The sequence below is a fragment of the Schistocerca americana genome, chromosome 2 (genome assembly GCF_021461395.2).
Source record: "Schistocerca americana isolate TAMUIC-IGC-003095 chromosome 2, iqSchAmer2.1, whole genome shotgun sequence".
Lineage (NCBI taxonomy): Eukaryota > Metazoa > Arthropoda > Insecta > Orthoptera > Acrididae > Schistocerca > Schistocerca americana.
This window is the reverse complement of record NC_060120.1, coordinates 191,558,799-191,630,887: the sequence shown is the minus strand read 5'-3', so window position 1 is coordinate 191,630,887 and position 72,089 is coordinate 191,558,799. Positions and strand designations below refer to the sequence as shown.

The following is a 72,089-nucleotide window of genomic DNA, read 5'->3' as shown; positions in this document are numbered from 1 at the left end:
CAGCTGCCACTTTATAATCGATTTCCGGAACACTACTTAAATTGTTCTCACTGACAGTGAATGTATTTTCTGCTGCCATGTATACAGCTGATCTACTACTTGTGGGCGCACTCCTTTCTCTTAACACTGGCACACTCTCCCGCCGTTGATTATTCCATACGGAATTTTCATAACGACGACACCTGGGTTTTCTCCTGTTATTGGGCCGCCAAAATTTCTCCACGCCCGGTCGGCCCCTCACCGGCGCGGCTAATGGTTTCCCTGTCTCGTCCCAGCAGATACGCTCCCCGGATACTGCTGAGGCGGCTGGTCACACCCTCTGGCGTTATTACTATTCTGTGAAGCCCGTATCACGTTAGTGTGGTACTGGTTTCCGTCATTCCTGTTATTATTTGCATTGTACCGATTGCTATTACGGTCCGAACCATTATTGTTATTGCTGCGGTATGCATTATTCCCATGGTTATCGTTGTTATGGTTGGGGTGGTACCCGTTGTTGTTACCACGGCCTCTACCACTGTCGCGATTATTGCGCCAATTGTCCTCGTCCTCAACTCTTTCCAGGAAATCATTGATTGTCCTGTAATTGCTTCCTACGTAGCGTTTTGTATCATCTGGAAGCTTCTTGTAGAGTTCCCAGACTATTTCGGATTCCGTGCGGCGATCACGCAAATATTCCAACTTGCGGATCCAGCCCTCACAAAACTCCCTCATCGAACCGCGCGAATTCGCATCGAAAGGCCTCGATACGACAAATTCGCGCCAGACACTTTGCTGTTTTTGCTCCGACCAGTATTCAGACAGAAACAAATTTTTAAACTCGTCAAAAGTCAGGTTCGTAATGTTGAGGTTTAAGCCCCAACGCTTGGCATCACCAGCCAGCACATCAATAACCGCATTAATTTTTCTCTCATTAGTCCATGATCTGGGTAAAACTCTTTCACAATTTTTAATGAAATCCGTCGCGTGTATACCGCCTTTTTTCAAGGGGTCGAACCGCTCCTCTTTCGTCAACAATTCCGAACTATGTGCACAGATTGGCACATAGCTCTGTTTTTCATCAAGTTTCTTTTCTAATTCCGACACTCTCGTAATTACTTGGCAAGTGGTTGTCGCAAGCGTTTCCACTTCCCTCTTTTTCTCTTCGCAGGTATTAGCCTGCTCCCTCACTTTAGTGTCTACTTCGGACACTAAAGCCTTTAAAGCTTCCACCTTCTTTTGATCCTCTTTTTTCACTAATTGAATTTGTTCCGTCACCTTATTCTCGATGATCGGAGCAACTGATTCTCCTACACTTTTCTCGATTCTGCTAATTTCGGAATCAAAACGAGTATTTATGCTCGCAATTTCCGCCTGAACGCCTATCATTTCCTGTTTAAGATTACCGATTTCGGTATTAATTACAACAATATCTTCTTTGATTTTATCAACTTTTGTATTAACAACTCCAACATTGTTGTTAACAACATTAATAGCTTTGTTCTGATTGTCTAGCTTTCGTTCAATCTTTTCAGACTGAGCTTCTTGCTTGGCAGACAGAGCTATAATTTCTGCCGATTGACTCTTGATTTCATTAATCAAAACATTCAATAAATCAGTTAAATTCCCGGAGACTACCGGTTTTACTTCCGTAGCTGGTTCCTCTATACATGTTCCCCCGTATTCATCATCAAGGGGTACAGATTTGATTTTCGCTTCCGATTCCGAAACATTTTCTAAAGTTTGGAATTCCATTTCTGCTCTTTGTTGCGTTTCGGCGGTCGCGTCTTTCATGCTAGCCGCCTGCCCCTGAACAATGGGAACCGCCGTGCGCGTTTCCCACTGTTCGACCGATTGTTCCGTATCCAAGTCTACCAAATTTTGGTAATTGTTGCCTTCACTCATTTTAATAATTTTCAATATAAATGACAAATCTCAAATATAATTAGGATTACTCCCACTACTTATTCTCGCTGACGTAACGGCCTGTACGTAACCAGTACTTTGTTACGATATTTGCACAATGCAAACTTCGTGTCCAGAACAACCTCAAAATTGAAGATTGTCCTGTCACCAGGACGCCACGTGTAACCTCAAATTTGAAGATTGTCCTGTCACCAGGTCGCCACGTGTAACCTCCCCCTCACTTACCGACCTTAATGACAGTGAAAAATGAAACCGCGTGTACCTAATGGGAGTTTTGGAAAAGCAATCGTCACCGAAGTTAACCTGTCGGTAAAGAGGGAGGAAAGGGTTACATCTAAATGAAAGGAAATGTGCTAATGAAACTGGTGGAAATTAATTTTGAAAAGGGGTAAAGTTAATAAAGAAGGTAAATGTGCAGCCGTTACGTTAACAATTAAGTAGCGGTAATTAGGTATTTGAGATTTGGGGGAAATCACGGTCGCCAGTCCTAAGGACAATTACTATAGTAACTGAAAAAGAAAGGTTATTACACATATAATTAACACTAGAAGCGTGGCAACTGAAGGTTGACACGTGTAGTGTGAAAACTGAAAGTTTGTCAGAAGTAATAAATTTCGCTACACTCTGACTTAATTTAGCAAAAGAATTAATAAAACCGGAAAATCGAAAGTTAATTTAGTGACTGAAGTTAATAGTGAGCTTTCTTTCTGAAGCACATCGAAATTCAGTAACATACAGTTAGTCTTGGACTACCTCAACAATCATTTCAAAAGCTACTTGAATCTACGCAATTTAGAAATAAGAGATTTAACTTTGATCTTGAATTAAATGATTCTGAACAATTAACAATAGTAAAATGTAGTACGTACCAAGCTGAGCTGCAGTCACAGGTAAGCTAAAATACGGTAACAAAGCTCGCACTCTTAATTCGTGCTTGTGTAATCTGAATATTGTAGCCAGCTCTGAGACTTTAACTGAACTTTGAAATTAAAGCAGTGAAATGGAATTATGCTGGCGTTTGAATTTCAACGACACTCGGGTTCATTTCAGAAAAGGAAGGGACCCTGCTTGGCAATGCAATTGGGACAATGAGCAACAAAGGTTCATGCTAAGTTGCTGTAATTATAGTTACGAAAATGGAACAAGATTAAAAGCTGAGGTCTGCCATACAGCTCTAAAACTTTACGTGCGTCCAGTCTTCCTTGTCGGTTGATTGAAGGTTTGAAGCCGTCGGTCGAGGAGGTGGCGACAGTCACTCATTGTCGGCCGTCGCTGTTGCAGAAGCTGGATGTTGGCGCGCCTTCTTCTCGACACGGTCACCAGACGAAACGGGCTCTTGATGTGCGCTAGTTAATGTTTCCCGTCCGCGACACCATGTCAGAAACTATCATCGCAAGTCGAGCGCAATTACATGCTGCCAAACCCCGAAAGCGCGGCAACTCGCGGGAGCGTCACACAACACCTGCTCCACTCGCTACTCCCGCCAGACTCTCCCTGCCCCGCCCGCGCTCCACGCGGCAGAGTTAACACTACCAAAGATCCTACACACTTTGATTCTTCACACGACCTATCGACGTAATCGTTCGATAGCAGTTTTCCCTAGGCAAGACCCAGCGTAAAAATACAAATAATATTTACGAAACAAACCAATTATACATCGACATAAGTGCATAAATATATATATATATATATCCAAACAGTAAAGCAATTACAATATATAAAGAGACAGAAATGTCATATCTTGAGGTAACAAAACAAGGAAAAAAATAATAGTACAATAGATGGAAATAGGAGGATATGCATTTCCGGCGTTACACACCTCCCCCTATGCTTTCCCCATTTTCTTAGTAGCTAAAGATCAGGGGCAGGATTTCCGACCTGTGATTGATCACAGGCTTCTCAATAAAAAGATGATCTTGGAGTCTGTGCCACTGCCTGATCTCCACAACTGTTTTACCTGGTTTTCGGGAGCATCTTGGTTTACGAACTTAGATCTTAATCAGGCTTATTATCAGATACCCTTAATGGAGGAATCTAAGCATCTCACCGCCTTCGTCACGGATTGGAAGTTATAAGCATTCAACCGGGTTCCATTTGGCTTGTCAACTGGTGCAGCAGTTTTATTCAGTTTATTGGATAAAATTTTAGTGTATTCAATTACACTCCTGGAAATGGAAAAAAGAACACATTGACACCGGTGTGTCAGACCCACCATACTTGCTCCGGACACTGCGAGAGGGCTGTACAAGCAATGATCACACGCACGGCACAGCGGACACACCAGGAACCGCGGTGTTGGCCGTCGAATGGCGCTAGCTGCGCAGCATTTGTGCACCGCCGCCGTCAGTGTCAGCCAGTTTGCCGTGGCATACGGAGCTCCATCGCAGTCTTTAACACTGGTAGCATGCCGCGACAGCGTGGACGTGAACCGTATGTGCAGTTGACGGACTTTGAGCGAGGGCGTATAGTGGGCATGCGGGAGGCCGGGTGGACGTACCGCCGAATTGCTCAACACGTGGGGCGTGAGGTCTCCACAGTACATCGATGTTCTCGCCAGTGGTCGGCGGAAGGTGCACGTGCCCGTCGACCTGGGACCGGACCGCAGCGACGCACGGATGCACGCCAAGACCGTAGGATCCTACGCAGTGCCGTAGGGGACCGCGCCGCCACTTCCCAGCAAATTAGGGACACTGTTGCTCCTGGGGTATCGGCGAGGACTATTCGCAACCGTCTCCATGAAGCTGGGCTACGGTCCCGCACACCGTTAGGCCGTCTTCCGCTCACGCCCCAACATCGTGCAGCCCGCCTCCAGTGGTGTCGCGACAGGCGTGAATGGAGGGACGAATGGAGACGTGTCGTCTTCAGCGATGAGAGTCGCTTCTGCCTTGGTGCCAATGATGGTCGTATGCGTGTTTGGCGCCGTGCAGGTGAGCGCCACAATCAGGACTGCATACGACCGAGGCACACAGGGCCAACACCCGGCATCATGGTGTGGGGAGCGATCTCCTACACTGGCCGTACACCACTGGTGATCGTCGAGGGGACACTGAATAGTGCACGGTACATCCAAACCGTCATCGAACCCATCGTTCTACCATTCCTAGACCGGCAAGGGAACTTGCTGTTCCAACAGGACAATGCACGTCCGCATGTATCCGGTGCCACCCAATGTGCTCTAGAAGGTGTAAGTCAACTACCCTGGCCAGCAAGATCTCCGGATCTGTCCCCCATTGAGCATGTTTGGGACTGGATGAAGCGTCGTCTCACGCGGTCTGCACTTCCAGCACGAACGCTGGTCCAACTGAGGCGCCAGGTGGAAATGGCATGGCAAGCCGTTCCACAGGACTACATCCAGCATCTCTACGATCGTCTCCATGGGAGAATAGCAGCCTGCATTGCTGCGAAAGGTGGATATACACTGTACTAGTGCCGACATTGTGCATGCTCTGTTGCCTGTGTCTATGTGCCTGTGGTTCTGTCAGTGTGATCATGTGATGTATCTGACCCCAGGAATGTGTCAATAAAGTTTCCCCTTCCTGGGACAATGAATTCACGGTGTTCTTATTTCAATTTCCAGGAGTGTATTTGGACGATGCGGTCATATTTCGTGCCTCCTTTGAAGAGCATTTAGAGCACATCCGAAAGGTACTATCCAGGCTCAGGGATGCGGGGCTGACTGTGGAACCCTCAAAAATGACCTTAGCTGAGTGCCAAGTGTCATTTTTGGTTCATTTGGTGTCCGGGCACCTAATTATCATTGATGAGGAACGCACTAAGCCGTTGAGAAATTTTCCGCAGCCACGAAATAAGGGGGAGGTAGCCCGATTTGTAGGGATGGCTAATTATTTCCGCAGATTTGTCCCAAACTTGCACAACTTGCAGCTCCGGTAAATTTATTAAACACAAATAATGAGAAATTCGTTTGGGCTGAAAGTCAGGAGGCAGCCTTTGAAGGAATTAAAACTGCGATTGTGAACCCATCGGTTTTAGCCGTACCTGACTTTAAGAAAGATCTGTCTGATGCTAGCAGTACTGGTGAGGCCTCAGTTCTTTTACAGGAAGATCAAGATATCAGGCGTCTGTTAGCATTTGCTTCCGGACGTCTGGAGGCGCCTGAGCTCAATTACTCGAAGCCTTAGCTGTGTGCGAAGCCTTAGCTGTGTTATTTGCTCTGGAGAAATTTCGGTTCTATCTCGAACATCGTAAATTTGACCTAGAGACGGATAATCAGGCTCTTAGTTGGGTCCTAGCTCGTCCAAGGAAGACAGGGCGAATCATGAGATGGGCAGTCCGCATTTCGACTTTCCATTTTAAGGTTCGGCACGTTAAGGGATCTGATAATCAGGTTGTTGACGCCCTCAGCAGGACTTTCCAACACCATGAGATTGATGATACATTCACCTAGTATGTATGATCCTTACAGAGGTTCCCCAACTGTTTAATAATTTGAAAACTGAACAAGAACAAGACCCACTGGGGGGGGGGGGGGGGGGGGGGAGGCTCAGGAAGCAAATACTAAATGGACAGGAACCCAGTGGCTATTTTCTGAAGAACGGCATTCTGTGTAACCGCAGGGGTAGGTCTGGGGAAGCTAGGATTTGTCTCCCACGAATCTTAGTTATTCCGGTGTTCCGGTACTTCCATGGCTCTCCAGTAGGAGGGCATTTAGGTCTTTGCAAGACCTTAGAGAAGGTCAAGGAGCAGCTGACCTGGCCGACACTGTATAAAGGCATTAGAGGTTTAGTCGAGAGGATTGCTGCAGTCGGAGCAGGAAGAGCATCCTTTGGACAAATTATTTGTTGATTATGTGGGCCCGCTTCCTGGGACGAAAAACGGCAATTCATATATTCTCGTAGTGGTGGACGCATTCTCCAGGTTCGTTTGGTTGACTAGCCGGTGTGTGACCGCTCTTATCACCGTTTCTCATCTTACTAATATATTTAGGTGGTTCGGGTTGAAACGTCCCCTTTGACAAATTATACATGACTGTGTTTAAACTGACATACAATATTTTTAGCGCAACGCAATCTGACTTTCAAAAATCCCTGCAGAAGAATGGCCCTGAGTAACATTAAATTATACCTTTCAGAAATCACTTACCTCACAAAAATCTTCATTACTCGAACTACTGCAGTACAGCGAGCGCCACTACTGCCAGCTAAATAAAAGATTCAAACTACGGAAGGCACTAACTACTGATAGGGATAGTTAGCAAATGAAAGATATTAATAGAGAACAAGCAATGTGTTTACCTTGATAGTCATAGTATATATAGCAGTTCATGACAAATTACAAAACTCCGCCATCTCTCTCCCCACACCCACCACTGCTGGCGGCTTACCTCCAACTGCGCAACGCTACGCGCTGTTAACAGCCACCTGCCCAACACTACAATGGCAGACAACAATGCAAACTAGCCACAGACTGCACACAGCACAGCCAGTGATTTTCATACAGAGGTGGCGTTACCAATAAAAAAACCTAAACAGCCTACTTACATAGCCCCCATGGTCCCCACAAAAAATTTTACAAATTGTTTTGGGCAGTGGCCAATAATGATTTGATAAAATTTTTCATAATTACAATAACAAAGATATCAAATGCACACACTTATTGATACAATGTTGGTCAAAAGCTAAAATTTTCTCACATTCTATAAAGACAGTCCTGATTCATCACAGTAAAATTACAGTGTTTTTCTTTTTTTTTCAAAGTCTGAACAGTAAAAGAGAGTGCACACAGAAGTAGTGGATTTCCATGCAGTCTTGAAGAAGTAGTGTCCTTCCAATGGAAAGACAGTGCTGACTCTTGACATGCAGACAGGTATTGGTCCACAACAGAGCAAACCCACAGCAGAGTCAGTCGACGTTTTGAAGAATATTGGTAGTTAGGTCATCACAGAGTAGACCCTCTGTAGTCCTGGTAGAGAGTATGGTATTGGTGGGTCATCAAAGATGCAGACCCACTGTAGTCCTTTTAGAAATAATGGTACTGGTGAGTCAGCAAAGGTGTAGACTCACTGTAGTCCTTGTAGAAATAATGGTATTGGTGGGTCATCAAAGATGCAGACCCACTGTAGTCTTTGTAGAGATGGCCAGCAGCCATCTGTTGTGACTGTGCAGGTGCACAATCACCACTGAAGAGTCTTGCGGATAATATGGCAAGTACATAAACCAGCACTTGTGCACTCACAAAGTTTTTCTTTAATTGTCCTTAGAACCAGCAATGCTGTTATCCAGTCCCTTGCTGAATTATTAACACACATGCAAACACTATCAATCCCAACTTCTTACATATTGTGCATTACTATGACCAACAGAAATGTGTGCAGTGAAATGAATGCTTACAAGTTACTTAATTTGATGAACTGGTGTCAATTACAATTTTATAAATTTACAACATGAAAATACAATTACAAAGGTACAAAATACATCATTAAAGAACATAATAGTACAGATAACATTTGTAGTAATATGGGCTCTACAAAAGAATCGAAATAACATATACATCAGTGTTACAGGAATTATGACATAAGTACATACATAAAAGATCAGAATAACTTTCGAAACATCAATTTCACACATGAGCATTAAAACAAAACAGAACAAGTAATGTCTAAACATCTTTATAAAGTAAATGACATAGTATTAGAAAAATTCTACAACATAAATCTTATTAGCTAAACACTTAAAGACAGGAAAAAGACAAATACACAATGGTACATACACACATAGCAAAATAATACAAAAGGAAAGGACAGGGTTTGTTTTACTGCAGTATTTTGCATGGAGATCTCCCTTGGTTCATCATTATTCCCAAAGGTCCTAACTATACCTGATTTCTGTACTTTTTGTTGTATAACTTCTCAATGCATTTTTTTCCTATTGTCCATAGTCAGTTTCTTATGTAGTCTACCCCCTCTTAAGCTAACTTAAATCTACTGAGCTCAGATGCTAAACTAAGGGACGAGGCAATGCAGCAGCACAAAACAATTAACACACACAGCAATGATCAAAAATACAAATGGCGAAGCAAGCAGCATAAATTACAACTAATATAAGGCAATGAGCAGCAAACAAGAAAAATAAATCAGTAGTAAACTGGCTTGCAGAGTAACACAAATTAAAATTCAGTAGCACTATGCCTGGCAAACAGCAGAAGCAAATGATATAACTAGTACCTAAACATGACAAAGCTCAAACAGAAAAAATTTTACACTAAAGACAACAATGCAGATAAGGGAAATGTCTATTCACATCTTAATGTCTATGTAATTAAAGTTGTGCACCACCAGAAGTTATTCTACCAAAAAAGTTACCAAGTACTTGAAAAGAAAATTATGAATGCAGTTCCTGTGAAGGTAAATGTCGTTTTGTGCTCCCTTATTTTTTAAAAAAAATTATTATTTACTCAATCTGTAGACAGAAAATAATTATATTAGTACATCTATAAAATTCTATTTTAACCAATGTTGCAGTGCAGCTAGAAACTAGATATTAAAAAAAAATAGGCAAAGCAAGGCGTCAAACGTCATTCACTAGCCATATGGCATTTCATAATGCAGTAAACAATCCTTCAACTAACAAGACAATAGACATAAAATGTTTCTCATCATTTCATTTCAGTAAATATCATAAATTAAGAACTCTACAGTGTAATCATGTTTTCAAGTTTGAGGGTGTCGTATTTACGATGCTTTCTACAAAGGAATGTCGATAGCGAGGATAATGGCCTCCCCCTTTTTTTCTCTACCACCTAATGGCTTTTTCTCAAGGCGGCTGGCACACCTGGCCGCTCACAACGAATTACGTCACGGTCACTTACCTTTCTTACCCAAATATTTACGACAGCAGTTTTCGCTACAGTGACAGTCTCATATAAAAATTTCACAGGTCGATAATTTGCGTTACAAATGTGTAGAAACAAAATCCTGTAAATATAACAGCGTCCAAAAAATTTTCGCCAGCATTGTGATACATTCACGCATATACACACATTTCATAACTCTTAAAGTACGATTCTTGGTTTCCAACAACCTTTTCCACAAATCAGAGTCCCTAAACACTACTCATTATTCCTTACCTTATTCGTCGACACTTCTTCAATATTTCATCATTACAGATATGTAGCATAATCAAATAACTCATATATCATCAGCTTACTGATCATAAACATACCGCAACAGCATAATACACATAGTCATCGTAATAATAACATCATAACACCTCAGTCAACTCTCAAAAACGTCGTAGCTTTCTGCAATAATTTCAAAACCTAAAGAAAATTCTCTGCTCATTTCAATAGTGTCATCAACCTCAAACGTACTTTAAAAATCATGATCTCATTCCAAATACATCATTCAAAGCTCTCATAGTATCACAATGGTTCCGAAAAATATGAGCATTTCACAAAGTACAGACAAAATACAATTTCGTAAGTGTGAAGTTATACAACGATGTAATTACGTAAACATCTGTCACTGACGTAGAAAAAAAATGTTTGTTTCTCTGTCAAATAATCAGATAGCTGTGTAATTCTGTGTTAGAGAAATATGGTACCGATGTGTAAAGTTGTATAAGCAAATACCATATTAGCTAGGGCTCCTTGCGCTTGCCAAACACATGTTACACAAAGTAGGCGTGTACCCCCCTGAGGATAAATGTAATTATATCCTCAAGTGTTACAGATTACAGCAATGGAATGAAAAGTATCACGGAAAACTTTCTTTGTAATTCAAAAAATCTTGAAAAATAAATGGTTTAAGTACAAAATCTCTCAAATGCGTGTCCTGTAGCGCTAAATATGCGTCTTGCTGTAAGATAATTCTGTGGAAGTGTCGTAGTTATCGTCCTCTGTAAACAAAGTTCTGATGAAGTCAATATACTTACCTCATCATAAACGAAAGTAAATGCTTTGCGTATGGATACCGTAGTTATTACGTACCTTACCGTGATCAAGAAAGTACTATAATGTAACGTATTGTTGTGCTACGAAAAAGGCTGTCTCATTGTAGCTATACCACAAAAGTTTCTACTAAAACATGTTTTACTTTCCAGAATAATACAGAAAAACTGTGCAGAAATAAAACAGAAACACTGCAAAAGCAACATTGTATATTGTCACTCATTAGTAGCGTCGTGATAAAATCGTGTAGCTGTCACATAAACTAACCACTGTGTCATCTGGTATCTCACAGAAAGTACTTTAAATCCAGAATATATTTTCAAGTAAACCAAAATGTTGCATTAAAATCTCATTAGCAGTACCGGTACATGTTCGAAGTATGTAAGCCTAATAGTCGTTACGTAATCATGCAGCTAACAAGCAAGAATGTACAAATAACAACACTGTGTCGTCTGTTCACTATAACAATGCATTTGTAATTTCTGTGTAAATAAGCTCTCTTGGTTCTTGACTGGATATTTAACTTCAAACATTGTTGCATGTTAACAGATTCTAAGTCTGACAAAGCATACTAGCAATGTAAAGTGAAAAATTTTATGGCAAAGACAAAGTTAAAAAGCAGATTATCTTTCGATAAACGGTTTTACATGTGAAATGTGGTGTAAACCTTTTCTCTTCCTGGTACGCAGAGGTTCAACTTGAACGGAATTATCATGCGGTATACGTCGGTGAGGAATGCTAAAATTTCTCAAGGTTAGCGTCTGTGTTATTTTTCTCTGAGCCAGCCGGCGCAGGTGGCTGCCTGCGGTGCGAGTCATTTGTTCCTTTGTTGGTGCGCGTCGTTATTGGGATTAGGAGACCTAGCTTCTACAAATTCACGTTGTCGAAAGTGCCCTGCTCTGTTTGAATCCCGCCAGTTCTGATAAAATTCAGGTCTGTCGTTATGTCGGTAGTTTACATAGTTTCTTGTTTGTCGGTCATGTGGTGGAGAATTTCTCCTGGAATCGTAACTGCGCGCTGAACTGTTGTGTCTGAAGTTATTCTGTCTCCCTTGATAATAATTGTTTTGGTTCCCATATTGTCCGTTTCTAAGGTAATCTCTGTCATATTCATTACTACGGAAACGCGATCTTTCTCTGTAACTATTATTACTCTGCCAGTGGTTGTCATATGGGTGGTGTCTGTTTTGGTCACGATTTGCGTTGTGAGAATAGCCTTGTCGCGTCCAGTTATCGTTTCTGTCGTCACGGAATTGTGACGGATGTGACCTGTAGTGATTGTTTTCCTGTTTTCGCATCCCGCGACTGTCTGTGTCAATTTCTAATTCTTGTAAGAGTCCCTGAAAAGCTTCAATGTCGTCTTTGCAACGTCCTGCCAAAATAATATGTCGTAAATGTTCAGGTAATTTGATTAAGCAAATGCGGATGAGTTCTGAAGGGCTGTATGGGTTTGAAAGATATTGATTCTTATGCAACATGTCTTCAAAATATTTGACAAGACTGGAAAATTCAGATTGTTCAAAGTGTTTCATCATCATGATGCTATGTTTTACTCGGTCTTGTGTAGCTTGAGACCAATATGCTGAGAGGAAGGCATGGTAAAATTCTCCTTCACTGTGGCAATCGTGAATGACCGATCGCATTCTTACAGCTGGTTCATTCTCTAAGTAGCCACACATAAATTCTAATCTGTGTTCTAACGACCAGTTGGGAGGAAAACAATGAGAGAATTGATGGAGCCATGCTTGTGGATGAATGTCGTTGCCAGAATTCTTAAATGTTTTGAATTTACGTGCAGTAATGAACAGCTTATAGTCAAAATCATCATGTGGGCGAGTCGCACATCGCTCATTGTTACTTCGCTTCGGCGGTTCCATCTCAAAATTCGGTGCACATTGCCAATTTCTTTCATAACTTCCGAAATGCCCTGTGTTATTATTTTGCGGCTTTTCCGTATTTCTAAGTTCCTCTTCCCGTGTTGGAGCGCGAGTGTCCTCTGAAATACGTAATTCTTTTATTACCTGTGTCAGCTGATCTTGTACTTCCCGGATTTCTCTTTGGTGTTGCGTATTAATTTGATTCAGATTTTGTTTCAGTTTCCTAATTTGTTCGCAGTCTTCTGTCTCATTAAAGACTACCGGTTTTGTGTCATTCAGATTATCATCTACCTTCGTAGATAAGTTAGTGAACTGATCCGAAAGTTCGGCTACTTTCTCTGATAGTGTACTTATTTCCTCAGTGTGTTTTTCTGAACCAAGTTTCAGAGTGTCCATTCGTGTTGAAATCGAATCTACTGTGTCCTTCAAGTTTTCCTGAGTTTTTGCAAGTTGCGTAACCGAATCGGTAGATGCAACTGAGTCAATTTTAGCTTACAAGGTGTCGTGATTTTCCTGAACAATAGTTTGCAGTTCTTTTATGGCTGCTTCGTGATTCTGTAATGCATTTTCATGACGCGAAAAAATAGGTTGGAAATGCTCACAAATTTGTGTCTTCACGTCATTACAGACTTTTTGACATTTCGATTCGATGTTATGTAACTCAGTAGTTAAATCTTCACGTGTTTGTTCAAGCGTGGTGTCTAACTTTTGAAGATTTTGTTCCATTGTGTCTAACTTTTTAAGATTTTGTTCCATTGTGTCTAGCTTTTGAAGCCTTTGTTGTGTTTGTCTCTGATTTTGTTCCATTGTGTCTAACTTTTGAAGATTTTGTTCCATTGTGTCTGACTGTTGCTGTGTTGGTCTCTGATTTTGTTTCATTTGCTGCATTAATTGCAATAATAATGTATTTGTGTCTGGAATCTGTTCCTCTATGCTTTTCGGCAGTGAATTTGCACCGGCAACATTCACATTTTGACGAGCGGAAAATGTGTCTCGACTCGTTTGAGAAAACGGTGAAAACCCAAAACCTGAGTCTACAGTATTTGCAATATTGTGTTCTGTCATTCCCGATTCCTGAGGTGAGCTGTTGCCGACCGATCGATCGATAATGCTTCCCTGTTCACTACCTGTTTCACTGTCTACACCATTATTTGACGCCCGCTCCATTTCCCTATGCACTATTACCAAATTACTACTTTGAACGTCTGTTAATTCATTACACAGTGGTGCTGGCAAGCTACGCTCGTCGTCACTATTATTTCTCAGTTTACTTTGGAGCCTAGTGTTACGTTTTTCACACGCCATTATTGTCACAATATTTCACACGATAACACAGAAAAGCACAATTTGAAGAGCAAAATAAAATAACATAGCAATGGAAATAATGTCTACTTAATTGCAAGCGCAGCTGCGAAATACTTGGTGCAAATCTACATGCATGCCACGACTGTTTTACTGTACAACAATGAAAAACTACAACTACAATGGAAACTCTCTCTATAATTACGCACTAGCAATAAACAAAAGCTACACTAATTACACAAACTACAAGAAAAAAAATCAGAAGATTCCAGTGAGGTATCCCCGGCTAAGGGTCGACATATGAAACGCCCCCTTTGAACAATTTATACATGACTGTGTTTAAACTGACATACAATATTTTTAGCGCAACGCAATCTGACTTTCAAAAATCCCTGCAAAAGAATGGCCCTGAGTAACATTAAACTATGCCTTTCAGAAATCACTTACCTCACAAAAATCTTCATTACTCGAACTACTGCAGTACAGCGAGCGCCACTACTGCCAGCTAAATAAAAGATTCAAACTACGGAAGGCACTAACTACTGATAGGGATAGTTAGCAAATGAAAGATATTAGTAGAGAACAAACAATGTATTTACCTTGATAGTAATAATGTATATAGCAGTTTATGACAAATTACAAAACTCCGCCATCTCTCTCCCCACATCCACCACTGCTGGCGGCTCACCTCCAACTGCGCAACGCTACGCGCTGTTAACAGCCACCTGCCCAACACTACAATGGCAGACAACAATGCAAACTAGCCACAGACTGTACACAGCACAGCCAGTGATTTTCATACAGAGGTGGCGTTACCAATAAAAAAACCTAAACAGCCTACTTACAGGGTCACCACGGGTGTTGGTTATGGATAACGCTCCTGACTTTCTGGCAAGGTCGTTTAGACAGTTCTGTTTTGGCAATGGGTAAAACATGTTACCACCACATCTTAGTACCCTCAGGCTTTCTTTGCCGAAAGAATAAACCGCGTTGATTATTTACCACCATAAATCGCCCAAGAAGTGGGATACCACCTTCCCTGGTTAAACTTAGCGTTTAACTCCGCGCAGCATGAAGCATCCCAGGCCACCCCAGCTAGGCTAATGCTCGCATACCCCATGAATTCCCCGCTCTCCAATGTATGAGAGATAAATGATCTTTTACCTCCATCTATCACTCCCGAGGTTCTTAGGGAGAAACAGGGCCGAGCTCTGGCAAATATTAGGAAGGCTCACGATCATCAGGTCTTTCGCTGTAATAGAAAGAAGCGCCCCTTTCAAGGGAAGATGAGGTATCTTGTCTACATCAGGAACGTTCCTGGGCGGACTAACCGGGATAAACGCTTAGGGGAGCTTGCCCCACGTTTCCTAGATCCCTATTCCATTGTCAAAATTTCAAGCCCAGTCAATCTTTTGGTCAGGGACCCGGGAAAGGGGAAGCTCACAAGTGTTCGTCTCAGTCAGATTCAACAATCTAGCGGAATGAGGGGTTCTCAGTCACGAGGGAGACTTGTTCAGGTTTGAGAGGGGGAGGTTGTGCCGTGGCGCCACTGAGTTAGTAGACTCTTCTGTCTGGCGCCACTCGCTCAGGTCTAGGATCGACTATCCCTCTTGCGGGCCCACTGCCAATATCTATGAAGAAGAGTTGGTATCTGTGGATTGTGACCTTAGAAGGTCTTTGCTTGCAGATATATACACGGGGTTCGCTGGCCCGAAAAAAAAGTCACAAAGTTTGACGATTGACGGTAGCGTCGCGACAACAGGTGGTCACGAGGTCCGAGCGGCCGAAGCCACGAGCTGCGCAAGGAGCAGAACGAAGGTACCGGAGTACCTCACCGGAGCCAGCGTCGACTACAAGCAGCAGGTCGACATCCCGTCGGCTGGTTGGCAACATCCGTGTCGGACGACCGCTCGTGGCCTGGCTGCCCTCTTCTACTTGCCTTTCATCGGCAACACTCAGTAATCTGCGTCGCACTTTGGATCCACGGAACTGGTTGCTGGTAAAGGGGTGTAACATTCTGTAGTCCTCGTGGTGATTTGTGTCATTGTCTACCTGTCGTCCTAATTATTTTCTGGATTGTACCCGACCCTCAGAGTTTTTCTCGGTCGGCTCTTTGGTCTTAAATGTAGGCAGTAGTATTGTACTATTATATTTCCTTCCTGGTTTTACCCGATCATTAATGTTCTAATTAATAAGCTTCCGTTCGCAGATAGAGCCGGAACAATTGTACTAAGACACAGGTTGCCGTTAAACAAAGAGGGACCTTGTGGTTAGATGTAGTTGTTAACCGGTTCAGTCGTTTGATTGTAATTACATTTTCCAGTCATTAGTTATAATCTGAATAACCTGCTGTACTAAGCTGTGCGTTTCTGTGTTTGAAAGACCGCGTCATTATTGGTGTATTTCAGCTGGATCTTGAGGGTCCGCCAGGTAAGTTCTCTGGTAATAAGTTATCAAAAGCAATGTTCTAAGACGTTCTATCAGAGCGGTCTTGATAACTGACAATAAGTTTCAATATTGCTTGCTAATCTGTTTAACCTTTAAGCACAGGTGTGCATCTTAACCCCGATCCTTCCGACATACAGCTTTCAAATTAACAGTTAAGTCATTGTTTTGAGTAATTGATTCACTCTTGTCATCAATGGTGCTTCTGTAGTTTTCATGTCTTGCAGAAGGGCATTTAATAAGATAGACTGTGTCCAGCGCGGTGGTAAACACAGCGGTTTCACCCGATAACGGGCGGGCCGCAGGTCTGGCCGCCTTGTAATCATTGTCATATTGTTTGCTGTTTTTCCATACAGCACTTTAGATTTCTTTTGCAAAGATTAAAAGCTTATTCAAGTTAAGGTTTAAGTTCAAAAGAATTATGCAAATTTGTTCATTTTGTTAAAGAAAAATTTATGGTTAAATACATCGATTATCTGTAAAACACAGTTTATATAATGTTAAATAAACAGGTTGTGTGAAAAGAAAGTTATGCTGGTGGGTTCTCCCTTCCACGTTTTCCTTAATTCCAGAAAGTACCACGTATCAGACGTGGTTGGTTGTCATTCAATGGCCATCGTCGGCGTAGTGTGTGCCCTCCTTTACACAGCGTTCTGTGATTGAATTCCTTACTGCACAAAAAGGTAAAACGCCCTATTACATTTATGAGAATCTGAAGAAGTTGTTGGAGATGCTACTGCGTTCGTCGGCGCCGTTGGACTTTGGGTTCGCCATTGCAGGAAAGCTGAAAGGCGAACACAGACGACTGATGCAACGCGAAGCGGTCGGCCAGATACTGCAGTGGCGTCACATAACATCCAGCGGGCGTGATTCTGGTTGATATTTTCGAGACTGGGTGTGCAACCAACACTATGCAATAACAGAAATACGTTAGAAGTTGAAAGGCCATCTTCAGCGAGTTCGCCCCTCCATAGTTACAGCGGTGTTTTGCAGGATGCAAGATCATACACCAATCAATTTAACATTGGAGAAATTTGAAAAACTGACTAGACAGTCTTACGCTATCCACCATACAGCTTTTGAAAATGCAGAGACCTCGAAAAGCTCTGTGCTCCAGTGCCTGAGGAAGCTGGACTATATTGTTACAGGACGGGTAGACATGCTCTTATTTTGGGTTGAAAAAAAACATGAACAAAAGGTAATGATTATACTGAAAAGCGGCGTATGTATGTGAATGTTGTTGCTCTTATCTTATGCATATGCCATTTACTTTTCTTGCCAAATAAAAAATAGAAAACCTTACTTTTTGACTGATCCTTATATCTTTGGAATGACTTCTAGCTTTCTCAGTGATGAGTCTTCAATCTGATCTGTTGTCGTAAAACGACAGACCTTTAAGGTTTTCTTTATTTTTGGAAACATAAAAAGGCCACATGGAGCAACATCTGATAAATATGTAGGCTGGGGTATTATTGCTTTGACCAAAAATTCACGAACAAGCAACGCAATGTGAACAGGTGCAAAGGCTATGAATTGTTTCGCGACATATCCAAAAGTTTCTTACTCATTCTTTCACGCAATTAGTGTAGTACTCCTTAAAGATCGTTCAACCTTGTGGGAAACACCCATGGAACACTATGCCATGAAAATCGAAGAGCCAGTGAGCATAGCCTTCACATTCGACCACATTAGTCCAGCGTATGTCGGTGTTGCTGCTCCAGAAGGTTTCTACGGAGAAGATTGTGTCTTAGTTTCAATGTCCTACCCGTAATGCCATGTTTCTTCACTTGTTATGATTCGATTTCACGGCATGAATCAGCTGATACGCCACCATTTTTAGCGACTTCTCTGACAGAGATTCGGCGACCGTTTATTTCCAGTTTTTGCACGATTTCATCGGTTTATGATGTGCAGGACGCTCATCATCTTCAACGTCTTAAGAGCCTTCTTGGAAACGATTATAGCTTTCATAAATCCTTCTTTCACTCACGGAACACTTGCCAAAAGAAATATTTAACGTTTCTAAAACTTGGTTTGACTTTCGTCCGTTCCTGTAGCAAAACGTGGTACAAATTTTCTGGATAACTTTTATACAAAATAAATAATCGCCAATCCTACAAATGCGTATTTACTCCATTTGACAGCAGATAACAGACTAAACCAGTGGTAGTCAACATGGTCCCTACTGCTCACTAGTGGGCGTTCCAGCTTTCACGGCGGGTGTTAGGCGCTGAGGGTTTTAAGGACATTTTCATTAGGTTTTCATAAAATTTTGACATAAAGTATTTGGTAAATAATTATTACTATTATATGCTTTAACTTGCTGCAGCGCTGCTTTACACATTTTATAAAAGTAAAGTTACTTTCCTACTTTATAAATTACCATTACTATGGAATCGGTGGGAGGTTAGAAAATTTTACTAATAACAGAGACACAAATGGGCGGTAGGTAAGAAACGTTGACTACCCCTGGACTTAATATTCGACGTGACTGACACTGTACAGATGATTTCCACACATATAAACGAATCAACGACGTAAAATAACGCTAGTGTTACTACAATGATGTTACAAAATTTATTACTTTTGGCCACACCTCGCATTCATCATTTGCGGGAAATAAAATACTACATTGCACATTGCATCAGGGCTCGATCACGGATATAAGGGTTTTCCCAATATTTTGGGTAAGTGATTGGTCTCCCACCTGCTCAGGGAGCCAATTTCCTGCTTTCCTCAATTATGATCTTATGACACAAATTATGTTCTGATGACATCTGTCTCCATTCATACCTCGATATAATCTTCACAATCCACGAAAACCCATTCTCTCTCTTTCCTACCAATTTTTACGATTTGGAAAATTTATCTTCTTACTATTACTATTGTTGTTATTATTCTCAAGAGAAGTCAAGACATGTTCGTATGATTTGTAGACCTATAAAAAGCGCTCCACAATGTAAAATGGTGTTAGACGTTCGAAATTCTGACGAAAATAAATATTAGCTATAGGGAGAGACAGTTACCGTATAATATGCATAAAGGAAAAGTGTGAATGGAAGACCAAGAATTATGTCCTCAGATTAGAAAGGCTATAGGGCAGTGATGTATTTCGCCCCTACTGGTCAGTCTGTACGTCTAATATGCAATGATAATACCGACAACAATAGTTCAGGTATACATGCTGGCGTAGAAAGCAAAAGATGTGCGCAAGGATATCACTGATAAGATTCGGTGACGAAGTTTATTCTCAGTGAACGTGACAAAGACTTGCAGTACCCGTTGAATGAAATAAATATTCTAGTCAGCACATACTATGGATTGAGAGTAAACCGAAGAAAGACGGAGATTAATGATAAACATTGCTTTAAACCTAGGGACCCCGAAATACACGAAGTAAAGAAACTCTGCTATCTTGGAAGCAAGGTAACACATGACGGAAAAAAAACAAGGACATAAAAAGGAGACCAGCAAAGGCAAAAGGGGGACAGCAGAAGTATGCTAGTATCAAGTATGGGCCTTAATTTGAGGAAGAAAGTTAGGAAAATAGGCGTTTTAGTACTCAGGACTCTATGGAACTGAACCATGCAGTGGGAGAAAACAAAAAAGAAGAGACTCGAAGCGTTTGATATATTGTGTATTATAAGGGTTTTGAAAATGAAGCCGACTGATAAGGTAAGAAATGAAAAGGCCTCTCACGGAATCTGTGAGAAGACGAACATGTAGAAAAGACCAGGGATAACTTTCACTGTAGTTGAGGGATAGTAAAAACTTTAGAGGATAACAGAGATTAGAATATATCCAATAACTAACTGAGGACATTGTGCGCTAATGCTATTCTGTGATTGGCACAAGAGAAGTCGCAGTGGGTCGTCTCAAAGCAGTCAGGAGAATCATGACCGAAACAAGTTGTTTTAATTTGAATATTGTGTCCAGGTTTTCTTCCCGACACCCCAGTCATTGGTTATACTCAGGGAGAGCCATGTATGGCGTGCCAGCTGAGCTCTCATATGTCCCAAGGCTGGTCCAGGGAGTTGCTGGTGACAGCTGCACCAAGGATGCGAGAAGGAGCTGCTACTGTCGTCAGCAGAGTGAGCCTCGATATTGCGGAGACAGTATCAAGATGAAACATCCTGGTGAAACATCCTGGCAGATTAAAACTGCGTGCTGGCCTGAGACTCGAATTCGAGACCTTTGCCTTTCGCGGGCATGCGGTCTACCGATTGGACTACGAAAGCACGGCTCACGACGTGTCCTCACAGCTTTAATTCCTCCAGTACCTCGTCTCCTACCTTCCAAACTTCACAGAAGTTCTGCTGCGAAGTATCAAGATGGCCAACTAGAAGGCAGCACAGCTAGCCACTGCTGAAGAGATGGTTCAAATGGCTCTGAGCACTATGCGACTTAACTTCTGAGGTCATCAGTCGCCTAGAACTTACAACTAATTAAACCTAACTAACCTAAGGACATCACACACATCCATGCCCGAGGCAGGATTCGAACCTGCGACAGGAGCGGTCGCTCGACTCCAGACTGTAGCGCCTAGAACCGCTCGGCCACTTCGGCCGGCTGCTGAAGAGAGCTGGCTGGAAGTGGCGAGCAGGAAGTCGTGCAGGAAAGAAGCGAGGCAGTCTGGTGGACTTATAGGGCTGTGGGTGGCTTGCTTTCAACACGGGGCAACGTTCCTGTCTGGAGCAGTGGACAGTGCTTTTCTTTATAGATCCAGGAAATGCAGTGCACTTGGAGTCTTAGAGTTATTAGCGGCGATGTGTTCCTGCGACGCCAGTTAAATTTGATTGTGCTGGGTGTTATCAGTGCAGTCTTGGAGTGCAGACGAGTGGCCAAATTAGCTCTCCAAGAGATCACAATTTCCAACTACGACGGGTCTGCTCTGTGGCCTAGTGTGTTACAATTCTAAAACTTTGTTGTATTGTTGTGGAAATTTGAAGATCTTCTTATTGCTGGCGTTTAGTGTTTTGTTGTTCTCATTTATTGATTGTGTTTCCTTGTTCTCCCTGTTATTCTCTCTTGTTTTTCTTAGTCTTGTGACTAATTTGACGCGGCTCACCACTTGTTCCCCTCCTGTGCTAACCTCTTCATCTCAGATCAGCACTTGCACTGTATGTCCTCAATTATTTGCTGGACGCATACCAATCTCTGTCTTCCCCTACAGATTTTACCAAGGACGTTATTCCCTGATGTATTAACACATGTCCTATGATCCTGCCCCTTCTTGTTTTCCACCTATCCGTTCCTTCGCGTGTCCGAGCGGTTCTAGGCTCTTTAGTCCGGAACCGTGCTGCTGTTACGGTCCCATGTTCGAATTGTGCCTCGGCATGGAAGTGTGTGATGTCCTTAGGTTAGTTAGGTTTAAGTAGTTCTAAGTCTAGGGGACTGATGATCTCAGATGTTCGGTTCCATAGTGCTTAGAGCCATTTGAACCATCTGAACACTTTCTTCGCCGATATCGTAGGGACCTCCTCATTCCTTGTCTCATCAGTTTACATACTTTTCAAGATTCTGCTGCAGCACCACATCCGAAATACTTTGATTCCGGTATCCCGTTGTCCACAGTTCACTACCACACAATGCTATACTCTAAACATACACTCTCAGAAATTTATTCCTCAGATTAAGCCCTTTATTTGATACCAGCAGACTTCTCTTGGTCACCAGTGTCCTCTTTGCCTGTGTCAGTCCGGTTTTTATGTCTACCTTGCTTCGTCCGTCACAGGTTATTTCGCTTCCAGGGCAGCAGAAATCCTTAAATTCGTCTACTTCGTGATCAATGGTTTTCAAGTTACTTTCCTCGCTATTTGCGTTTCTGCTATTTGGGATTTCTTTGGTCTTTTTCCGATTTACTCTCAGTCCATTCTCCTTTCGCTATTGTTTAATTATTCTTGATATACACTTCTGGTCATTAAAATTGCTACACCATGAAGATGACGTGCTACAGACGCGAAATTTAACCGACAGGAAGAAGATGCTGTGATATGCAAATGATTAGCTTTTCAGAGCATTCACACAAGGTTGGCGCCGGTGGCGACACCTACAACGTGCTGACATGATGAAAGTTTCCAACAGATTTCTCATACACAAACAGCAGTTGACCGGCGTTGCCTGGTGAAACGTTGTTGTGATGCCTCGTGTAAGGAGGAGAAATGCGTACCATCACGTTTCCGACTTTGATAAAGGTCGGAGTGTAGCTTATCGTGATTGCGGTTTATCGTATCGCGACATTGCTCCTCGCGTTGGTCGAGATCCAGTGACTGTTAGCAGAATATGGAATCGGTGGGTTCAGGAGGGTAATACGGAACGCCGTGCTGGATCCCAACGGCGGCGTTTCACTAGCAGTCGAGATGACAGGCATCTTATCCGCATGGCTGTAACGGATCGTGCAGCCACGTCTCGATCCCTGAGTCAACAGATGGGGACGTTTGCAAGACAACAACCATCTGCACGAACAGTTCGACGTCGTTTGCAGCAGCATGGACTATCAGCTTGGAGACCATGGTTGCAGTTACTGTTGACGCTGCATCACAGACAGGAGCGCCTGTGATGGTGTACTCAACGACGAACCTGGGTCCACGAATGGCAAAACGTCAGTTTTTGGGATGAATCCAGGTTCTGTTTACAGCATCATGATGGTCGCATCCGTGTTTGGCGACATCGCGGTGAACGCACATTGGAAACGTGCATTCGCCATCGCCATACTAGCGTATCACCCGGCGTGATGGTATGGAGTGCCATTGGTTACACGTCTCGGTCACCTCTTGTTCGCATTGCCGGCACTTTGAACAGTGGATGTTACATTTCAGATGTGTTACAACCCGTGGCTCTACCCTTCATTCGATCCCTGCGAAACCCTACATTTCAGCAGGATAATGCACGACTGCATGTTGCAGGTCCTGTACGGGCCCTTCTGGATACAGAAAATGTTCGAATGCTGACCTGGCCAGCACATTCTCCAGATCTCTCACCAATTGAAAACGTCTGGTCAATGGTGGCCGAGCAGCTGGCTCGTCACAATACGCCAGTCACTACTGTTGATGAACTGTGGTATCGTGTTGAAGCTGCATGGGGAGCTGTACCTGTACACGCCATCCAAGCTCTGTTTGATTCAATGCCCAAGCGTATCAAGGCCGTTATAACGGCCAGAGGTGGTAGTTCTGGGTACTGATTTCTCAGGATCTATGCACCCAAATTGTGTGAAAATGTAATCTCATGTCAGTTCAAGTTTAATGTACTTGTCCAATGAATACCCGTTTATCATCTGCATTTCTTCTTGGTGTGGCAATTTTAATGGCCAGTAGTGTAATATTTGTTGACCCCTTTTATGGCGAAATTCAAAGGTGGAGGTGTTTTAGCGTGCGTTCTATTATGTTAGGTATTAAGTTCCGTAGTTTGGAAATTGAGCGCTTGAGTCATCTTGTGTATATATCAGTGGTAGTTGAACTTTGTCAGTAAATATATTCAAATACTGTTAAGGATTTACGCCCACACAAGCCCTAGACACTTTCTACTCCCACAGTTCCCTGCGCCACAGATTAACAAAGTGTCTAATAGAGGAATAGCCAGAATGATTAGTGTTACTGACTAGGTACATGGGTAATTTGAAATAAAAGAGAGTGTATTTGCTAGGAACGAGAACGTTTATTGGCAGCAGGGTACACGGCGAGAGCCTAGGCTAGGAGTGCGTTGGCGGCAGCGACTGCGGGGGCGGCAGCGGCGGCCACGACGCGCTCCGGGGGCGCCGCGACGCCGACGCCGCGGTACACGACGGCGTTGAAGCCGTTGACGGGGTCGGCCGAGTAGTGGACGGTGCGCAGCGCGCCGTCGGGCTCCACCAGCGAGTAGCTGCCGGACACGACGTCGCCGCTGCGAGACTCCTGCTGCGACTTGGAGTCGCCCGTCAGCGCGTCCTGCCGACACATGGCGCGCTCACCGTCCGCCTCCGCTACACGTCACACTACACAAACACTTGTCAAAAACTGCACCACCAAGAAGACTGCCAGGTTTGTTGAAAAATAATGGTTGGGCTCAACTGCTCCATGTGGCTTTAATAAAACTGCCTGTTTCGGTCAGACCAAAGCCTATCCTCAGGCATCTCAATCACAAAACAAGGGACACTCAGAATTTGAAACTTGATCTGCTACTTGCCATACACTTTATGTTGTTGGCCCAGTGTCAAAGATTGTTGTTGCTTAATAATGTACTCCTTTTTGAGCAACTGACAGCTTCAATAACGGATAGTAAAGGTCATTTTTCCCTCTAGTGTAGTACGTATGAACATCACTCTTCTTCATGAATTGAGAAGGATTATTTATAACGAATTTCATTAGCGAATATGTGTAGTCTGATGGTGCAGTTAAAATACCTAACTCCTTAAATAGGAGTCCTTGGGTGAACACCACTAATTATTCTCACTGCTCTCTTTTGTGTAGTCAGTACTTTATGTCTAAGTGGTGAGTTACCCCAGAAAAATATTCCATAAGGCATTATCGAGTGGAAATATGCAATGTACGTTAGGGGGCCGATCTGTTTATTACCGAGACTAGCGATTATACGAAGAGCAAAAGAAGCTGAACTTAATTGTTTGAGAAGCTTAGTAATATGCTTCTTCCAGTTCAAGTTGTCATCAACAAGAACAATCAAAAAATTGGAGACATCTACCCTGATAACTGAGCCCTGTTCATAGGCTACATCAATTGTCGGTATCACTATTCGGTGTACAGTACTGGATATAGTGAGTTTTTTTCTTTTAGACAACTCCTTCTATTTCATGGGCGAGTTTCTGTTTCAAAACTGGTAAAAAATTTGTACCTAGAACTAAAAATTTCAGTAGTATTAATATTAGCACTATTCATGTGTGTAAATATATCTTGTAATCTGACTTGTTCCACATCATATCGATAAAATAATCGTGAAAATGATCTACGGAATATAACATTACTTAACTAAACTAAGATGTGATGTGCCACAAGGTTCAATTTTGGGTCCATCATTGTTTGTGATATACAACCTTCCACCTCCATTTTCAGAAGACGAAAATTTTGTCCATACTGCAGATAATACAAGTATAGGATTAAGAATACTAGCAGTCCCCTTGCTGCAAAGGCGGCTAACAAAATATTCGGAAATTTCATCAGATGGTTCAAGGCAAATGGATTATTATTAAATTTTGACAAGTCTCAGTAGACACAGTTCGACACTTATCGCGGAATTTCTCAAGATATAAAAATACATTTCTGAAACAATGGGACTACACATGGACAATAAGCTCAGTTGGTAAATCTATTGCGTAGAATTAATGAAGCGCCTTGTTTCAGATAAGTTCGCAATGTGCGTGGTTACTGCTATAGGGGATTTAAAAATGAAGATACTATTCTGCATTTTTTCCATTGACTAGTGCGTTATGGAATCTTTTCCATGGAAATCTTTCAAGGGATAATTTCAGAATCCAGAAGATTGCCACGAGAATTATGTCTATTGTCAATTCTAGACTACCCTGCAGAGACATCGTCAGGGTGTTTTGAGAACAAATTCAAAACTCATATATTCATTGACGACATGTAGGTTACGTAATTGCGTTAAGGCTAAATCAAAGAGGTTTTTGTTTGTCAGCTCCATCTTCTTCGCTGAAGAATATCTTTGAAGGAACTCTTAAATGTAAAGCAATGTAATACAGTGACGTAACGTCATTTCAATTTATTACACTTAAGTAATGTGTAAAGCTTTGCCTTCTTCCCGTATCCCAGAGGCCGCTCTTTGCGGGATACATGGAATATGACTAATGTACAGTAACATAAATAGCATTAATTACAGGACATCTACATAATCACGATCATTTGTTTCTAGGTCAACCGTACAGATGAACTACATCGAAACTGCAAAATGCAGCAAAGTACCTGGTTCATGCATTAGACTTGGACTAAACTTTAACGGGTTAACTACAAAAGGCCAGACTTAAATGGCATGTTCTCGTGTATCCATGCACCGCCCAGTTAACGTATTGTCTAATGTATGAACAGGCCATTTTCCTGTATTATATAATTTTGATGTAGGTAATGCAGACAGTAGCAGTATTAATAAATTATTGATACAGTAGCTACTGACACTGCGTGTACACAAATTTAGGACCTGTCCAACATTACTGTAGAAGTACCAGAGTACTACAGCGACGACGATTTAATATTTTCACGTCGCTTGAAGATCTAAGAGTCAGTCATCGTTGCCCACCCGGTTAGCCGTGCTGTCTAACGCACGGCTTTCCGGATTGGGAAGGAGCGCCTGGTCCCCGTCACGAATCCGCCCAGCGGACTTGTGTCGAGGTCCGGTGAACCAGCCAGTCTGTGGATGGTTTTTAGGGGGTTTTCCATCTGCCTCGGCGAATGCAGGCTGGTTCCCCTTATTCCGCCTCAGTTACACTAGGTCGGCGATTGCAGCGCAAACAAGTTCTCCACGTACGCGTACACCACCATTACTCAACCACGCAAACATAGGGGTTAAACTCGTCTGGTGTGAGACGTTCCTGGGGTGTCCAGCGGGGGCCGAACCGCACAATAACCCTGGGTTCGGTGTGGGGCTTCGGAGGGGTGAAGTGGACTGCGGTAGTCGTCGTGGGGTTGTGGACCACTGCGGCTGCGGCGGGGACGGAGCCTCTCCGTCGTTTCTAGGTCCCCGGTTAACATACAATACAATACAAGTCACATTTACAAGGGTGTCCTGAAATGTAATGCCTCTGAATTATTGAAATAGCGCTGATCGCTTTTCCCTTTTCTACGGTATCCGTAATACTTCAAACGCATGCTAATTTAACGAATAAAAACTATTCCTTTTTTAAAAAAAGTTTATTTCAAAACGGAAAATTTTAGCACTGCTGCCATGGCTAATTGATATTTCGACTTTTTACTCGATTATTAGTAAAAAATAAAAACACCTGTTATAATCGAGACCAAACAAATACCGAAAACTACCGTTTATCCGTTTTAACGGTCGATTTTTTCCCATTCCTATTACACACCGCCATATTGCACTCTCCAATTGGGAGCCTTCTAACGGCAGAGGGTTGCAACTTGCCAGCGAAGCGGGAAAGTCGACAGAGAAATATGTGTGGCATGTGATGCCTCAAGCGACATTGAGAACGGAATAAAAAATTCGGAGGCATCACTTTTCAGCACGCCTCCGTACAATGTTGTTTTGATTACACTCTTGAAAATGTTCTTAGAAAGGTGCACACTGTAGTGACTACAACACGTGACATTGTACACTCCCAGTCGCTGCCACTGCGGACATTACGTACCTGTACGCTGTACCCGAAGTTGTACTGGGGGTGCGGGTCGAACTCGACGTCGGCGGCGGCGACGACGGGGGCGGCGGGGGCAGCCAGCAAGCCGGGGGCGGCAGCCGCTGCGGCCACGGCGCACGCCAGCACACACACCTGCAGAGCCTGCGGACATATGAAGCTCCGAGTTGCACAACATCGCGTCTGACGGAGTCGTCTGTTCACAGGCGTCGTAAAATAAAGCGAAATATGGCGTTAACGATAACAAGGTCCTAATATGACGTGGCAAGTTAACCGACAACATTTTATACAGCAATAACAAAGAGTCTCTAACTTCCTGAAAGTTTAAAACCACGTTTTGCACCGAGGCTCGAATACGCACCATTGCTTTTTTGAGGGAATTATTCTAACAGCTGAGCTAGGAAAATTGGAGGATCGGGTGTACTCAAATAATCACCACAGACTGAAAGAGCAACCGAAAAACGTTGAAAACGCTCTTGCTGCTATCCCTGAGGCAGATCTGCTACACGTACCTCGCAGTTTGGTAAATGGATCATAGCGCTGTGACGACGTCAACGATGGCCATTACCCAGCATCTTCTTATAAGATGTTCATCGACTAGAGTCAATCCCGTGTCGGTGTTACTGTGAGTATTTTCCTGGCGTACTTTTGTTTTGCCCACCGTCTTCTTACCAGCGGGTGAGAAGAAGCATTAACTCTCTCCATCTGTTGTTTGACTGGGGAGATAGTAGGATTCCATGCAGAAATTAAGCAAAAACCTCCTCTCTGTTAGTAAGATCACTTGCTAATCGAATCTCAACTGTTTCGGTAATGACAGTATCCCATTAGCTGTAAGCGCCCGCACAATATGTTCCATAGATTGACCAGCACCAAGGCAATGGCTCTGCAATAGCAGATTTGCTTGGCTGTAGTAAATGTGTGTGACCCCTATGTTATATGCATCTACTCTCCACGAGCTCCATGATCTCACCAATATATGACACACCACAAGTGCATGGAATCCGAAAGACACCAGCTTTCCACAAACGAATATTATCCTCTACAGATCCTAAAAGGGACTTAATCTTCACACCGTACTTCCGCAGAATACAACCAATACTGTTGGAAGTGCTACCTGCCTAAGGCAAAGACGCCGTGAACTTATGGGCTAACTCGTTATTCTCATTACTCAACCGATTCACGGTTAGTCGATAGCGCATCGCAAGCGCGATCAATCTTTCTCTTTGACTATTCTGGCGAAAGGTGACATCCGAATGGGGAAGCTCGTCTGATAAGCTTTCAGTGTTTGCGATAACGTGGGCTCTATGATCCAAGGTAAGAAGTACCGCTTCGCACTGAAGCGGATAGTGACAGCTATTAGCCAGAGGACGCAAATCAGTGTCAGTTGGCTGCCTGCCAACGGAATTGGTATAACAGGTGTGCAAATTCACAATTCTATCAGGTCAAACAACAAAAGTGTTCCACATTTCAATAAATAACCATACAAGTGTGAATGTTGCCAACCCCAGGGCACGCTCCTCGAAATCTTCCATAAAAAGACTGTCAATGACAGGAGAAAAAGACCACCCTATGTGTCTGCTCATGGAACTGGATACTGAATAAAAGTAAGCGGAAGTCAGCACATGGCAAAATAGAAACACCAAACATACATTATCTTAAATTAATCAGACAGAGGGATGCAAGTGGAAAGAGAGAGACGATATCGGAACTTACTAAGATATCAGAGTTATTCAAACGTAATCCGCCTACTCGTAAGAAAACCACTGATTTCCTAATGAAATGTGTACACCGAACTACTAGTGCGATTAACAGAGTAACCAGGTGTTTTGCTACACAGTATGTGGGAGCACAAACCAACTGTCAATAGACCTAACAGGAGTCTCTTCCTTGTGCATCTTCGGAAGACCATATAATCCGAAGGGGACAGCACAACAAAAGCTAAGACTCTTGATATTCTCTTGCGGCAAGGAACTTTTCTTCAGGAAGTTGTTACGAGTGGCCCTCTCAACCTTTCATGTCGAGGCAGGATTGAGTCTGTGATAAGATAGACCTGATATTACACACCGCCTATTTTGAAAATATCTCGCTCGTCCAACAAGAGTAGCATTGTCCTTCTTCACGGGTAAGGTAACAATTTCATCCGATGAAATGTGACAGAAAGTTGCTCCAGTGACTTGCAGACACGGGATCATTCGCAAACACAAGGCTTACAAATCATTCTCTCGACCGATATTTGAGCATTGGTCGTTAGTTTGGCATCCTTCTCAGGTGGGATTAATAGTGGAGATAGAGGAAATCCAACAAAGAGCTGTGCGTTTCGTCACGCTCTGTTTGGTAAACACGAAAGGCTGTGGAGATGCTCTTCAAATTCCATTGTTAGGCTGCTAGTAGAGAGAAGTTGCGAAACGCGAAAAGGATTATGGTTGAAACACAGAGAGCGTACGTTCCAAGAAGACTCAGGTAACTTACTACTTTTTCCCACATACATTCAGTGAAATGACCACGATACCGACCGTCTGTCGTCTTTTCTGCGCACCACTCGTGATAGGACAGCAAAGAGGGGAATGGTTGTTGTACTGGTAGTTCACCATGGAAGTGACTTGTGGGGTTTAGATGTAGATGTAAAGCAGAATATGTTCCTCTTTCCGTGCTATACCACGTCAGTGATCTTGTATCTTCCTTCTATGAGCAAAGAACAGTATAAATATGTTATTTTTATCATAATGACAGGTTTCAGCCTAATTGTGCTTTCTTCAGGCCTGAAATACAGGAGAATTTGGTAGTTTCAATGACACTGACTGGTCTTGATCTGTTTACACTACGCTAGAGGTGACCACTAGCCTTACGCAAGGTGTCGTGTTTATTGAATGCAGAAGGCCTTGCTGGAGTAAAAACGCATAAATGAGGGAAGAAGGACGAAGAATGAAAGTGAACTTATTCAGCGTCGAATGTACGTGCAGGCTAGCTAGGTTCTAGCCTAGGTCTCGTACCACAATAATACGTAAGAAAATGTCTTTGCCTATTGCTCTGGTGAGGGTGCTCGTATATTCGTAAAAGACGTAGGTCCAATAATCTTATAATGGCTTATTCGCCTGAATTTTCTAGTGGATAGCTGAAATGAATGAAGTCAGCATTCACCTCTCAACCCTGTAGCTACTTCGAGTCAAATTCCCAGTGGATTCCGGTCAAACACGTGGCGCTTCGGTTGACAAAACAGCTAAGACTTCTAGAAGAATGGTTAACGGAATTTTGGCAGTTTGAAATCGATTTAGCAGAAAGCCGATTTATTCCATACCTCCTTCGATACAAACGAGAACCCATAAAACGTCAAACATCGTTCTTCTAAAGCCGAGATCGCTTTAAGACTGTACTTTTCACATGTGAACAGCAGTGCAAAAAGGTCATTTTCAGATCTGAAGTTGATCAAAAACGGGCACCCATCTCCAATGCTAGGAGACTGATCCAACGTTACGGCTTCGCTCAGTATTCAACTTGATATTTTAAAAAACTCAGTTATTATAAGTAGCTCTATTAGTACGACGTGTAGGTGTAAACCAATTAGCCAGTAACAGACACTATTTAAAACTGTGCTTCTCGTTACAATAAGTTATTTAAAAAAATGAAATACTTACTTATGCTTGGACATGAACCTCAAAGTTTTGTTCTTTTTCTTAAAAAATATTTTTCATAGCGATGTTATAAAATCGTGTTGAATATCTTAATGACTAAAGTTTCTCATAATGAGAAGGAGCGATCAGTAGGTATGCAAAGAATTTTTTATAGCCAAATCGCATTCAAAACTGTTTTTTTTTATTGACTAGTTTCGACAGGTAAAATGCCATCTTCAGACCTTTAACAACTGTTTTGGTTGTACGTCATGTTACATTGTGCGTTCATTTTATGATGAACATGGCATGAGCAATCGAATTTGACGTACCGAAAAGTTTTTAAAGATCTGAAGATGACAGTCTTATCTGTCGAAATAGGTCAATAAAACAGTTTTGAAAGCGATCTTGGCTATAAAAAAAATCTTTAAAGTCTTAATGATTTCTATTCTTTTCAGTATTCTAATCTCATCGAATCCTTACATCATAGATTGTACAGAAAATTTGTGTGAAATCAAATAACAGTCTTTACATTCTGCGTTATAGGCTTCTAATTCGAAAACTGCTCTTATATGCAATTTTTGTGGGTTAGTTATCGCACAATTTCACCTATTTCCCCTAGGGCAGTGTAGGTTCTCAATAAGGCACCGATGTGTTTTATCAAGCGAAGTCTGAAGTTCCGCCAGTCCAAAAGAAAAGTTCCGATCGGGCTGAGACCGTTGGCACTGAAATGTTTGTATCCTAGTTGAAGGTGTGCAGAGAATGGAACTTACCTTGAGAGACATGGCTGTAGTAGTTGAGATGAGTCGGGACCTCAGCTGATACCACCAAGTGACCGGGCCGGAGCTTATATACGAAAGCCGACTGCGCGTTGTGCAAGTTTCTGGCACTGGCTCATCCCTGGCTGGCGCGCGCCCCGGTAAGGGGGGTGGGGGAATCCCCCGCTGTGTCCGAAGCCGCCCGGCCGCGCCCAGCCAGAAAGCTCCGCGCAGGCCCGCCACCTGTGCAACGGTGGTGAACAAACGGCTCGCCGTTGCGGCAGCGGCAGGTTACGTACGCTGAATCGGGATAACTTACTCTGTTGTATCAGCTGCACGTAGCTGCGCAGAGTTTTGCGACAGTGAACCAAGTGCAATAACTCACACAGTGTTTCAGAAGCTGAGCGTAACAGGGCAGTGTCTCTTTTTAACACCGAACCACGTACAATAGCTCGCACAGTGTGTTTCTGAAGTAAACGGACATCGTCTAATCTTTTCTGGACAAGCACATGCGCTGTGTGTGGCGGAGAGTACATGGTGCTCAAGTATCATTTTCATCCCATTCTACTACCTTTCTGAATGCTGCTATCGTGAATGCTGCGTGGGAGGAGAGATTGTCCGGACCCCTCAGTATTGGCGCATATTTCTCAGATTTTAGCGTCGAGAACATAACGCTAGATTTTTGTTGAAGGAAGTACATTTTCGAACGTGGTCACCTTCTGCTGCTACATGGCCAGCTGAAGTGATAAAGATCCACCCACACCCAAGCGTTTACGTTGGGGACTATAATAGTCACCACGAAATGTGGAAATATAGTACGAATGATAGCAATGGAGACATGCTGGTCGATTGGTCCGAGGAACAAAATACATATCTGGTCTTTGATGCCAAGGACCGAGGGACATTCAGATCAGCCGCATGGAACTGCGACTATAACCCGGATCTGTGCTTTGTTTCGAGGGATACAAACGATAAACCACTGACAGCCTCTAGAAGGATCCTGACGGACTTCCCTCATAGCCAGCACCGCCCTGTGCTTATTAATATCGGTATATCCATCCCGATAATAAGGTCTTACCCTCGACCAAGGTGGAATTTTACAAAAGCTGACTGGACAAAATTCTCTGTACAACTTGATTATACCTTGAGCTGGATCCCTCCAACCAGCAAGAGCTATGAGAGGATTGTGGGAGCGGTCATTAGCTCTGCGAAAACAGCGATCCCAAGAGGGTACGGCAAAAAATACATTCCCGGTTGGACAGGGATATGCGATGACCTGTACGCGGAGTTCCTCAAGAATGGGGACGGGGAAATAGCGGATGAACTATTACATAACATCGACTTTATTAGATGGCAAAAATGGGAGAATACTGTTGAAAATCTAGACTTTTCAAAGTCAAGCCGACAAGCCTGGTCCCTACTGCGTAAACTTGGAGGCGCAAATCCACCTGAACATAGAAAGGACGAAATATCTCCCAACAAGGTTGCATCCCGCATAGTTTCTGCGTCTAGAGCCCCACGAAATAGAAAGCACACAACAAAAGTGAAGAAAGACTTAAAAACATTAAAAAGGATCCGTGCAATGGACTCAGAATATTCATCAGATATTCGCATCGAGGAGGTTACCAATGCCATGAAGAAGGTTAAATCAGGCAAAGCTCCGTGTTTCGATGGTATCCACCCTGAGTTCCTCATACATGTCGGAGCCTACACAAAACAATGGCTGGCTAAGTTCTTTACGGACATTCTCCAAGTGGGTAACATTCCTCCCTCACTTAAACGAGCAAAGATTATCGCAGTCCTGAAACCTGGTAAACCAGGCGATAGACCAGAGAGTTACCGCCCCATTGCCCTTCTCAGTATGGTCTATAAATTACTAGAAAGACTGCTCCTCAACAGAATAGGCCAGACTATACTCAAAAAAATCCCTATCGAACAAGCAGGATTCCGTCCATATCGCTGCTGTACAGATCAAGTCCTATCACTGACAACATATATAGAGGCGGGGTTCCAGAAGAAACATAAAGTAGCCGCAGCATTCATAGACCTAACAGCAGCCTATGATACAGTTTGGAAACAGGGGCTCATGTACAAATTAATCTGTGTCGTCCCTTGCAAGAAGATAACCAACCTCATTGATGATATGTTGTCAAACAGAACCTTCCAAGTAATAATGGGGAATGAGAGAAGTAAACAGATGAACTCAATAATGGACTCCCACAAGGCTCTGTCCTTGCGCCCCTTCTTTTCAGCCATTACATCGATGACATGCCTGCAACCGGATCGCGCAAGTTTGGTTATGCTGACGACTGGGCTCTAGCAACAGCCCACAGAAATATAGAAACTGCCGAAGATATCCTTACGAGTGACCTAGGGATTCTCAACGAGTACTTTAGAAAATGGAGGCTACAACCTAGTGCTACAAAGACGGAAGTATCTGCCTTCCATTTGAACAACAAAATGGCCAACAGAGAACTACAAGTCTATCTAGACGGGAAATTACTAAATCACAACAAACACCCAAAGTATCTTGGGGTTACCCTAGATAGGACACTAACATTCAAAGAACACCTGACGAAAACTGCAGCGAAACTTAAAACACACAACAACATATTGCAGAAGCTCTGTGGCACCACTTGGGGCTCCACAGCATCTACCTTGAGAACATCCGCACTTGGCTTGGTGTATCCAGTGGCAGGATACTGTGCCCCAGTGTGGCTCAACAGCAAACACACACACATGGTAGATAGCCAACTTAATGCAACAATGCGTATTATATCAGGCACAATCAGGCCAACTCCTGCAGTGTGGCTGCCCGTTCTCAGTAACATAGCCTCTCTTAACCTGCGCCGTGAACACGCTCTAGTTAGAGAATTTCAAAAAATCATGACCAACCCTCAATTACAAATCCATGAAGATACTTACGACATCCAAGGAAACCGACTCCGGTCTAGGCATCCTCCACTAAAGGCCGCACAGGCTCTGCACCAAACCAAATTTAAAATAAATGACCGATGGAAAGAGGAATGGGAGAGCAGTACAGCAGTAAACTGCCACAGTATGCCATGCATCTTTAGTAAACCAAAAGGATTTGATTGCCCTCGCAAAGTTTGGTCAACTCTTAATCACATCAGAACCAATTGCGGGAGATGCGCTGACTCCTTACACAGATGGGGTAAACTTCCTTCGGCCGCTTGCGACTGTGGCACTGAGAGACAGACAGTCAAACACATCGTGCAGGAATGCCCACTAAGGGCATACGAGGGTGACCCACAGGATTTCCTAATGGCGACCCAAGAGGCAATCGACTATTTATTATCTAAGCTGGACGTCTGCTTGTGATTGCCTTCTGTGAGTGTAAATTTACAATTGGCGGTGTCCTTATATACAAACTGTTATTTATTGCTCTGTTTATACATATGTGATTTGTTTTTAAATCGTGTTGTTTCTGTAATTTTTACTGCGATGTTATGAGCCATACGCTAAATAAATAAATAAAATGTCTTCCTTGTAACATCTTCTGCTCAGATCCGGAGGCTGAATCTGTGGTACGGGTCCTCACAGTCGAAAGAACATTTTAGAGCTATTTCCGAATTAAAAGCCTTAAACGGAGTAGTTACGGTTTATTATCTGTTGTTGTTGTTGTGGTCTTCAGTCCAGAGACTGGTTTGATTCAGCTCTCCATGCTACTTTATCCTGTGCAAGCTTCTTCATCTCCCAGTACCTACTGCAACCTACATCCTTCTGAATCTGTTTAGTGTATTCATCTCTTGGTCTCCCTCTACGACTTTTACCCTCCACGCTGCCCTCCAATACTAAATTGGTGATCCCTTGATGCCTCAGAAAATGCCCTACCAACCAATCCCTTCTTCTAGTCAAGTTGTGCGACTAATTTCTCTTCTCTCCAATTCTATTCAATACCTCCTCATTAGTTATGTGATCTACCCATCTAATCTTCAGCATTCTTCTGTAGCACCACATTTCGAAAGCTTCTATTCTGTTCTTGTCTAAACTATTTATCGTCCACGTTTCACTTCCATACAAGGCTACACTCCAAACAAATACTTCCAGAAACCACTTCCTGACACTTAAAGCTATACTCGATGTTTACAAATTTCTCTTCTTCAGAAACGCTTTCCTTGCCATTGCCAGTCTACATTTTATATCCTCTCTACTTCGACCATCATCAGATATATTGCTCCCCAAATAGAAAAACTCCTTTACTACTTTAAGTGTCTCATTTCCTAAACTAATTCCCGCAGCACCATCCGATTTAAGTCGACTACATTCCATTATCCTCGTTTTGCTTTTTTTGATGTTCATCTTATACCCCCTTTTCAAGACACTGTCCATTCCGTTCAGCTGCTATGTCTCTGTCAGAATTATAATGTCATGGGCGAACCTCAAAGTTTTTATTTCTTCTCCATGGATTTTAATTTCTACTCCGAATTTTTCTTTTGTTTCCCTTACTGCTTGCTCAATATACAGATTGAATAACATCGGGGATAGGCTAAAACCCTGTCTCACTCCCTCCCCAACCACTACTTCCCTTTCATGCCCCTATAGTACAATTAACAGGTTGGGTCATCCTCTAACAGTACGAAATAGAAATTTTACTTCACAATTCTACGATTTGATGTAGCAGTCTGGTCCCTTTAATCCCACAAACCAAGAAACCAACCAACGATTTGATGAGATTAAAAACTGAAAGGAATTTAAATAATTACGGTATTCAGCACGGTTTATTAACATAGCTATGAACAATTGCCTATACACATATAACATCGACAGACTTTAGGAACAGGTTCAGGTTCCTTACACCAAAACAAAAAACAAATATCTAGTAAACAAGGTCTCTAAAGTGCATACCTTGAGAGATAAGAGCACTTGTTCGTTTTCTATACTATGAAACATTTCTCTTTTACTGTAAGCTCTTTGCTTTTCGTATTTTGGGAGAAGGTAGTATGGACAAAAACAAGAAAATAATGCCCACTAAACATGGGCTCTAAAATGCATACCTTAAGAGCAATGAACACTTGTTCAGTAGAAGAGATGTGTTTCACATTAGCAAAAAGACGAACAAGCGTTAATAGCTCCTAAAGTGTTCATTTCAGGCCCCATGTTTACCAGACTTTTTTTCTTGTTTTGGTCAATACTTCCTACCGAAAATATGGGAAGCAAAGACCTTGCAGTAGAAGAGATCTGTTTCATGGTATCGAAGATGAACAAATGCTCATACCTGTTAAGGTATGTACTTTAGAGCCCTTATTCATGTCCATGCAAGAGTCGGTATTTCAATTAAAAAGAAAGTATTGTAACAGTAAGCAGTTGGTAGTAGTATAATTATTCAGCCAATAATTATACACAGCCAGTTTTAGGAAACGCCCACACGCGCACACGTTTCTTTATACGACTTTTGAATTTCCTGCTGTAATGCTCACAGAGGTCAAGTGAACTTGTATGACGCCACGAGACAGAAAGATAATTGTCAGACGCGAGCATCTTAGGACACTTTGCACTTTTCCCGAAATGTGTCGTCAATAAATGAACTTATCTGGCAATGTCTCCAGCTTCAAGAGCTCAAGTATATACGTTTGTGGAAGGCGTAGATGAAATGAGGTGCGGACGATATCAGCTTTCCACGAAATCGCACTCACTTCGAACTGCCAAATTTCCATTAACAATGCTTTTAAAAGCCTTAGTGACCTTTCCATTCAGCAAGAATCAGTGCGAATTTGACGCTTGTAGCGAGGAGTTTGCTGGGTGAATGCTGACTTCATTCACATCAGCAGACCACTGAATATTTCAGAGGAATTAGCCCGTATAATATAACTGCGTCTACGTCTTACGACTGTAAGAGTGCCAGCAGCATAGAATTAAAACAATGGTATTTTTTATCTTAAATTTTTGTGGTGCGGGGGCCTAGATTCGCGTAAATGCGGGCCTGCCCCCTCTGCCATTCATTCAGCGTCTCTGAGACACTTCCACGCTACCTGAACTAACCCGCGACGTAGCTCTTATTTGAATCTTTTTATATCTCTTCCCTTAATCTACCTAGGTAAAGGTTGAAAGGTGGCTACACTGTGCCACTGCGCCAGAGAGTGCGCCAAAGAGTACTATTAAGCCGCCTCCACAGTGCGTGTTACGAGATCGTAGAAGTCAGTGCTTGTTGTGACATTGGAGAGGACAGTGTGTGTTAAGAACTCATAGAGACAGTGTGTGCGTGGGCAGAGCTCGTGGTTGTTGTGAAGTTGGAGCAAGATGTTGTAGTAAAGAGTGTAGTTCCATGTCCTATGCAGTTATTTGATGGGAGAGATAGCAGATGTTATTGTAATGAGTGCATTTCGTCAATATATATGAAGGTAAAATTTATAATGTTCCTTTATTAGTTGTGTATCTGAAATAATGTGTCACTACAGGTTCAGTCAACAAAGCATCTGGCTCGTGTTCTTGTATTAGAGTGAATTTTGATTTTCTTGCGTAATTATAGTTTTTCTAAATTTTTTTTTGTCACGCCAGTATAGTTGGTATTTAAAAATTCTTGTCTTGTTGGAAAAGAACCGTGCCAGATGTGGACGTTGAGTCACACTCCCACATACAGAACAGTTACATTTGTGCTAGGATTTGTAGATTTTATAGTTGCTGGGGACTTAATTAATTAACTGTGTTTACGGAAATTTTCTTACATTGTTTGTTGCAGTCAGATAGCGTAATAATTCTAGTCAGGGCCAACCGATTACGAGACTTACGTAATCGGACAGACAGTTACAAAAGTATTTTCAAATGCATTTAATTAAGCCCCCATGCACGTGGCGACCCTGCCAGGATCGTCCCTTGGAATTGTTCTGATTGTGAAATTGTAGACTGTAGTATTGTTGTAGTAATTTGTAGTTAGTAATTGTAATCTATTTTGCATGTGTAGATTTGGTAATTGGCATTCTTCTAATGGTATTGTTCAAAATTTAATTTTTATTGCCTTGTATACGCGTTTGACAATCTTGTGCAATTATTTCAATTGTTCGATTGATCGTGTTTGAGGGAGACATTGCGTGTGAATAGTATTGTTGGAGATAAGGGGTCATTGTGTGTGATTTTCGTACAGTGACGAATCTTTCGTATATTTTGTAAATGATTACGCGATCAATGAAAAAGGCAAAAATGATGAATAGTGAGAATGACGAAATTGTTCACATGGCGAACTCGCCAACAGAGGAAAACAGTATGGTGGATAATGAGGTGGAAAACAATGTGATAAGTCGGGAAAATAGTCCGGAAACATTTCAAAATTTTTCTCAATCAGAAAATTCACAGAATACGAGATCAACGATAGAAGAATCTGGAATAGTATCGAACACAGATAGCTTTATAGCCATGCAGAAGGAAGCTGGTTTTGTGGGAAATGTGAGGGGCGAAAGGAATTTCGAAAAAGTTACTATGGAGCAGTTGATGAGTGCAATATTAAATTTGGGATCACAGGTACGATCTGAATTAAAAACAGTTATGGAAACACAACTAGGAACAATTAAAACTGATATAGGAACTATTAAAACTGAGATGGGAACAATTAAAACACAAATGGGAACAATGGAAACACGGATGGGAACAATGGAAACTCGGTTAGGATCTGAATTAAAAACAGAGATAGGAACAATTAAAACAGAGATGGGAACTTTGGAAACACGGTTAGATTCAAGAATAGGGACATGTTTCAAAAATATGAAAGACGAATTAAAGAAAGAAATCAGGGAAGAAGTACAACCGATTCTGAATTCTCACAATAATAGATTAATTGCAGTAGAAATCAGACAAAGGGAACAGGATAGAGAACAGGAAGAAAGAGATCGCGTGATAGTACAGAATTTTTCAGAGTTAAATTTACAACGTGCAAAGGATAAGGAAGAAATATTTGAGAGAATCGAAGGATCCGTACCAAATGACAGATTAAATAACCTAACACAACAATATGAACAGCTAGCTACCAAATGTGACAATACTGAAACCCGAGTCGCGACACTTACGGAAGACGTAAATAAACAGAAAGAACAATTTGGTGACTTATCGGAAAGAGTGGAGGAAATTTCAGATAAACTGACAAATCTTAGTTTACATGGGGACAGAGATTCGGATGATACAGCTCCATTACCATTTGCAGAAACCGAAGAGTATCAGAACATAAATAAGCATGTAGAAAATCAGGGAAAATTTAATGAACGCGTGAAAAGGGAATTTGAGGCATTACGAAAGCAAGTCAAACAAATCGAAGGCGAAATTATAGGAAAAGATAGCAGAAGAAATTTAGAATCACAGGTAGCAGAGGGGTATGAAGAAAATAATTTGTTTCATTTACGGGATGCAACAAGAGAGCGCCAGGCGCGCGAACTTTACAATAATCGACATTCGGACTGGGACAGACGCGGTAGGTCTTTGTCGCCACGAGGCGAAAACTTTGATTATAAACACTTTTTGACTGTCCGGAAATTTAATATCTTCCGCAGTTCTAAGAACGACATACATCCATGTTCATGGCTAGATCAATTTACGTACGCACTTCCGCCAAAGTTGCCATTAAGTCACAAACTTGAAATTATGTGCAGTTATTAAAGTCCTCAGGGGATTCACTACTCTAAGTGAATATGTGCCGTAGCGAGCATAGGGCCCCGAGCTGTAGTGGTGCTATTTCTCTTTTAGTTTTCTGTACCGCTGCCTACTCTTTCACTATTCTTTGCATCTGTCAAACGAACTCTTCGACTATCAATCTATCTAGAGAGTAAGTAAACAATAACCGGATGTGACTGTTTTACCCAAAAGTGACTTTGGAAATTACCGATTGGACTTACTGTACCTATTGCAGCATTCATTTGTAGTTTAAATGAAATTTTACCTGTTTATCTTCGTGACAATATTACTTCTTATGTTGACGACATTCTTATTGCTAAACGTTCTTGGAGTGAGCACAACAAAATTTTGGACTCATTATTACGTATCTTTGCAAAAGTTGGCATGACAGTGAACTTGGAAAAATCTGAATTTGGTCGTTCTCAGGTGAAATTTCTCGGCCACATTATTTCTACAGAAGGTATTCTCCCTGATCCAGAGAAATTAGATGCTATTCGTAATTATGCTGTTCCTACTACAAAACGTGATGTTCGTAGTTTCCTTGGTGTCTGTAATTTTCTTCGACGCTTTGTTAAATTGGACGATTTGGCCACACCTCGTTTATGTGAACTATCTGGAAAGAAATCTAATTGGTGCTGGGATGAGGAAGCTCAGTCAGAATTTGAACAGCTTCGTGATGCTTTAGTTGCTGCTCCACTTCTTTCACATCCGGATTTATCGAAAGAATTTTGTTTGGCGACGGACTCATCATACAAAGGCCTAGGAGCACATTTATTTCAAGAGATAGAAGAAGACGGCGTTGTAGTACAGAAGACTATTGCATTTGGAAGTCGCGTTCTCTCTAAATCAGAGAAGAATTATTCGATTACGGAACTTGAAGCTTTGGCTGTTGTTTGGGCTTTTACAAAATTTCGGACATTTTTGTTTGGCAGACATACTAAGGTTTACACCGATCATCGAGCTCTGGAATTTCTTATGTCAACAAAATTAACTCACGGCAGATTGTCACGATGGGCGTTGTACCTACAGGAATTTGACTTTAGTATTGTTTACATACAGGGTTCTTCTAATATTGTTGCCGATGCTTTATCACGTGCACCTATGGGTTTGAAACAAAGTGCTGAAGAGGACTGCAAGGAAAACAATTATTGTTTGATGTATATTCAAGGTGTTGCGTTTGAGAACTTTATTTCGTCTTCGCTCCAGGACATCGCTAAGGAGCAAAATAAGGATCCAATCTGGAAGGACATTAAGGAGAAGTGGAGGAGAAAGGAAAGCGTAGCGATTAGACAGCATTATTTAGTCCGCAATGACATTCTTTTTAAACGAAAATCGGTCGACAACTCTGTTTGGTTAGTTTGTATTCCTGATGAGTGGGTCAATAAATTGATTTGGTATACACATTTCAGTTATGCACACTTTGGTCCCAGAAAATGCTTTCATAAATTACGAGAAAATTGTTATTTCAGTAATATGGAAAAACGTATTCGATCTGTTCTTGCCAAATGTAAATTATGTCAAATGGCTAAGCCTCCAACGATTTCTCACAGAGCACCGTTGTTTCCTATCATTCCAGCGAAATTAAAGGACATGGCTGCAGTCGATTTGTTTGGTCCAGTGGTTCGTTCTACTAATGGTTTTGCGTACATTTTCGTAGCAGTGGAGTTGACGTCAAAATATGTGTGTTTTACACCGTTACGCAAAGCAACAGCTCGTTCAGTATCTAACGCTTTTATCAAACATTTTCTTAAAGAAGTTGGTCATGTTGACAAGGTTATATCAGATAATGGATCACAGTTTCGTTCTAAAATTTGGCTTCGTACTCTACACCGTCGTAAAATTAAACCAATCTTCATTTCACTTTTTCACCCTCAATCTAATGCTTCAGAGAGATGGATGAAGGAAATCAATAAATTGTGTCGTCTTTATTGTCATCAGAATCACAGAACTTGGGATCGGTATCTTCATATTTTTCAAAACATTCTGAATGAACTTCCTAATGACTCAACTTCTTTACCGCCTCTATTGATATTAAAAAATAAAGTACCAACAAATCGCATTTCTGAAATAGTTCCTTTTCCGCCTTCACGGAAACTACGGCATTCTGAAGTTGTGAACATGGCTCTACGAAATATTGCATCTGCGGCTGCAAGAAGAGAGAAATCAGCTAAACGTCCTGGTCGTTTAAAAACTTTTTCAGTTGGTCAAAAGGTATTAATTAAGTCCCACCGTTTGTCTCACAAAGGAAAAGGCTTGTGTCGCAAATTTTTTCTGCTTTATAACGGTCCATATAGGATTCGCAAAATTATTCATGATAACACTGTCGAAGTAGAAACTCTTAAATCACGACGCTCTAAAGGAATACATCATATATCAAACGTTAAAATTTTTGTGGAATGACATACTTGTGAGAAACTAACAGCTAGATGTAAACACGCAGAGAGTACAAGGATACCGCGCTGTGTTTTGGCGGCGGCACATATTCAAAGCAACAGTCAAGTCTGCGCGCCGCACAAGGCAGTCGTTGACCGAAAACAATAGCTTCCTACGTCACGCGCCTACAGCTGATCGAGCGCTCAGTGCGAATGCACTGACAGCCGTAAACAAATACACAGTCTAATTTCTCCGACTAAATTCAGTATAAAGCTATAGTGACTTGTTGAATTGTGTTATTAACATTCAGTATTTTGCAGGATACGGTTGTATAAAATATTTAAGAACTTCAGGTAAACTCTGTGTGTCTCCGACGTTAAGACGACTTGCTATCGAGAAAATTTCAGAAAGAATGTAATTTCCAAGAAGAAACTAATAAACTAAAAAGGTAACTATTAATTGAGTTCATTTTACAGGTAACCTATTTCCACTTAGGTACGTACTTTAGACGTAATTTGCTGCTCGCGATTACGTGATTCATACTTTGTGCTAAATTTTATGTTCTATGAATTTACTTGTGAAGCGACGTGCTTGTGTACATTTACTGATTTTGACAATTATTGATTAATGAACAGGGTTGTTATTTGTATATATTATGCATCGCTTGGCTGCTATGCTTTTTCACTGATGTCATATTTTTTTTAATTATGTGCCTGCTGTGCTTATTTATTTAAATTATAATTGTAACCTGATTTTTTGTGCGGATGTGTTTAGGTATGTAAGTTATACTTTGTCATTTATCTGCTTGCGGCTTCATGTTTACTCATTAAGATTACATATGAACATTTATTTGCTTATGCTGATATGATGCTAATGACTTGTTTATTACGTAAGATATATGTTTGCTGCTTTTCGTATGGATTACATATTTACACATTTCTGTTTTGTTGTCATAACTGCTCTTTAATTTGGTGTATAGAAATGCTGATATACTGTGTATGAACATAGAGTTTAGGTCACATTACTGTATTAATTATAGATTGTTCGCTTGGCAGAGCCTCGTTGTAGGAATTGTGCTGCATCCACTTGTTGACATTTTGTTCTTTACTGGTCTATTTACTCGTTATTGCTTGTTTTGCTTACGCTCAGTGCCTTACATTTTAAAATAAGAAAATGAACTGCTATAATTCGACGAACGACATTAGTACAAGAAAGTCATAGAAGTCACATGAGCTGAGGTTTTATGGAAGCTGTATAAATGTATGCTAATAGGAAGGAAGCTAACGACATGACATACCAAAAATAGGTTTAGACCATTGACAATTATTACACTGCAGTTTTCGTGAGCAATTGAAATAAGAAGTGACACTTGACACAAAAAATACTCCACATGTTTGCTTCTGTTTGCCATAATTCTTGAAGTGGTGTACACACTGTGAAATATTATGATCATTCACACTCCGTAATCGTACTTAATTACTGAGAGTTATTCAAACTAAGTCTGTTAGAGGTCAGGTATGCATTTCTTTTATTTAATAATGGACAAGGAACCAAAATGTATCTTATAATTTATAATGAGTAGAAAATTTGGGTCAGATGGATTACACAGAGGTTGTGTGTTGGCAATGTGTCTTCGGATTGTATGGGATGCTGAATTGAAGTTGCATTAGGATTTTATCTGTACTTGTTCGAGGAGACTGACGAGAGGAAAGAGTTGTTGTGGAAGTGAAATGATATTGGTGCTGAGGTTTATATTTATCGATGTATTATTATAGGTATTGAGAGTATATGAAGTTGTTTGTGGACAAGAGGTAAGGTGATATTGGTGCTGAGGTTTACATTTATCGACGTATTATTGAGGTATTATTGAGATTATGTGATGCTGATAATTATTGGAGTTTTGGTGGATAAGAGGTAAAGTAAGTGAGGAGCATATTTTTTTGTTGGTCTTATGGAACAAGAGGATGAAGAGAGCAGACTAAAACACTAAAATAGAAGGAAGATAGTCTATACACACACTTTGTTATATCACTAAGCAATATATACTTTTTTTGGAGAGAGGAAGTAATTGCATATCTTGGCTCACTGGCAGTTGTTCAACAACAGTACATTTTGATCTGGCTTGGCAAACATTGGTCTTGACATGATGACCATGACGTTGACTAACTATTATTGACTGTTATACATTGCTGCCAGTACTACTTGATACACATGATGAACATCAGATTTTGACAGAATTACATTTACACAATTAACACTATTCAATTACACAGTAGTACTTAATGTGGATGAAGGATGAGTGAGTGTGTTCTGTGTGTTTTCCTTTACTAATCCTAACCACCTATCTCCTAAATGTTATTTTATTTGTTTGTAGTGGCTTGCACTGACACCCATAAATATTATAGGTTTACTGGTATTTGTGTATTGTAATAGTTAATAGGACAATTATCTGATATCATTTGTGTGTTTGTTATGATTTGTATGTTACTGTAAAAGCATTTGTATGTGTATTCAAACTATTGTTCATGCCTGAACTGTCTGATTAGTGAAGATAAATATTCTGAACTGTTACTGGTACCTTTTCTACATGAGTGGTGCCACTAGGACATGTTTAATTGGTGCTCATAAACTCTGACGAACAGTGTGAACAGTGCTAGTGAGTTTGATGGAACTGCTTCCACTGAAATAATGTCACTTGTTGCTGTCTGCACCTGCTCAACATTGCTGGGTGCATCTAATGAACTGTTTCTACTGAAATGAAGTCACTTGTTGGTGTGTGCACCTGCACTCAACATTGCTGGGTGCAACTGATGAACTGCTTCTACTGAACTAATGTGACTTGTTGCTGTGTGTACCTCTTGAACTTTACTGGGTGCCACAGATGGAACTGCTTCTACTGAAATGATGTCACTTGTTGCTGTCTGCACCTGCTCAACATTGCTGGGTGCAACTGATGAACTGTTTTTACTGAAATGATGTCACTTGTTGCTGTCTGCACCGCACTCAACATTGCTGGGTGCAACTGATGAACTGCTTCTACTGAATGGTGTCACTTGGGGTGTCTGCACCTGCTCAACATTGCTGGGTGCAACTGATGAACTGTTTTTACTGAAATAATGTCACTTGTTGCTGTTTGCACCTGCTCAACATTGCTGGGTGCAACTGATGAACTGCTTCTACTGAAATGATGTCACTTGTTGGTGTCTGCACCTGCTCTCAACTTTACTGGGTGCCACAGATGGAACTGCTTCTACTGAAATAATGTCACTTGTTGCTGTCTGCACCTGCTCAACGTTGCTGGGTGCAACTGATGGACTACTCCTACTGAAATGGTGTCACTTGTTGGTGTCTGCACCTGCACTCAACATTGCTGGGTGCAACTGATGAACTGTTTTTACTGAAATGAAGTCACTTGTTGGTGTCTGTACCTGCTCAACATTGCTGGGTGCAACTGATTGACTGCTTCTACTGAAATGATGTTACTTATGAACTGTTTCTACTGAAATGATGTCACTTGTTGCTGTCTGCACCAACTCAACATTGCTGGGTGCAACTAATGGTCTGCTTCTACTGAAATGGTGTCACTTGTTGGTGTCTGCACCTACTCAACATTGCTGGGTGCAACTGATGGACTGTTTTTACTGAAATGATGTTACTTGTTGGTGTCTGCACCTGCTCTCAACATTGCTGGGTGCAACTGATGAACTGTTTTTACTGAAATGAAGTCACTTGTTGCTGTCTGCACCTGCTCTCAACTTTGCTGGGTGCAACTGATGGACTACTCCTACTGAAATGATGGTCACTTGTTGGTGTCTGCACCTACTCTACATTGCTGGGTGCAACTGATGAACTGCTTCTACTGAATTAATGTGACTTGTTGCTGGGTGTACCTGCTGAACTTTACTGGGTGCCACTGATGGACTGCTTCTACGGAAAACATGTAACCTGTTGGTGTCTTTTTTTTTGTATAAACTAATCATTGAAAGCATTTTATGTGAACATTTGTATAAACTGATTTTTTTTGTATATTGTGTAAACTATTATGTAAAGTCACATGTATGAAAAGAAGTTGTATTGCTTACTGTATTTCATATGTTAGGTTAGTAAAAGGTCAGTGCAAAGCCAAAATTTTTAACTAATTATGTGATATTTAGGTATTAATATTATCTTTTATTTTTGTCTGTATTTTTCTGGACGAATTTGGTGGTATTTTCACCACCAATGCTGGCAAAAATACCATCAAATTCTGGCCTGTGGAGGAGGGGCATATGAAAGGTGGCTACACTGTGCCACTGCGCCAGAGAGTGCGCCAAAGAGTACTATTAAGCCGCCTCCACAGTGCGTGTTACGAGATCGTAGAAGTCAGTGCTTGTTGTGACATTGGAGAGGACAGTGTGTGTTAAGAACTCATAGAGACAGTGTGTGCGTGGGCAGAGCTCGTGGTTGTTGTGAAGTTGGAGCAAGATGTTGTAGTAAAGAGTGTAGTTCCATGTCCTATGCAGTTATTTGATGGGAGAGATAGCAGATGTTATTGTAATGAGTGCATTTCGTCAATATATATGAAGGTAAAATTTATAATGTTCCTTTATTAGTTGTGTATCTGAAATAATGTGTCACTACAGGTTCAGTCAACAAAGCATCTGGCTCGTGTTCTTGTATTAGAGTGAATTTTGATTTTCTTGCGTAATTATAGTTTTTCTAAATTTTTTTTTGTCACGCCAGTATAGTTGGTATTTAAAAATTCTTGTCTTGTTGGAAAAGAACCGTGCCAGATGTGGACGTTGAGTCACACTCCCACATACAGAACAGTTACATTTGTGCTAGGATTTGTAGATTTTATAGTTGCTGGGGACTTAATTAATTAACTGTGTTTACGGAAATTTTCTTACATTGTTTGTTGCAGTCAGATAGCGTAATAATTCTAGTCAGGGCCAACCGATTACGAGACTTACGTAATCGGACAGACAGTTACAAAAGTATTTTCAAATGCATTTAATTAAGCCCCCATGCAAGGTGCCAAACGAAGAACAACAACGTTAAAGAGTTGGTAGAACGATAACCCTGTAAGCTACCGCTTTCGTGCGTGAAGGAATTATATTATTGAAACTTCAGACAGTTCGAAACCGTGTGTTGGATGCAGTGTGGGACACGAAATCTTGTAGGGCGCCAATAATTGTGTCACGAAAATAACTGACATTAGAGCGTATTATGTCTGAAGGATTATTCCTCTTTAGAATGGTCAGTACAATTACCAGTTTGGGTCTTTCTCTTTGTACCGAAATTTATGCTGTTCCGAAACTTCGTGGGACATTAAAATTACATTTTAATCCGCCAGGAAGTTTCCAAACGACATTGTGCAACACCTGCAGGTGTTGGTCCCAAGGGACTGCTCTGCTAGAAAGAGGTCTACGGTTACCAGTGACTGTATGCTGGCCCCAGTTTTGATTTTACGAGAGGTGGAATTTTCCTATACATCGGTCAGGGGGCCTGAAGATGACATAGTGAAACGCTGGAACTGGCAGCAAAAATAAAATAGACCTGGAAATTTAGACGGCTAAAAGTGTTTTGATTTGACATTTGTCCTCTTTAATGGCGCAAAAGCGTGGAGCCCTGCGATGTCATCCGCGGGCTCGGCGACATCTCAAACAGCAACATGTTGACACATGCGAAAAAAAGACACAGCATAGATGTTCATGTGAGGAGTAATAAAACCACGTCATTTCGAGGTCGAGCATAGCGATTCTGACCTCCACCGAAGAGGCGTCAAAAGAAGAGATGAAATGATGGTAAGTGGAGGTGAGACGACCTTTACATCGAGTAACACGTCCACAGTGAGACTGGGCAGAATTTTGGTGCCATTGTGACATCATTAACCCACCTTACACCTCACGTGAACTTCTGTTCTCTAGCCTTTATTTTGAGTGTGTCGACACCATACTGTTTGGAGCATTTTCGAGCACGTGGGTGACGTTGCAGGTACCACGCTTTTATAGCATTACAGGGGGAGATTGTAGGCACTTTTGATCCAAATTTTAAACTTCTACGTCGCAATGGGAGACAATTACGGGGTTTCGAAAACGTGACCCCTTACTTGCGTTGCGCAGTGTATTAACATTTGTATGGCGTACGGCAGCTTGGCTACAGTTATTTTATAGGAATAGTATCCAAGCAAGTAAATTTACCCAAGCAAATGAACTGAAGAGGACTACATTATACTTGTAAAGATTGCTACCCGCCGTTCAGAATTTAAGCACCAGTGAAGAGCCCCGCGTAGGATCGCAGAAAGGGGTGAATCGGCTAGCTCTGTCCTTTCCCCACCTGCCGTGGGGTCATCGACCCTTCACGTCACACAACCAATGTGGTCTGTAAATAAAAGCGTTTTCAGTTAAGGAGCATAAAGTAAAAAGTACATTAGGAAATGATTGGACTTGCCATATGCGAAGTTGATCATATTCTTCTAGATCTTACGATTTTTTAAGGGTTTGGACACCCTTCCCTCTCATCCTATTGAGCTCAAATTTCGCACAGTTCACTTTTATACAGAATGAAAGGGGGGAGGGGGGAAGTATCCCAAGAAAATATGTCAAAAATTTTAAAAGTCTACCCTAGTGAAGGGTGTACAGGCTGATCATTAACTGTATGCTAATATCACTTCTGTTTTGTTGCCCAAAATTCTGGCGATAAAAATTTTCATTCCCAGAACTCGAAACAGCTATGTGCTGATCACGTCCTTTCGTGTCATCGCACTTTAGAGCCCTTGAACATGCGGGCACGAGGGCTAGAGACGTACATATTGCTTAAACATCCAGTGTTTACAGAAATTAAGAAAATAGCGGTCGGGTTTGATAGTGAGTAGGTCTCCAACTTCGTGGTCGGAAATTTCGTTTGGTTTTCGAGCCACGTTGCACTAACAATATATATAATAAACAACAGTCATGTTTCCGAAAGGTTTAAGTTGCACGAAATATCTTGTATGTAGTTCCTTCATATAGAGTGAAGTGGTTTCATATAGACATAAAATTCCGTGGTAACCTGAAATAATTCGAACCTGAACATCATTTGGTCTTATTTGAAGGACGTTAGTATACCTGATATTCAAAGTAGACAATATCACTTTTTTTTTTACTAGTTGACATTAAGGAGATGCGTTTTATACTTCGCCATTTGAAAAGCAAGTAAAATGATTTTCCTTTATGCTTTCATCTTCACATTACCTTCTTCCTATTTTCTCGATGTGCTGACAGTTTGAAAAGCAGTGTAATTGTCTTGTGCAGTATTTTATTCGCTCTATATGTCGCACTATCTGCAATTGAAACGATGAAAGCAAAGACTGCAGCATAATAGATTGTACTTCGGTTTTTCACTTGCGGCTGCAGTGACTATGTCGCCGGTAAATTACAGCAGAAAATTATCTTCACCTAGCAGTCTTAACTGATCCAGTCGGCGAATGAAATTTAAGATCGGAATCCTGTTGTGAAGACAGTACAGTTAAAGTGCCCACTAGCAGTGTTATTCTTCTGTATCCGTATTCGCAAAATAACCTAAGTTTTCCCCGCTATAACGTGTTAAATATTTCAGCCGACAGTTGTGTTATACATTAAGGTATGAGCGAGTCTATTCTACGCAGACAGTATTTCATAGGTAACACGCAGGAACATAGACCATTAGTCTTCATCGCCTGCCAGTTATGCAACCCGTCACACAAACATCTCGTGGCCTTGACGATGCCTGTTGCTCACGAGAAAATGCCAACGACTGTAGAACCAGAGATATCGGTTAACACATACTGTTCCTAGTCGTCTGTCGTTTGATATCTTTAATTTCACCGTACTAAACCGATTGGTCCCTCCAAAACCCATTTAGTCTATACCTTGGGAAACATATAGTTCACATTGTACACATGAACAAAATACGTGTGTACGGAATACCACCAGGTGTGTGATTTTATTGAAGAGTTTCTAGCAAATACAAAACAGCACGTCATTCTCAAAGGAGTCTTCAGATTTGCGGTCGTATCCTATGGGGGTGTTATAGGACCATTACTTTTCACAGTACATGCAAATGACCTAGTGTATAAGGTCGGAAGTTCCATGAGGCTTATTGGGGATGGTGCCGTCGGATAACGAGAAGTCGTAGCGCCAGAAAACTGTATAAAAATGTAGAGCTCTGACGGTGTAGTGATTGGTAACTGACGCTCAACTTAAACAAATGAAAAGTATTGGGCACGTATTGGTAGAAGTACCCATTTGTATGATTACAAGACTGCAGAACAGTCACTGGATACAGGCACGTCCATTCTAGATCTAGACACATGCGCAGTTTCAGGTAAAACGACCACACAAAACTAACTGCGGGCAAGGCAGACGCCAGACTGAGATTCAGGGGAAGAACCCTCAGATAGTGTAGTCCATCCAAACGAGGTAACTTACAAGGGAACTTCCCCATCGCACCCCCCTCAGATTTAGTTATAAGTTGGCACAGTGGATAGGCCTTGATAAACTGAACACAGATCAATTGAGAAAACAGGAAGAAGTTGTGTGGAACTGTGAAAAAATGAGCAAAATATACAAACTGAGTAGTCCATGGGTCATATAAGCAACATCATGGAAAAAGTGTGCTTAGAAGCACCGTGTTCTCGTGGTAGCGTGAGCAGCTGCTGCATGAGAGATCCTTGGTTCAAGTCTTCCCCCGACTGAAATTTTTACTTTCTTTATTTTTGCATAGTTATTATCTGTCAGTTCGTTCATTGACACCTCTGTTCACTGTAATAAGTTTAGTGTCTGTGTTTTGCGACCGCACTGCAAAACCATGCGATTCGTAGACGAAAGGACGTGCCTCTCCAATGGGAACAGAAAACATTTGATCGTAAGGTCATAGGTCAACCGATTCCTCCACAGGAAAACACATCTGATATATTCTATACGACACTGGTGACGGCATGTGCGTCACATGACAGGAATATGTTGTCGACCCACCTAACTTGTACACTTGGCAAATGGGTAAGAAGATTTTTCTACCTTGCTCGATTTAGGTTTTCTTGTGGATGTGGTAATCACTCCCAAAAATGTGATGAAAACATAAGAGTTTGTCACATAAACTGAAAATAAAAAATTAAAATATACACTCGATGGAAGATTTGATCCTAGGACCTTTTGTTCCGCAGCTGCTCACGCTACCACGAGACCACGGCGCTCCTGCGTGCCTAATGTCCTTATTGTTGCTTATCCTCCCTTGAACTACTCAGTTTGTATATTTTGCTTATTTTTTCACAGTTCTACACAACTTCTTCCTGTTTTCTCAATTGATCTGTGTTCAGTTTTTCAATGCCTATCCACTGTGCCAACTTATAACTAAATCTGAGGGGGGTGCGATGGGGAGGTTCCCTTGTTAGAAAATATTCGTTTGACAAATGCTTCGGTGTAGGTACACAGTCTTGGATCCGTATCAGACAGGACTGATAGCAGAAACAGAGAAGGCGAAGAAATTGAGGCAAAGGTCCAGAGTTCGAGTCTCGGTCCGGCACACAGCTTTAATCTGACAGAAAGTTTCATATCAGCGCACACTCCGCTGCAGAGTGAAGATTTCATTCTAGAACCATCCCACAGGCTGGGGCAAAGCCATGTCTCCGCAAATACCGTTTCTTCCAGGAGTGCTAGTTCTGCAAGTTTCGCAGAAGAGCTTCTGTGAAGTTTGGAATGTAGGAGACGAGATGTTGGCAGAAGTAAGGCTGTGAGGGCGAGCCGTGAGTTGTGCTTGGGTAGCTCAGTTTGTAGAGCACTTGCTTGCGAAAGGCAAAGGTCCCGAATTCGAGTCTCGATCTGGCACACAGTTTTAAGCTGCCAGGAAGTTTCATAACAGTGCACTCTCAGCTGCAGAGCTGACAGATTGACAGAAAAGTTGGGCGTTTCGCTGCAGGGTCGTTTAATAAGTGCGAAAGCCTCACTGAGATGCTCGGTCAATTCCAGTGGCAGACACTATAAAAGCGGCATACTGCATCACAGTGCGGTTTACTGTTCCAATTCCGAGACCGTACGTTCGTAGAATAGTCAACCAGTATGATGCTTCTTCCTGCTTGTGTATTGCGTTGGGTCACATTCTATCTGTTCAATACCACTGTCGTTGAAAAACTGCTTAACTTTGAACGTATAGTCTGCCTTATAAACAACAATAGTAGCGTTGCTTTTATCTACCTCCACCACTATGGCATCGTGCTTCTTAAGTTTCTGATTATTGATTGACTTTAAATGTTCACTACTGGCATTGTTTGAATTAAAAACATTTCTCAATCAAACCACAGGCTTTACAAGCTAACATACTCGTATTATCATTGACTGCACGATCTAGTGCCAGCTTAAAGTCAGCAATTAGATCATTGGTGCGTTTATCATTCATTAGTGGTTGTATGTTATGTTTTAAGCCCTCATTTTGAAGGGAATTATGCTGATGACTAAACTGTCAGTCGGTGAAAGTGACTACTCACTTGGCACGACGGAAAACGTCACTACTAGCTGGTTTACCATTGTTAATCGGACTGGCATAAATTTTCCATAAGCGGGTAAGTTTACAATGATGTCTCTCTTTAATTGGTTGACCGCACTCCCACGTAAAGGCATTTAGTACTTTCATAAGTTCATCAAATTGTGTGTACGCATCACAAGCAATCCTGTTGAGCCCATCTTTCTAGGAGTAGAGGCACCTCATCTCCTTGCTTAACACAGTTTCAGAATACTTAAAGACTACCTTAGAGGCACACTGATTTTTACGTATCCTAAATTGCTTATGGAGTTACACAGGTATGAGGGCGTCAGCAACACATTGTTTATGAAACTAGTCCTGAAAGAAATTTTCGTTATTTTGGAATTGGTTTTCTCAAACGAGGCTGCCGCTTCTGAACACATTACTCCATTCCATTTTCAACAGAGAACTGTGAAACTGTATCCATGTGTGTAGTGACATTATTACTCCTGAAACTCAGCAAAGGCTTGAAGTAATGAATCCCAAAACATCGTTACTTAGAGCTAAAATATAACCACATAAATCGGATTTTCCTGTCTGCTTAATTGCAATCTAGTGGAACCTACTGCCAAATTTATCTTACAGGTGCTATGGCAGTTCTGTTTTTATGATGATTCAAAATAAGAAAGTGCTCGTTGGTAGGCTTCAAGGCAAAACATTCCCACCTTCCTATACGCCAGCTTCGCTCAAAGTGAAGAATTTATGTACTAACTAACCCACCAATGACACCATTAACATCATTGGCGACAATCAGAGTGACAGAATTTCACTGATCCGGGACGAAAATGATGAGGTTGTAGCAGTTCTCGGAATTACTACTTTATACAACTACTTCTCCTTTAACAACAGTTGTTGTTGTGGTCTGCAGCCCAGAGACTGGTTTGATGCAGCTCTACACAGTATGCACTCAAAATGATGCAATGGTTAATTGTGTAGCTGGTTGTTTAGCAGACATCTTTGTTAACAGCCTAGAGAATAAATACTTTAGCAACAATCTCATCTTCGCAAGGAAATACTCTTCTATTGTAGAAATATTGACGACATTTTCGTTATTTTTGACGGTCCCGTTGAAAACGTAAGCTCATTTGCGGAAGGATTTTGTAGTTTGCATCCCAAATTGATTCTCATGCACGAAGTTTTCGTGTCTAATTAGTCACTCAATGACCTTAATTTAAACATCCGATCAGCTGAGGGACACATCGTGTACAATATTTTCCAGAAACCTACAACCACTGATTCCATCACACACAAGCCGTCTTCTCATCCCGCTATACATATAGTTTTTTTTTTCATCTATGACCGGTAGGGCACTCAGTGTTCCTTTAAGTCAAGTACTTGCAGACCCAAATTAGCACATAACTTATTTCGTTTGAAGGCAACCAGCACAGCTGGTACTCGGAATACTCCTTCTGAATGCATGTATATCACCTCACTTTCTGCCAGTGACATATCTTACAGACTCGCCAACCTCATCAAAGGCAGTGGGGTTAAGCAGACCGTGATCGAACCCATTACCAGCTCATTCACAATGAACTGCTAGTTAAAGATTTCTTTTCAAACACAGGAGTCTAGAGACTAACTTGTGTCCAGTGCCTTCATACATATGTTTGATAAACAGGTCGCGAGGTCAAAATACAGTTTCGGTACCACCTTCTCACTGCAAAGGACTCTGTAAAGAATAACTGTTCTTTCCCCGAACATCTTAGAGCTCGTGGCCATTGTGAACCGAAACCATTGTGAACCGATGCTCGAGTCTCTCCAGATTCTATATGTATTGCCTAAAGGTAAAAAAATTAGCCATTCTGGACGATTTGAGATCGTCAAATTTCTCAAGCGGTTGGTAAAACTTAAGCCTTAATGATCAGTTGGTCACTAAAACCAAATTTTCTATGACACCAGGATATCAGCTTCGTCAAAATTTAGGTTGTTTTCTCTTTGTGACTATTTGGTCTGCACCTCACTTTTTTCTGCCTTTGCCTCCTATCATTGTGGTTCTGTTTTCGGTTTTACCATTACCCCAATCTTTTTTAAGCCTTTGTGTTTTTCAATTTTTTCCTACCCGTTTCGGTCCATCTTAACAGTTAGCAGTTGGCTCAACACTAGTTCGTATATTTTTAATTTCTAAGAGTATTTTATTCTATTCCGTCGTTTTAAATGGCTCTGTTCAGCATTTACTCTACTACAAATCTTTTTTTACAATCAGCGCCGCCACTCGGAGCTTTTATTAAGTTCCGTTCTCATGTCCGTCTACTGTGCAGCCCCCACGCTTCAGTATATACGTTGTCTGGAACAGTACTTGTTTACACTTCGATTCACGGCTGTGTTCGCTAACCTATCATCGCACTATATATTGCCATGCTTTCTTGAGTTCTTTCTGGTTCTTAATTCTGCTCTCAGTCTTATTAGTGTCGTAATTTTAGGGTTTTAACTGAGAGGCCTTTATTTGTTATTTCAGGCTTTTATTTGTTATTTCAGGCTATCCTACATTTATACTGACGATTGCGGCTTTCACTTTAACGCCCTCATATCAATGGCTTTTAAATGTGAGTAATGCGGTCTCCGCTGTTCAAGGCAAGTGCATCACTTTACTTCTCACCTTTTGGTTGGTTATCCCATTAATCTTTGCTAAATACGTTCACAAATGAACTGTTATGTAACAGGATTGTTAATAATCTGAAGATGCACTAACCGCTCAAAACGAGTAATTGTTAATAAAACACTTGCAACGGAGACTGTTTTCTATTTCTGTAACATATAACATATGGATTAGAACTAAACTAAGAACAAAATATAAAAATTACAGGCGGCCGTTGTGGCCGAGCGGTTCTAGGCGCTTCAGTCTGGAACCGAGCGACCGCTACGGTGACAGGTTCCAATCCTGCCTCGGGCATGCATGTGTGTGATGCCCTTAGGTTAGTTAGGTTTCAGTGGTTCTAAGTTCTAGGAGACTGATGACCTCAGATGTTAAGTCCCATAGTACTCAGAGCCATTTGAACCAAACCAACAGACGTTAAGAAACCTGCAGACCAGAACCTGGCAACTTAAAGTCGCTGACTGAAGCTTTTGCCACGTCCTCCAAGATACGGACATAAGCGAGACTGGACGTAAGCGACTCAGCAGCAAATGTTTGTGGTCTGTTCATCTCCACAACCACAGACCTTCCAGTAGGACCCCATCCCTGGATATTAATTCCGCTCCAAGTAATCCATTCTTTTGTGTGTCCAAGAGGAAATCCTTCATCAGGTGTCATTCATGTTTTAAGGCGCTGGGTTCAACACTCCTTGTTTGAAGTCTCATCTACTGTGATGGAGCTGTTAGGTCCTCTGAAGTCTTAGGAAAACTCTCTCTAGTACTGTCATGAACGTGCTGGCTGGTATATAAACAGCACAAGAGTTCCTGATGCTGCTATTGGTTTCTCTTTACTGGCTGCTGTTTTGCGTGGGACATCAGGAGCTTATAAGGTACCCTTCATTTGCAGATACTTTATCTCCTGTTCTGCTATTTCACGTACGTTAAGTGATTTTATCAGCGCTGCAGTACATATGGAGTAAGGAGCGAGGTTCCCACGCTGGCGTTTTCAGAACCAGTGGGTTGAGGTGCCGATGCAGAAATCGCAATCGATGTCAACAAAGATATACGTAAAGAAAGGACATTTATTCCGCCGCGAACCAAGTAACTGTTATTAATGAATATTTGCTAACAAAAGATGGCTTTCGCCACTTACACATTAGGAGTAGTCCATGGGTCATAAACACTATCTTTCAGAAGTTTTACAATTCCAGGAGACGTTGATATTAATATTATTATTATTACAGGATTAATCAGTATAAAGATTAATTAATAACAACGTCTTGTTGTGTTCCTGTTATCCTCCGCCAAGTCACTTTATGCAGCGCATCTTCCTTGTCGATGCTGCGATGTTCCATTACTCCATTTATGTGGTCTGACCAAGAACGTCGTGGTCTTCCGCGCTTACGTCTGCCGGGTGGTTTCCTTTCATAAACCTTCTTTGGCCACCGATGGTCTGGCATTCTCGCCATATGCCCGTACCATTTAATGATTTTTTTTCAATTCAATCTATCACTGTATCATTTGCCTTCATTTCTAGCTCTTACTTCATCATTAGTTTTCCTTTCGATTATTGATATTCTGGCACTCCTACGCAAATAATCCATTTCCACAGCTATTAGTCTTCTTTTGAGATCCGCATTTAAGATCCATAGTTCTGATCCATAGCATAGCAGTGATTCAACCATTATCTTATCTACTCTTTTCTTATTGCTGTTGGAAATATTCTTATCCCACTAAAAAGAATTCATACACCCTAACACTTTTCTGCTTTGCTGCATTCTATATTTTGCTTCTGTATGGCCCAATCCATTTTTATCAATATATGCCCGAGATATTTAAATTTCTCTGCCTGTCTCATAACTGCTTTGTCATTGATGTGAACTTCAAATTTAGCGTCACTATTTACCACCAGATACTCTGTTTTTGTTAGACTCATTTGTAGTACCCCATCTGTTGTATTCCTGATATAATCAACGTATCATGAACTCAAGGTCGTAATCATCTTGTGCTATAATAGCTTGATCGTCAACAAAGCTTAATGAAAATATCTGTCTATCGATGACATCGTTGACTGTGATGGGTGACGTAGTGCAACCATGTCGCAGACCTTTAGTGACATTAATAGGTTCTGATAACTTGAAACCTCGTTTAATCTGTAGCACACTATCCCTGCAAATTTCAGTAATAATTTATAGAATGTGATCATCCATACCCATATCTTTCATAGCTTCCCACAGCTTAGATATAGGGACTGTATCGTAAGCTCTTGCTAAATCTACAAAGGCAATGTGTAGTTCCTTCCCTACTGCTATAAATTTACTCATTAGTTGTTGTAAAATAAATAGGTTATCTGTACATGATCTGTTCTGCCTAAACCAGCTCTACTCTTCCCCAGTATGGTGGCCAACATTTTGTCTAATTTTTTCAAACATTACCTTGCCAAATAAGCGGCTCATTGTACAGTTGACTCTAATGCCTCTATAGCAGTTTGTGTCTTTTCTATTCCTTTTCTTGAAAATAGAACTATATATGACTTTTTCCATTCTGAGGTAATTTCAATCCTTTCACAACAGTTGTTCATCAGGCAGGTTATTCGTTTCTTCAGATATATTCCTCCAGCCTTCAATAATTCAACAGAAATGTTTCCTGGACCAGGTGATCGGCCATTCTTCATTTTAATTAATGCACAATTCACTTCCTCTATTGCAATGTTCATATTTCGAACAGTTACTTCCATGTTCTCTTCATTCCCTTGCATGTAATATGGCCTATCTTCAGTTAAAAGGTCTGCATAATGCTTTTCCATTCCTTTAAGGGAATTAGGTTGTCTACTGCTTTGTTCACTTGTTTTTTATTCATAATGGTAATTGTTCTCCGCACTTCTGTTGTTTCTGATCAACCTATTAGACTCTCAATTTGAATACATTTCTGTTCCCACATCTTGTTCTTTTCTAATTTAATTCTGTTTCTGAATTCGTAATTTGTTGTCTGGTAGTTTTTCCTGTCCTGTAGTGATTTAGTTGATAACCATTTTTTGCAAAGATTTTTCTATTCCCTAATCAACATCTTCATGTCATCAGACATCCGGGGAGGATTCTGTTTACCTAGACTCTTACTCTCGGTCCCTAGTACCTGTAGAGAAAATTTTGTAAGAGCTTTTTTAATATTTTCATATTCTACTTCAACATTGTCATCTTCTGGAATCACTTTTAGTTCATTTTCTAATGTACGTTGAAATAAATCCTTGATGCTGAACTGCTTCAGGAGAAAGAGCTTATACCTTGCCCGCTGTAATTTCTCCTGATTGCTGTGGTCAGCCATTTGCCCAGTTGTTGATGGTTTTCTCCTAAATGGATATGTCAACTTTGCTAAAACTAAGTAGCGATCAGATCCACAGTTGGCCTCCCACATGACTCTACAGCCTTGAACTACCATTTTTGGCCTTTGTTTGGTAATTATGTAATCAATTATGATTGATTTCTGCTGTAATGAAGGTCTCTCCCATGTATATCTGTGGGTATCTTTATGCGAATAGTGTGTGATCAGAACTTTCACGTCATATTGATTACAGAATTCTACAAGATTTTCTCCAGAACTATTAATGACATTTTCTCCATATGATATTAATAAATACACGAACAACTTTCGTATGACCGAAGATGTACGATCTTAAACGAACTATACCGATTGTATGCTCGAGTTACAGACTGTGTACCATAGTCGGCAGTCGTCTGTAGGATGTTTTGCAATCTAGTCATGTGGTAGACCATGCTGTCGTACTGTTAACTGTTAGCTTTTACGGTATGTCTTAAATAAACATACCATAATGGCATCCTGTGTAAACATTATTTGCACAAAAAACTTCTTCCCACTGCATTATGTAAAGCATAGACAGTAGTATTGCATTTTCAGAATCCGACGGCACTGCTACGATCTCAAAGGGGACATAAAACTAAAATAGCATCTCCACATAACGGGAGGAAGAATTCCTATGGGGTGGCTCACTAAGTCAGTTCCAGCACAGACTATCTTAATTATCGCACAATTTGGGTGAGAAAGCTTGGCCAGTTATACTGAACGTCCCTTATATCACCATCTACGGACTTACCGGCTAAACTGAGGTTTAGTACGAATGTGGTGTTCTTGCAAGCTCCATTAGATGAGATAGCTTCTCTAGAGGGGCGCACCATAGACAGTCTGTAATGATGTGGCATGTTTCGTTGATACCTGTAATCACTGCTTTGATACAGCGAGATCTAAGCCACACAGAGCGTGTGTATTAGCTGTAGAGTAGCACAAAGAAGAAGTCTTTCGTTTCTATAGAATGTTTACAACATACAGCCATAATCTTAATTTCGGTTTTATTGAAAAAACGGCATTACCAACTTCGAATATGCACTTTATCGTCAGATAGCTTTGTATGCTTTTATTAAAACACACGACAGGTTGCACACAAAATAACTTGCCTCACAATTGGTCAGACGGCGCCGTAGGGGAGCGGACAATGACATTGGTGGAGGTTCCACTGTAAATGACCACGACGCCGCAGGCGAGGTGCACTTCGATACCTGAAGACTTCGCACAAACGCATATCGCGTATAATTTGTAAGCTACTGCTAGAGCCACTGTAAAAGATTGTGCGATTATTAACAGGTTATGTCAGTACGATCAACAGCTCGACAAATGTAGATATTCAGTGTCAATAGTTTCCCATTAAGGGCTGAAAAAGAAAGAGTCATATAAGGAAAGAGCCAAAAAAAGCAAAGCAATTCTGACCATGTGCTGCCGAAAGAAACTCCATAAAACAAAAAGGGGTAAAAATGTAGTGAAGTGCACATCACTTATCATGATATCTACGATCTAAAATGAAGAACATGTGACATGTGTACGTAACATCTTGTGTATTTTCATATTTTTGTTGTTCCATAAAATTTCACTTCTTCTTTTAATATTTCGGCCGCATTCCGTACAGTCATCTTCGGTGAGCTGAGGTGACTGACGCGCCAGCACTTGTTCCATCCTTTTAAATCCGCGGACCGTGCCACTGCGGGCACAGATGCACAAGGTGCCAGAGACGTTAATCGGCTGCAAAGAGGTATAACATGCGCATAAAATTAGATCTATGGCTGCGTGGTCGATCCACAAGGTAATATCGATGTATCAGAGCGAGCTGCACCGTCGCGATGTCTTTGTGACTTTATTATGGAAAGTGCCGGATTCCATGATTTGTCCAAGCTGAAGCCGCTACCTCTGCTATCTGTAATGAACTCACAAAGACGTCGTGACGGTGCAGCTCGCAGTGAAACGTCGATATTACCGTGTGGATCGACCGCGCAGGCATAGATCTAATTTCATGCATATTTTACACCTCTTTGTCGCCGATCAACGTCTCTAACGCCTTGTGTATCTGTGGCCGCATGCGCAGTGCCGCGGTCTGAGCGTTTAGAAGGACAGAGCAAGCGCTGGAGCATCAGTCACTTTGGCTCAGTCTGAAGATAGCTGTACGGTATACATCCGAAATATTAGAAGAAGGAGTGAAATTTACGCAATTGCACACCCGAAATTTTATGGAACAGTCAGCTAACTTGTCTGTCAGTACTACCTAAACATAATTTTTTCTCTCACTTCCATATCCTTCCGAAATTCTGCAACCTTAGGAAGTACTTGTAGATATTCTTCCCCTCTCCTTCTTTGTTATCTTTATTATGGGACTTCAGGAGCTGGCGGTTCCTACAACCCTCTCACGCGCACATTTTATTGATCTTTTTGCTCCTTCGGTTGCCTCTCTCAACATAAATTTAATGGCTCTGCATATAAACACAAGTGCATGGCTATGATGATCTCCTGTGCCTACAGTATATGAAGACTGCAGTGCCATGGTATGTAGTAAAGAGGCAACAAAGAGAATGCGAACTGCCCAGGACGGGAGACGACAGGTAACTGAGGCGGCCACCCCTTCAGAACCATGAGATGGACTCAACGAGCACTCAAGACGAGAATATGTTTCTATGCCGGCGCCGCGTTATTGTACGAGACCTCTGTATTGATTTAAAGGAGAGTTACACTTCGGTAAAAAGAAATTAACAGTAGCAAAGCTGTGACAATGGTACAACTACTAAAAACTCATGTTTACAAAGTACTTCAAACGATCACCTAGAACATTTGCTTACACCAACTTTATCCAACGAAAATTAAATATTCCAGGCAATCATTCTATGTAAGCTGCAATTTAACATGCGTCTGTAGTGCAGCCATCATCATTACACCTTTGAAACTAGTTAATTTCTCTTCAACCTATATCAACTTGTATCGCCGGTAATGGATATCCTCCTATTTCCATCTATTGTACTATAATTTTTTTCCTTATTTTGTTACCTGAAGATATGACATTTCTGTCTCTTTATATATTGTAATTGTTTTACTATTTGTATATATATATTTATGAATTTATGTCGATGTATAATTGGTTTGTTTTGTAAATATTATTTGTATTTTTATGCTGGGTCTTGCCTAGGGAAAACTATGCTATCGAATGAATACATCGATAGGTCGTGTGGAGAACCAAAGTGTTTAGGATCTTTGGTAGTGTTATCTCTGCCGCGTGGAGCGCGGGCAGAGTAGAGCAGTGTCTGGCGGGAGTAGGGCAGTGGAGCAGGTGTGTTGTGTGACGCTCCCGCGAGTTGCCGCGCTTTCGGGGTTTGGCAGCATGTAATTGCGCCGACTTGCCATGATAGTTTCTGACACGGTGTCGCGGACTGGAAGCGTTGGCTGCCACACATCAAGAGCCCGTTTCGGCTGGAGACCGTGTCGAGAAGAAGGCGCGCCAACATCCAGCTTCTGCAACAGCGACGGCCGACAATGAGTGATTGTCGCCACCTTCTCGATCGACGACTTCAAACCTTCAATCAACCAACAAGGAAGACTGGTGGCACGTAACGTTTTAGAACTGTATGGCAGACCTCAGCTTTTCAAACTGTTAAATTTTTCTCACTAAATTACAGCAACGTAGCATGAACCTTTGTTGCTCATTGTCCCAATTGCATTACCAAGCAGGGTCCGTTCCTTTTCTGGAATGAACCCGAGTGTCGTTGAAATTCAAACGCCAGCATGAAAGTAATATCATTCGATTTCACTGCTTTAATTTCAAAGTTCAGTTAAGGTATTCATAGATGGCTACAATATTTAGATTACACAAGCACAAATTAAGAGTGCGAGTTTTGTTACCGTATTTTAGCTTACCTGTGACTGCAGCTCAGCTTGGTACGTACTAAATTTTACTATTGTTAATTGTTCAGAATCATTTAATTCAAGTTCAAAGTTAAATCTCTTATTTCTAAATTGCGTAGATTCAAGTAGCTTTTGAAATGATTGTTGAGGTAGCCCAAGACTAACCGTATTTTACTGAATTTCCATGTGCTTCAGAAACAAAGCTCACTATTAATTTCAGTCACTAAGCTAACTTTCAATTTTCCGGTTTTATTCATTCTTTTGCTAAATTAAGTCAGAGTGTAGCGAAATTTATTACTTCTGACAAACTTTCAGTTTTCACACTACAGGTGTCAACCTTCAGTTGCCACGCTTCTAGTGCTAATTATATGTGTAATAACCTTTCTTTTTCAGTTACTATAGTAATTGTCCATAAGACTGGCGACCGTAATTTCCCCCAAATCTCAAATATCTAATTACCGCTAGTTAATTGTTAACGTAACGGCCGCACATTTACTTTATTAACTTTACCCCTTTTCAAAATTAATTTCCACCAGTTTCATTTGCATTTTTCCTTTCATTTAGATGTAACCCTTTCCTCCCTCTTTACCGACAGATTAACTTCGGTGACGATTGCTTTTCCCAAATTTCCATTAGGTACACGTGGTTTAATTTTTCACTGTCATCAAGGTCGATAAGTGAGGGGGAGGTTACAAGCTGACCCATGTATTTTTAGCAAAGTGCGCAAAGTCGTCTGACGAGAAAAGTGTAAATTAGAAACCGGTGATGATGTGGTTTCAATAAAGTACACCAATACCAACTTAACCAACTCTGATTCCATGAGGAACAATTGTGCACAGTGAGCGTAGACCACTTTAAGGCAGCATAGGAACACAGCAGATAGCTGCAATCAAACTGATTTTTGTTGTTCTTGCTTATGCAGATTTCAGTTATAAATAGTCATCTCCACTGCTAAAATACAAGGAAATTACATAATGAGAATTGATTTGCATGAAATAATAAGTAAAACACCGTGTTATCCAATAGCACTGATCCACTCTAGTCAACATACAATCTCACTGAGTAACACTCCAACAAACTCGCAGCAGCCCATGTAGCTATACGATTTTACTAGTATAGTCTGTCGAACTGGGCAAGTGCAACATATTATCAATACAAAAAAAAAACCCAAAGAATCAGACTTGCTAAAACCATCCAGCATGTTGTGTTTAACAAAGTATGTATTGCAAGTAAGATAACATGGATGTATGTACTGCGAAAATTCAGTAGCATAATCAAAAATGGAAATGTGTTAAAGTATAAACGTAAGTGCAAGGTGGTAATCATATAGAGTGAAATTAGAGACCTGTTTATTGAAAAATAAATAATTACTTTCCGTTATACAGATTGCATTTAGAATTGGCAGGACTACAACCTATTTGATGTTTGATATGTTCTTTGGTGCTGTAAGGGACGTTGATAGAAGAGCAGCTATTGAAAGGTAGTAAGGAAATTATTATATCTAAAAGGTCAGTCGGAATGCACTAACACAGGCGGGGAACAGATCTTCAACCTCTATACAAGAGGGATTAATTTTACGAACACTGCGTTTAATGAGCAGGAAAAAGTAGTTCTAAGCAAAATTTTGATGTACAGTTTTAACACAAAAATAGGAAGCAGAGCTATCAGGATGTAATAATCTTGCCTCCTCAGAACTTTCCTATTTCAAAGGAAATGTTTCATATCATATCAATTTTGGTCTCACTTGAGTTAATTTTTGTATTTAAATTATATGTACCACATCTAAGGATAATATTGCGTATATTTGCTGCTCACCAAAACCCTATTTTTCAGCTAATATAATTTTATTTTTCATATCGATCCATTTAGCAATATTGATCTTGAAGCATGAAAATTATTAATCACAGTTGTTAAGAGTAAAGTGGACATTACTGTTCTCAACAGCAAGTACGGTGACTGAATAGAACTAATTGGTTTCCAAAGAAGACACATTGCGCATACCGCCGACATTCGTACTGTATGTAGATACGTTCACTGCAATACTGACATGAAGATAAATGGGCGCAAGAAATGAAACGAAATACAACTAACTTGTAACGAACCAATACTCAAAAAATATCCCTTAACAACCTGCGAAATTTTTATAAAAAGGTAGAAACCTCTGAGGTTTTTTTAATTAAAAGAACAACCGTTTTCACGCTAATTTCGGCGCACCTTCACGTGGTATTAGTTGTGTCTTCAGCATTACTTTAATCTACACTGAAGCACCCGTGATATAAGGGTAGCGTCTTTGATTAGTAATTAAAATGTCCTCAGTCCTGCGTTCGATACCCGCCATCGATTCAGTCCTGATTATTAATCATCATTGGCGGCCGATGACTTCTGCCATAAGAAGTCACCCTCATTCTCCCAACGGCCTTGTCAAAGAGGGTGGGCAGAGGTTCAGGGCTCTCTCTTCTCCTTGGGGTGGGAAACTGCCCCTAAAGGCTGCAGAATCAGCAATGATCAACTGCATGAGAATGCAGAAAGCAATGGAAACCACCGCATTTAAGACACATAATGTGTATCCACAGGACATGTGGCCTGTAATGGAAAAAAGAGTCATAATGATCACTCCATTGGAAAAGATTCCAGGATAATCTTCCATTCGCATCTCCTAGAGGGAACTGCCAAGGGGAATGTGACCATGAGCAAAAGATTGAATAACCAACTAAAGGATAATGTTCCACGAGTCGGTGCGTGGAATGTCAAAAGCTTGAACGCGGTTGGGAAGCTACAAAATCTGAAAAGAGAAATGCTAAGACTCAGTCTAGATACAGTAGGGGTCAGTGAAGTGAAATGGAAGGAAAACAAGGATTTCTGAGCAGATGAATACAGCGTAATATCAACAGCAGCAGAAAACGGTATAACGGACGTAGAATTCGTTATGAATAGGACGGTAGGGCAGAGAGGGTATTAGTGCGAACAGTTCAGCGTTGGAGTTTTATCCGAATCGAGAGCAAACTAACACCGACAACAATAGTTCAGGTATACATGCCAACGATGCAAGCTGAAGATGACGAGATACAGAAAGTATATGAGGATATTGAAAGGGTAATAAAGTACGTAAAGGGAGATGAAAATCTAATAGTCATGGAGTACTGGAATGCAGTTGTAGGGGAAGGATATAGAAAAGGTTACAGGAGAATACATGCTTGGGACGAGGAATGGAGAGAAGAAAGACTAGTTGAGTTCTGTAAGACATTTCAGAATACTCTGCTCAATCACAGGAGGAGGAGGTACACTTGGAGAAGGTTGGATGATTTCAGTTTGAACTTCCGAAATCAGATACTAAATTGCAAGGAATATCCAGGAGCAGATACAGACCCAGATCAGAATGTAGTAGTGATGAAGAGTAGGCTGAAGTTTAAGAGATTAGTTAAGAAGAATCAGTATGCAAAAAAGTGGATTACAGAAGTACTAAGGAAGTTCTCTAAGGCTTTAGATACAGCAATAAGGAATATCTCAGTAGGCAGTGTAGTTGAAGATCTATAAAAATTGCAAACACAGAAGCTGGGAAAAAGTGTAGACAAAGAAGGTATCTGTGAAGAAATCGTGGGTAACAGAAGAAATACTTCAGTTGAGCAATGAAAGAAATAAGTACAAAAATAATCAGTGGAATTGAGCAATACAGAAATACAAGTCGATGAGGAATGAAATAAATAGGAAGCGCAGTGAAGTTAAGAAGAAATGGCTGCATGAAAAATGTGAAGACATTGAAAAAGAAATGATTGTCGGAAGGACTGACTCAGCATACAGGAAAGTTAAAATAACCTTCGGTATAATTAAAAGCAAGGGTAGTAACATTATGAGTGTAACGGGAATTCCATTGTTACATGGCGCGGAGAGAGCTGATAGGTGGAAAGAGTTCATTGAAGGCCGGTATTGGGGGAAAGATTTGTCTGATGTGACAGAAGAAGAAACACGAGTCGATTTAGAACAGATAGGGGATCCAGTATTACAATCTGAATTTAAGAGATCAAATAAGGCAGAGGGGGTAGATAACATTCCATCAGAATCTCTAAAATCATTGGGGGGAGTGGCAACAAAATGACTATTCGTGCTGATGTGTAGAATGTATGAATCTTTCTGAAAAGTATCGTCCACACAAGTCTGCAGACTGAAAGAGCTGAGAAGTGCGGGAATTATCGCACGACCAGTATAACAGCTCATTCACCCAAGTTGCTGACAAGAATAATGTACAGAAGAATGGAAAAGAAAATGGAGGATGTGTTAGATGACGATCAGTTTGGCCTTCGAAAGATAAAGGCACGAGAGAAGCAATTCTGACGTCGCGGTTGATAATGTAAGCAACACTACAGAAAAATCAAGAGACGTTCATACGATTTGTCGACCTGAAAAAAGCGTACGATAATGTAAAATGGTGAAAGATATTCGAAATTCTTGGAAAAATAGGGGTAAACTATAGGGAGAGACGGGTAATACACAATATATACAAGAGTCAAGAGGGAATACTACGACTGTACGACCAAGAACGAAGTGCTTGTGTTAAAAAGGGTCTAAGACTGGGATGTAGTCTTTCGTCCCTACTGTTTAATCTGCACATCGAAGAAGAAATGATGGAAATACAAGAAAGCTTCAGGAGAGGAATTAAAATTCAAGATGAAAGGATATCAATGAGACGATTCGCTGATGACATTGCTATCCTGAGTGAAAGTGAGGAAGAATTAGGTGATCTGCTGAATGGAATGAACAGTCTAATGAGCACAAAATATGGATTGAGAGTAAATCGAAGAAAGATGAAAGCAATGAGAAGTAGCAGAAACGAGAACAGCGAGAAACGTAGCATGAGAATTGATGGTCGGGAAGTAGATGAAGTTAAGGAATTCTGCTACCTATGGTGGACGGAGAACTATCACTGGAAAAATGGGCATTCCTGGCCAAGAGAAGCCTACTAGTATCAAACATTGGCCTTACTTTGAGGAAGAAATTTCTGAGAATGTACATTTGGAAAAATTGGAAATTCGTGGTAAGATCTTATGGGACCAAATTGCTGAGGACATCGGCCCTTAAGCTTACACACTATTTAATCTAACTTAAACTAAGTTACGCTAAGGACAACATACATATCTATGCCCGAGGGAGGACTCTCGGACTCTCGAGGGGGGGGGGGGGGGGGGGGAGCCACGCGAACCCTGAACCGTGTACCGTGACAAGGCGCCAAAGACCTCGCGTCCATGTACGTTAGGAGCACGGCATTGTATGGGAGTGAAACATGGACTGTGGAAAAACCGAAACTGAAGAGAATCGAAGCGTTTGACATGAAGTGTTACAAACGAATGCTGAAAATTAGGCGGACTGATAAGGTAAGGAATGGGGAGGTTCTGTGCAGAATCGGAGAGGGAAGGAATAAGTGGAAAACACTGACAGGGAGAAGGAACAGGATGATAGGACATCTGTTAAGACATCAAGGAATGACTTCCATGGTACTAGAGGGAGCTGTAGATGGAAGAAACTGTAGCGGAAGATGAATGGAATACATCAAGCAAATAACTGAGTACATTGGTTGCAAGTGCTACTCTGAGATGAAAGGGTTAACCACAGGAAAGGAATTCGTGGCGGGCTGCATCAAACCAGTCAGAAGACTGATGGTTCAAATGTCTCTGAGCATTATGGGACTTAACATCTGAGATCATCAGTCACCTAGAACGTAGAACTACTTAAACCTAACCCACCTAAGGACATCACACACATCCATGCCCGAGGCAGGATTCGAACCTGCGACCGTAGCGGGCGCGCGGTTCCAGACTGAAGCGCCTGGAATCGCTTGGCCACATCGGCCGGCAGAAGACTGATGACTCAAAAAAAAAAATCCTGAAGCCTCTTCGCGTCCTTTACGTCACTGGTAAATTAAAACCCGCTAGAAGTGTTTGTCAAATTGATAAAAAGGGGTTTGTCCCATACATCAGCTGGTTGTGACACGGGCTCGGCCATAAGGAACAGTGAAGTTTTGTTAATGTGTAATGCAACTACATTATAGCACGCATACAGAGAATGCTTCTCATCCTGCGTTAACGACTGTCAGTTAGGTAGACGTTTTTGCATTATGTAATCTGTGACTGTAATTAAGATTTTTGTGTATTAATGGGTGAACTGAGCAATTTTTTTTTCATAACAAAACACATAGCCCATTAATCAATATCTGAATAGCTGTGCATATACTCGTATTTTCAGTGCAATAGGGAGATGAAAGGGGGTGAGAAATCAAACGAAACTCAATTACTGTGTAACGATGAACGGAAGACCACGTATCATTTATACCAAAATACTCATAAAATGTCCCTGTACAACCTCCGAAAGTTTGTCGATGTATAATGTAACAACAGTATCACACGCATACAGAGAACGCATTTCAGTCTATGTTTGCAAGTGTCATTTAGTTATGTTATGAGAATATTAGGTATATTATAAGAATTGTGTACACTTCGTGCTCTCACCCTGAGCAGATTACTATTTTGTAAATATTTAAACGTGTTTTTTCCGCAAGTTAGGGAATCCCTGTCTAGGTTACAGTGGGCGCGCACTGCGACAGTCTGGAACAGGCAGTGCTCAAAGACAGGCATGGGTAGCCAGCTGCTGTGTGCGAGGCCGAGCAGCGAAGGGGCAGAATCTGAGCAGTAAACGTAGGAGCTAAATCTGTTGAAACCAACATTCAACGTTCTCGGAAGGACCAGTTGTTACGAGAGCAGACTTTTGGGAGAGTCGCTACCTGTTTTGGCTGCCTAAAGCAAAAAGAACATTTCTTTTTCTTTTATTAGTGTGAGACATGAGGCTGTGTTTTGTGCAGTGATTGTAAATATTACGATTCCTACGTATTTAAGCGATGTACAATACACGGCATCTCAAACCTTTTGGGTCAAACTGAAACAGGTGATAGTTAGTCGACAACCGATTGTATTGAGACAGGGAACCAACGGTCGGAAATATACATTTATTGTGTTATGGACATACACAGCCCACACCGCATAGAAACAAAATAGTTCATAGTAATTTTTCTCTGCGACGACCGCCAGTCTCAGTGAATGTTTTGCAACAGTGCAAGCAGTTCCGCCGCACGCTAGCAAAGATCCCTGGTGTCTGTTGTACACTGGAACAGTCAGCGGGTGATAAACAGCGTACACCCCCGACCACTAAACATACTATACACAACTTTTCTCGTAGCTTGGGTGGCGTGTGATGACCAGTGCATCGCACCGGCGCATTAACCTGTACCGCACGCATGCCACTAATCCCTGGTGTCAGTTGTCCAGTGCATCAGACAGCGTGTGCTATGTCCACGGTGAGGTGTGCTACTCTGTACAGTGCATGACGCGTAGTCAAAATGGAACGTTATTCGTCACGAGAGTGAGCACAGATGCACTTAATGAGCGATCCGGCAGGATGTAGTGCCCGTAAAGCAGCACGGATGTATAGTGAACGCTTTCCCTCATTAGGCGTCATCCCAATTGATGGTTCAGATGGCTCTGAGCACTATGGGACTTAACATCTGAGGTCATCAGTCCCCTAGACTTAGAACTACTTAAACCTAACTAACCTAAGGACATCACACACATCCATACCCAAGGCAGGATTCGAAACTGCGACCGTAGCACTAGCGCGGTTCCGGATTGAAGCGCGTAGAACCACTCGGCCACCGCGGCCGGCATCATCCCAATTGGAAGAAGTTTATCCCCATGGACACCAACTTACAGGAGACGGGGGGAGACGGGGTCGTTCACGCTACAGAGGTCCGGCAGAGAAGCTCACCAAAGACATGTCTGAAAGTCTGACTTTGAGGAGATAGTGTTGAATCGTGTAGCCAACCACCCAACAGTAAGCACCTGTCAATGTGCCCGTGAAACGAACACTTCGAAGGATAAAGTGTGGAGAGTACTGGTGGAACAGGTATTACAGCCCTACCGAAAACAACATGTGCTAGCACTGGGACCAACGGATTTTGAACCCTGCGTTCACTTCTGTCAAGAGATCATCCACCATAGTGCTGTAGTACCGAGTTTCTTACATTTTGTGTTGTTCACGAATTAGGCGTCATTAATCCATGGTGGTGATCCTGCGAGACGTGCTAACACCTTGGAGACTGTACCCCCAGTTTTCTGCCCGCGAAAGGATGTGGTTTCAATGCAAGTGGGCACCACCCCACGTCGATGATAATGTCCACCAGCTCACTTCGATGATAATGTCCACGAGCATCTGAACTACAAGTATCCTCATCGTTGGATTGGCAAGGCAGGTCCTAACTCATGGCCAGCGCGATCGGCGGATCTCACACCTCCGGACCTTCTCCTCTGGGGTTACGTTAAGGCGTTCGTGTATGAAATGAAAATGTGTGCGAAATCTTATGGGACTTAACTGCTAAGATCATCAGTCCCTAAGCTTACACACTACTTAACCTAAATTATCCTAAGGACAAACACACACACGCATGCCCGCGGGAGGACTCGAACCTCCGCCGGGACCAGCTGCACTGTCCGTGACTGCAGCGCCCCAGACCGCTCGGCTAATCCCGCGCGGCGTTGGTGTATGAAATCCCCGTAGAAACGGATGAAGACCTGCTTGCTTGGGTCCAAGATGCCTGTCTCTTGGTACAACAGACACCAGGGATCTTCGAGAAAGTGTGGCAGAACTTC

At 41.6% G+C, this 72,089-nt stretch overlaps 1 protein-coding gene across 1 annotated transcript; it reads right to left on the bottom strand.

Annotated features, from left to right (window-relative positions):
• Positions 1-24,114: 24,114 nt before the first annotated feature.
• LOC124593866 (larval cuticle protein A2B-like) lies at positions 24,115-56,780 on the bottom strand. Its single transcript, XM_047132214.1, has 4 exons — positions 56,763-56,780; positions 32,116-32,343; positions 27,735-27,803; positions 24,115-24,354 (listed from the first exon to the last, which is right to left on the bottom strand). The coding sequence occupies exons 1-4, from the start codon at positions 56,778-56,780 to the stop codon at positions 24,115-24,117; spliced, it is 555 nt and encodes a 184-aa protein (XP_046988170.1).
• Between the last annotated feature and the right edge of the window lie 15,309 nt (positions 56,781-72,089).

Coding starts and splice junctions, on each gene's coding strand:
- LOC124593866 (XM_047132214.1), bottom strand. Junction 27,804..32,115: donor CTACAGCCATGTCTCTCAAG/GTAAGTTCCATT, acceptor GCCCCCGCCGCC/CCCGTCGTCGCCGCCGCCGA. Junction 24,355..27,734: donor ACTTCGGGTACAGCGTACAG/GTACGTAATGTC, acceptor ATGTGTCGGCAG/GACGCGCTGACGGGCGACTC.